The 72,089-nt window shown below is 42.7% G+C and overlaps 4 protein-coding genes across 5 annotated transcripts; 2 read left to right on the top strand and 2 right to left on the bottom strand.

Annotated features, from left to right (window-relative positions):
• Positions 1-27,016: 27,016 nt before the first annotated feature.
• Positions 27,017-34,276, bottom strand: LOC106585654 (galactosylceramide sulfotransferase). Its single transcript, XM_014172085.2, has 3 exons — positions 33,873-34,276; positions 29,689-29,835; positions 27,017-29,400 (listed from the first exon to the last, which is right to left on the bottom strand). The coding sequence occupies exons 2-3, from the start codon at positions 29,814-29,816 to the stop codon at positions 28,245-28,247; spliced, it is 1,284 nt and encodes a 427-aa protein (XP_014027560.1). The 5' UTR covers positions 29,817-29,835; positions 33,873-34,276; the 3' UTR covers positions 27,017-28,244.
• Positions 34,277-37,918: 3,642 nt separating this feature from the next.
• On the bottom strand, positions 37,919-64,340 carry LOC106585655 (pescadillo homolog). 2 transcript variants are annotated; one of them, XM_045706676.1, is made up of 15 exons: positions 64,163-64,340; positions 63,572-63,651; positions 63,217-63,370; positions 63,002-63,111; positions 62,629-62,800; positions 61,906-61,995; positions 59,383-59,499; positions 57,358-57,435; positions 57,073-57,162; positions 47,046-47,176; positions 46,270-46,395; positions 44,677-44,861; positions 44,343-44,470; positions 43,997-44,185; positions 37,919-38,318 (listed from the first exon to the last, which is right to left on the bottom strand). In XM_045706676.1, the coding sequence occupies exons 1-15, from the start codon at positions 64,184-64,186 to the stop codon at positions 38,235-38,237; spliced, it is 1,758 nt and encodes a 585-aa protein (XP_045562632.1). In that variant the 5' UTR covers positions 64,187-64,340; the 3' UTR covers positions 37,919-38,234. The 2 variants fall into 2 exon arrangements, with proteins under 2 accessions (XP_045562632.1, XP_045562633.1); XM_045706677.1 differs by having other exon boundaries at positions 43,997-44,182.
• On the top strand, positions 50,488-55,311 carry LOC106585657 (uncharacterized). Its single transcript, XM_014172092.2, has 2 exons — positions 50,488-54,896; positions 55,002-55,311. Exons 1-2 carry the CDS (start codon positions 53,889-53,891, stop codon positions 55,032-55,034), a joined length of 1,041 nt encoding a protein of 346 aa, XP_014027567.1. The 5' UTR covers positions 50,488-53,888; the 3' UTR covers positions 55,035-55,311.
• A 653-nt stretch (positions 64,341-64,993) lies between the features above and the next one.
• Positions 64,994-71,726, top strand: LOC106585656 (P2X purinoceptor 2). Its single transcript, XM_014172089.1, has 12 exons — positions 64,994-65,280; positions 65,999-66,134; positions 68,301-68,372; positions 68,642-68,717; positions 68,843-68,939; positions 69,073-69,153; positions 69,425-69,572; positions 69,889-70,019; positions 70,325-70,415; positions 70,547-70,612; positions 70,728-70,805; positions 71,052-71,726. Exons 1-12 carry the CDS (start codon positions 65,141-65,143, stop codon positions 71,157-71,159), a joined length of 1,224 nt encoding a protein of 407 aa, XP_014027564.1. The 5' UTR covers positions 64,994-65,140; the 3' UTR covers positions 71,160-71,726.
• Positions 71,727-72,089: the final 363 nt, after the last annotated feature.

Genomic DNA, 72,089 nt, shown 5'->3' with positions numbered 1-72,089 from the left:
TAGCAGGCGGCAATGGTGAGAGACTTGTTTTTAGAGAGGTGGATTTTTAAAAGTAGAAGTTCAAATTGTTTGGGTACAGACCTGGATAGCAGGACAGAACTCTGCAGGCTATCTCTTTGGTCGTTCTATCTTGTCTGAAAACGTTGTAGTTAGGGATGAAGATTTCAGAGTTTTTGGTGGACTTCCTAAGCCAGGATTCAGACACAGCTAGGACATCCGAGTTGGCAGAGTGTGCTAAAGCAGTGAATAAAACAAACTTAGGGAGGAGGCTTCTAATGTTAACATGCATGAAACCAAGGCTTTTACGGTTACAGAAGTCATCAAAAGAGAGAGCCTGGGGAGTAGGAGTGGAGCCAGGCACTGCAGGGCCTGGATTCACCTCTACATCCCCAGAGGAGCAGAGAAGGATGAGTATGAGGGTACGGCTAAAAGCTATAAGAATTGGTCGTCTGTGACGTCCAGAATAGAGAGAAAAAGGAGCAGGTTTCTGGGGGCGATAAAATAGCTTCAAGGTATAATGTACAGACAAAGGTATGGTGGGATGTGAATACAGTGGAGGTAAACCTAGGCATTTAGTGATGATTAGAGAGATATTGTCTCTAGAAACATCATTGAAACCAGAAGATGTCATAGCATGTGTGGGTGGAGGAACTGAGAGGTTGGATAAGGTATAATGAGCAGGGCTAGAGGCTCTACAGTGAAATAAGCCAATAAACACTAACCAGAACAGCAATGGACAAGGCATATTGACATTAAGGAGAGGCATGCTTAGCCGAGTGATCAAAGGGTCCAGTGAGATTCAGACAGCTAGCCGGGCCATAGGTAGCAAGCTGGTGGAAGATGGAGGGAGGTCTGTTTTTAGCCACCTCGTGTGTTTCCGTCTGTGGATTAGTGGGGTTCCGTGTGGAAGGGGGGACCAGTCCAAGATGGCAAAATAGTTAGTTATAGTGGCCCAAGAAAAGTGTCCAATAGACATATTCAGATCGCAGCCGATAAGACAGCTAACGATTAGCGGGCCGCAGATGGGCGATCAGGTTACGTCGCGACGGAGGGGCCAGTTGGATAACTCCCTCGGGCAGATAACGTCGGTGGTCCAGTCGTGAAGGCCCGATGGGGCTCCGCATTGGCAGTAAAACGGGTCTGGAAAGGTGATTGTAGCCCAGGAGACACTTCAGCTGGCTAGCTCAGGAATAGCCCAGGAGTGGCTGACGGAACTCTTCAGCTGGCTAACTCCGGAATAATGTGTGTTAATTCCGGGACCGACGTTGCCACTAAAATTTAATCGTACTACACTGGCTCCAACACTTGTCAGATGTGGCAGGGCTTGCAAACTATTACAGACTACAAAGGGATGCACCGCCGAAAGCTGCCCAGTGACATGACCCTACCAGAGAAGCTTCGAGGCAAGTAACACTGAAACATGCATGAGAGCATCAGCTGTTCCGGAAGACTGCGTGATCACGCGCTCCGTAGCCGTAAGTAAGACCTTTAAACAGGTCAACATTCACAAGGCCGCAGGGCCAGACGGATTACCAGGACGCGTACTCCGAGCATGCACTGACCAACTGGCAAGTGTCCCTGACTGAGTCTGTAATATCAACATGTTTCAAGCAGACCACCACAGTCCCTGTGCCCAAGAGCAATAAGGTAACCTGCCAAAATGACTACCGACCCGTAGCACTTACGTCTGTAGCCATGAAATGCTTTGAAAGGCTGGTCATGGCTCACATCAACACCATTATCCCAGAAACCCTAGACCCACTCCAATTTGCACACCGCCCCAACAGATCCACAGATGATGCAATCTCTTGCAATCCACACTGCCCTTTCCCGCCTGGACAAAAGGAACACCTATGTGAGAATGGTATTCATTGACTACAGCTCAGCGTTCAACACCATAGTGCCCTCAAAGCTCATGACTAAGCTAAGAACCCTGGGACTAAACACCTCCCTCTGCAACTGGATCCAGGACTTCCTGACTGGCCGCCCCCAGGTGGTAAGGGTAGGTAAAAACACATCCGCCACGCTGATCCTCAGCACGGGGGCCCCTCAGGGGTGCATGCTCAGTCCGCTCCTGTACTCCCTGTTCACTCATAACTGCATGGCCAGGCACGACTCCAACACCATCATTACATTTTCAGATGACACAATAGTGGTAGGCCTGATCAACGACAGCAATGAGGCAACCTATTGGGAGGAGGTCAGAGACCTGGCCTGTGCTGCCAGGACAACAACCTCTCCCTCAATGTGATCAAGACAAAGGAGATGATTGTGGACTACAGGAAAAGGAGGACCGAGCATGCCCCCATTCTCATCGACAGGGCTGTAGTGGAGCAGGTTGAGAGCTTCAAGTTCCTTGGTGTGCACATCAACAACAAACTATCATGGTCCAAACACACCAAGACAGTCGTGAAGAGGGCACGACAAACCCTATTCACCCTCAGGAGATTGAAAAGATTTGGCATGGGTCCTCAGATCCTCAAAAGGTTCTACAGTTGCACCATCGAGAGCATCCTGACAGATTGCATCACTGCCTAGCATGGCAACTGCTCGGCCTCCGACCGCAAGGCACTACAGGGGGGAGTGCATACGGCCCAGTATTTCACTGGGGCCAAGCTTTCTATCACACTTCAAGTAAGACCCAAATGCAGACTGTGTTGAAGTAACAATGTTCATTACAGCAACAGGGGCAGGCAAACGACAGGTCAAGGCAGGCAGGGGTCGATAATCCAGAGTAGTGGCAAAGGCACAGGACGGCAGGCAGGCTCAGGGTCAGGTCAGGTAGGCAGAGTGGTCAGGCAGGTGGGCTCAGTCAGGACACGGTTGACAAAGGGCTGTGAGACATGGGTTTATATCTAGACACATGACAATTAGAAAGTATACAGAGGGTACGGGTCAACAGTGGACGAACAGCAGAGGGGCTAATGACTCTGGAGCAGGGGAAAAAGGTCTTGGCTTCCAGGGGTGTAGCCATGGGGCTATAGTGGCGTGCCAGCGTACCCGGCTTAACATCCTTGGGTACCGGTCGGTGTTGCGGAAGCAAAGTGGCCTGGGCCTTACTGATCCCCTCCCGGAGGTCCTGATACTCCGCGGGAAGACGTCCCAGGACAGGCAGAGATGATTTCAGGCAATGAGCGTAGCAGAACGGGATCCAGCCCATGATGGCACCAGTAGACCAGTCAATCGAGGGAATCCCAATACTACAGGTACTTGTGGAGACTCAAATAGCAGGAATTGGATCGTCTCGCTGCGGTTCCCCGACACACGTAAGTTGATGGGGGTGGTATGGTGGGTGACCCGGCCTATAGAGCACCCGTTCAGCACTCTAACATTCATGGTAATGGAGAAGGGTTGAGTAGGAATGCCCAGCTCAGATGCCAGAGTAACGTCCATAAGACTCATATCGACCCCCGAGTCGATGAGTATCTTGAGAGATTTGGACAGGTCGCCCCACCGCAGGGTGGCATGGAGAGGGGGGTGAGTAGGGGGAGAAGCAAAATTATCCTTAAGACCCACCAGAGTACTCATTCCTACCAATGAGCTAGGTCTCTTGAAGGGACAGGTAGACACATAATGACCGGCAGTACCGCAATACAGACAACTCTGGGTGTTAAGTCTGCGTACGCGTTTGGCTGGAAACAGCCTAGCCCTGCTGAGCTGCATCGGCTTGGGAAGAGGCAAACGGCAGTCTTCGGAGGCTCATGGAGGAACTCGGGTAAGCTCGGATCCTCTCGGGGACTTCCGGAGTTCATCAGATGCAAGGTGGGATCCTTGAGTGAGCGATTGGGACCACAATCAGACCTCTTCTCCCTCCCGGCAGGTTCTGGAATCTCCATCGCAGTGCTCCGGAGGAGGTAAGTGGGGTTCCCGGGAAACCGGGGTGACGGCGCTGCTACCATCCGGGTTACTGAGGGACTGGGAGGTTACCATCGTGGTAGGCTGCCTGGTATGCAAACCAAGGAATTGCTCCCGCAATGCGTCCAATGCTTGGTCGTGACGTTTGGCCACGTCCTGGAACCCTTCCATCAGACAGCGAAGCAACACCTTGTGTCTACTAACGATGGCTCCTTGGGAGGAAATGACATTGCGGTGCTGGTCCAAGTCTGCTGGGTCAGTCATGGCCAGTTTATACTATAACGCTTCAGGTAAGACCCAAATGCAGACTGTGTTGAAGTAACAGTGTTCATTACAGCAACAGAGGCAGGCCAACGACAGGTCAAGGCAGGCAGGGGTCGATAATCCAGAGTAGTGGCAAAGGCACAGGACGGCAGGCAGGCTCAGGGTCAGGTCAGGCGGAGGTCGGTAATCCAGAGTAGGGGTAAAGGCACAGGATGGCAGGAAGGCTGAGGGTCAGGGGCAGGCAGAGTGGTCAGGCAGGCGGGCTCAGAGTCAGGACAGGCAAAGGTCAAAACCAAGAGAGCGAGAAAAAGAGAGACTGGGGAAAAGCAGGAGCTGAGACAAAACACTGGTTGACTTGACAAACAAGACGATCTGGCAACAGAAAACAGAGAACACAGGTATAAGTACCCAGGGGATGATGAGGAAGATGGGAGATACCTGGAGGAGGAGGGGGGGGACAATCACAAAGACAGGTGAAACAGCTCAGGGCGTGACACTTCCTGCCATCCAGGACCTCTTTACCGGGCGGTGTGAAAGGAAGGCCCGGAAAATCGTTAAAGACTAGAGCCACCCAAGCCATAGAATGTTCCCTCTGCTTCCGCACTGCAAGCGGTACCGGTGCATCAAGTCTGACACCTGAACAGCTTCTATCTCAAGCCATAAGACTGCTAAATAGCTAACAAAATTGCTACACGGACTATCTGAGATGACCCTTGTATTTATTTATATTTTTGCACTGTCTCTATGCACACTCACAGGACTCCACACAGTCACGCACACTGACACTCCAACACACATATAACATAGACACACATTTATACTGACCCTACACACACACACACACACACACACACACACACACACACACACACACACACACACACACACACACACACACACACACACACACACACACACACACACACACACAATCTTAATTTACGCTGCTGCTACTCTGTTTATCATATACAGTGCATTCGGAAAGTATTCAGACCCCTTCACTTTTTCCACATTTTGTTACGTTACAGCCTTAATCTAAAATGGATTAAATAAATAATAATTTTCAATCAACAATACACCATAATGACAAAGCAAAAACATGTTTTAAACATTTTTGAAAATGTACTAAAAATAAAAAACAGAAATACCTTATTTACATAAGTATTCGGACTCTTTGCTATGAGACTGGAAATTGAGCACAGGTGCATCCTGTTTCCATTGATAATCTTTGCAATGTTTCTACAACTTACCTGGGGTCCACCTGTGGTAAATTCAATTGATTGGACATGATTTGGAAAGGCAAACACCGGTCTATATAAGGTCCCACAGTTGACAGTGCATGACAGAGCAAAATCCAAGCTATGAGGTCGAAGGAATTGTCCGTAGAGCTCTGATACAGGATTGTGTCGAGGCACAGAACTGGGGAAGGGTACCAAAACATTTCTCCAGCATTGAAGGTCCCCAAGAACACAGTGGCCTCCACCATTCTTAAATGGAAGAAGTGTGGAACCTTTAAGAATCTTCCTAGAGCTGGCTGCCTGGCCAAACTGAGCAATTGGGGGGAGAAGGGCCTTGGTCAGGGAAGTGACCAAGAACCCGATGGTCACTCTGACAGAGCTCCAGAGATCCTCTGTGGAGAAGGGAGAACCTTCCAGGACAACCATCTCAGCAGCGCTCCACCAATTAGGCCATCTTTCCCTTATGATTTATTATTATTATTATGGGCAAGGGAAGATCCAAAGGAGACAATCCATCACTCTATGGGGTATTTTGACATGCTTGGTTATTTAAGATACAATTGAGTTTTGCTCCCAAACCATGCACATTCTCAAACTTTGGCTTGTTGTGCTATTAGAAGCTGACTATATAGACATTGACCTTCTTAAACCTGCACTCTGTAGCTTATTTCCCATTTCCTCTGTAGCTTGTTTGTTTCTGTTTTTGAGGACTGAGAAGGGAGGGTCGAGGCAAGTGCAAAATCGAAGAAGAAGAGTAACCAGAACTCTGATTGGCTTAAACCAAACAGCTGTTGTTTTTTTGTGTTTGTTTTGTTTGAGTTGTAACTGTGAATGTAGAAGAAGAGCTATGGAGGGGGCAAGTTGAATGACAAGAAAGAGCACAGAGGCATTTCACAAGAGACATTTTCTACATGATTAAAGATATTTACCAGGACAGACCCTTGAAATGAGGTCATCTCATTACCAAGGGGATTCTGGAAAGGTAGAGATCATCGGTACTTCAAAATGTATACATGTCAAGCAAATGGCAAAATGTCATGCTTCCTATGCAAGTCAGATAAGATGACAAATACGCACATCCAAATTCTTAAGGTGCTAGACCAAAAAAAAATGAACCTGAAGTATCTGAAGATATGGCCGCAACTCTGATACTGTCACAGTTGTCGTAAGGATCAGACCAAAACGCAGCGGGAATATGTATACTCATCTTCGTTTTATTTTGAAGAAGGAGAAACAAATAAATACTTATACAAAAAAAAGAACAAAACGAAACAGTCCTGTCAGGTGCAACAAACACTAAACAAGGAACAACTACCCACAAAATCCCACAGAAAAACACCCCTCTTAAATAGGACCTTCAATTAGAAGCAACTAGGAGCAGCTGCTTCCAATTGAAGGTCAACCCCATTAACTAAACATAGAACTAGACATACTAGATAAACATAGAAATATACTAACATAGAACATAACCCAACAAACCCCCGGAACACTCTAAACAAACACCCCTCTTAAAACAGAACATAGCCCAACAAACCCCGAAACACTCTAAACAAACACACCCCTGCCACGTCCTGACCAAACTACAATAACAAATAACCCCTTTACTGGTCAGGACGTGACAGATACTCTCGCAGTGATTTATTGTGACAAAGTTGTATGTTATGTACACGTCTCTGTGAATCACTGTGGGAGCATTTCAAAGTTACCATATTTTTTCATGCTTGCTATGCAACTCAGGTATTGGCAGCCTGACCAACACAGACAAATAGGTACCTCTTTGACATCAGATTAGGGCTACACCCACAAATATGACAATGCAACAGACAATGCAAACATGCCACATTTCCACAACTGCTCTTGGGGTACAGCCCTTCCACCTTAAGCACTTCTGGAGATCTGAGAGGATTTTATAGATTTAAGCAATATGGTGAATGCAGGTGTTCGGTCAGGATGTGTCCACCTGGGCAGAACAGGACGTTTAACAAGTCAGGATCTCGGTCATCTGACCCTTGGACATCATCAGCACAATCACTTCCTTCATAGCATCATTAAATACCTCTCTTTTGTGTCTACTCATTTAAAATAGAAACACAACATGGTAGCAGCACAAAACATTGTACAAACATTATTGGGCACAGACAACAGCTGTATGCAAGAAGGTAGAGACAACAATACATCACGCGAAGCAGCCACAACTGTGAGTAAGAGTGTCCATGATTGAGTCTTTGAATGACAAGATGGAAATAAAACTGTCCAGTTTGAGTGTTTTTTGCAGCTTGTTCAAGTTGCTAGTTACAGCGAACTGAAAAGAGGAGCGAGCCATATACACTTGTCCTTCAGACAAGGAGGTGAGTGAAAATGTTGTTGTATTGTTTGACGCAAGAAACCACTTTACAAAATAAAATGTATTATTATTCCCATACCATTATTACAGAGAATCAGACAAATGATGCTACCCTCTGCCTATTGGCTACTTAGATTATTCAAGCCTGTCTCAAAATACAACACTGCCCCTTTAAGACAAAAAAAAAGCTATTTACCTGACTTGCTTTTCAAAGATGTCTCGAAATGTACACGTTTTGTGCTCTTGTAGGAAGCAATCACTCCCTTATTGCTGACTACAAATTATCTATAACTGGGCTAATAACTCTCTAACGAGCAAAGGATATGAACAAAATGTGCACGCGTGGCTACATGCAGCTCTCGCATTGATCTCAAAACAAGCGCATCTACTTACTACAGCTCATGCTGTAGTGAAAACAACAGTCCAGTTCAAAGTAAATGGCACAGATCCATATATGGCAATGGCCTATTTGCATATAGGCCTACTGCATCTCTGATTGGTTATGCCGCACAGGTCCGTGTAGAGTATGGGATGAGTCATGCATGTCAATGCAAAAGAATCCTACTCCGATGCATTCTGCATACATCAAAATATTCCATTGATTCTTTAAGTACACACCCCTGAGGGGCCCCAGTGTTGAGGATCAGTGTGGCAGACGTGTTGTGCCTACTCTTACCACCTGGGCGTTGCCCGTCAGGAAGTCCGGGATCCAGTTGCAGAGGGAGGTGTTTAGTCCCAGAGTCCTTAGCTTAGTGATGAGCTTCGTGGGCACTATGGTGTTGAACTCTGAGCTGTAGTCAATGAACAGCATTCTCACATGGGTGTTCCTTTTGTCCAGGTGAGAAAGGGCAGTGTAGAGTGCGATTGAGATTGCGTCATCTGTGGATCTGTTGGGGAGGTATGCGAATTGGAGTGGGTCTAGGCTGTCCGGGAGGATGCTGTTGATGTGAGCCATGACCAGCCTTTGGAAGCACTTCATGGCTACCGACGTGAGTGCTACGGGGCGGTAATCATTTAGTCAGTTTACCTTCGCTTCCTTGGGCACAAGGACTATGGTGGTCTGCTTGAAACATGTAGGTATTACAGACTCGGTCAGGGAGAGTTTGAAAATGTCAGTGAAGAAACTTGACAGTTGGTCCGAGCATGCTTTGAGTACACGTCCTTGTAATCCGTCTGGCCCAGCGGCTTTGTGAATGTTGACCTGTTTAAAGGTTTTGTTCACATAGGCTACCGAAAGCATTACCACACAGTCATCCAGAACAGCTGGTGCTCTCGTGCATGCTTCAGTGTTGCTTGCCTCTAAGCGAGCATAAAAAGCTTGTCTGGTAGGCTCACGTCACTGGGCAGCTCGCGTCTGGGTTTCCCTTTGTAGTCCGTAATAGTTTTCAAGCCCTGCCACATCCGACGTGTGTCAGAGCCGGTGTAGTACTATTCAATCTTAATACTGTATTGACGCTTTACTTGTTTGATTGTCTGAGGGCATAGCGGGATTTCTTATAAGCGTCCGGATTAGTCTCCTGCTCCTTGAAAGCGGCAGCTCTGGCCTTTAACTCGATGTGGATGTTGCCTGTCAGGACGTGTGGGGACGAGGTCGTCGATTCACTTATTGATGAAGCTGATGACTGAGGTGTTGTACTTCTCAATGCCATTGGATAAATCCCGGAACATATTCCAGTCTGTGCTAGCAAAACAGTCCTGTAGTGTGGCATCCCTTTTATCTGACCACTTCCGTATTGAGCGAGTCACTGGTACTTCCTGCTTTAGTTTTTGCTTGTAAGCAGGAATCAGGAGGATAGAATTATGGTCAGATTTGCCAAATGGAGGGCGGGGGAGAGCTTTGTATGCATCTCTGTGTGTGGAGTAAAGGTGGTCTAGGATTACTTTCCCCCTGGTTGCACATTTGACATGCTGGTAAAAATTTTGTAAAACTTATTTAAGTTTTCCTGCATTAAAGTCCCCGGCCACTTGGAGTGCCGCTTCTGGGTGAGCATTTTCTTCTTTGCTTATGGCTTTATAGAGTTGGTTGAGAGTGGTCTTAGTGCCAGCTTCGTTCTGTGGTGGTAAATAGACGGCTACGAATAATATAGATGAGAACTCTCTTGGTAGATAGTGTGGTCTACAGCTTATCATAAGGTACTCTACCTCAGGCGAGCAATACCTCGAGTCTTCTTTAATATTAGCCACTGCGCACCAGCTGTTATCGACAAATAGACACACACCCCCACCCCTCGTCCTACCAGAGGTAGCGTCTCTGTTCTGCTAGTGCATTGAAAATCCTGCTAGCTCTATATTGTCCGTATCGTCGTTCAACCACGTCTCGGTGAAACATAAGTTACTACAGTTTTTAATGTCCCGTTGGTAGGATCATCTTAATCGTAGGTCATCAATTTTATTTTCCAATGATTGCACGTTAGCGAGAAGAACAGATGGCAGTGGGAGTTTACACACTCGCCTAGGGGATTCTCAGAAGGCTGCCCAATCTGCGGCCCCTTTTCCTGCGTCTTTTCTTCACGCAGAAGGCGGGTATCTGGGCCTGTTCCAGTGAAAGCAGTATATCCTTCTCCTTGAACTCGTTAAAGGAGAAAGTTTCTTCCAGTCCGCGGTGAGTAATCGCTGTTCTGATGTCCAGAAGTTCTTTCCGGTCATAAGAGACGGTAGCAGCAACATTACGTACAAAATAGGTTAAAAAAATAAGTTACACAAAACGCAAAAAAACTAACAAAATAGCACAATTGGTTGGGTGAATGTAAAATGTCAGCCATGTTCTTTTGCACTCGAACCGCCACCCAGTTTGAGCAAGAAATTATTAATGTTTTTACGTGAAATGCTTTGGTTCCCCGGGGATCTCTCGGTCAACGGGGCAGCCTTGGAAAGGGTGGCACGCATGTAAGGCTCTGAATGTCCGAAATGTTTCCAACAACTCTTCTACTGTTGTCCTTCTTCGTAGTTATCCGGTAACCGGTGACTTGTCGTGTAGTCCTGAACAGAACTACAGAGTTGATTTTCCTTCCATTCGCTATTGAAGATGCTTTTTTGAAGATAGGCTAGCCAGCTGTATCGATGGTTTCCCAATGGGGTGATGAAAGTAGTGTGATATGATTGTTTGAGCAGAGTAACAGGATGATCCTACTTAAATTCGCTTTCGAACATATACTTTACTTAGGACAGCTAATCAGCCGTACCAGTGATTGTCCGGGTGGTGATTTTACCATCTCCACCTCGTGTTGAGATTCCAAGTTCAAACCATTTTAAACGGTTTTTCTGATTCAACCCATCATTTATACCTTTCGCACGAATGTAGTGGTTCCGGCAGGCTGGCACGCTCCCTGACCTCACTCCGGGGCGGTGATTACTCACTGTGCAAAGTTATGGAAAAAAATGATATCTTATAACTTCTCAAATCACATCCCTCTCTTAACAAAAACACATTTTCTATATTACATGCACAACCCATAGTATGGACATTTCATCCATGTAGTGGGTATACTTTCCAAGTTACAGTATATCCTTTATAACATTTTGAATGACATCCCAAAATAACAAACAAAATGACAGTGTTCTATAAATCGCCTCTGACCATTCCCCATGTTCTACGTTAGAAATATTGTTCCAGTATTCGCTTTTGAATGTGTTAGAGTTTCAGAGGTAAAAAGGTCTGTTGAGACAATTTGGAGAGCACAGGCCTGGATCTTCTCCCTTGATTTACTACAGGAAGTGAGTGTCAATCCCCACTAGTTCTTTACTCCCCCCTCTATGGGTGAAAGAGGGTCTGATTGAAGTTATTCATTGCAAACCTGATCTGACCTATTTGGATTCTCATGGACAGTCATGACAACCTCATGTTCCGGTATGATAATGCAAGGCCCCATGTCGCAAGGATCTGTACACAATTCCTGGAAGCTGAAAATGTCCCTGTTCTTTCATGGCCTGCATCCTCATCAGACATATGTCACCCATTGAGCATGTTTGGGATGCTCTGGATCAACGTGTACGACAGCGTGTTCCAGTTCCCACCAATATCCAGAAACTTCCCACAGCCATTGAAGAGAAGTGGGACAACATTGCACAGGCCACAATCAACAGCCTGATCAACTCTATGCGAAGGAGATGTATCGCACTGCATGTTTTTTCCCACCTTTCTTTAACCAGATCCTAGATTTAATTTTGGATTGGAGATGCTTAATATGAGTCTGGGAGGAGAGTTTACAGTCTAGACAGACACCTAGGTATTTGTAGTTGTCCACATATTCAGAACTATCCAGAGTAGTGATGCTAGGCGGGCAGGTGGGTGCGGGCAGCGATCGGTTGAGAGCATGCATTTAGTTTTACTAGCATTTAAGAGCAGTTGGAGGCCACGTAAGGAGTGTTGTATGGCATTGAAGCTTGTTTGGAGGTTTGTTAACACAGTGTCCAAAGAAAGGCCAGATGGATACAGAACGGTGTCGTCTGCGTAGAGGTGGATCAAAGAATCACCAGCAGCAAGAGCGACATCATTGATATATACAGAGAAAAGAGTCGGCCCGAGAATTGAACCCTGTGGCACCCCCATAGAAACTGCCAGAGGTCCGTACAACAGGCCCTCCGATTTGACACACTGAACTCTATCTGAGAAGTAGTTAGTGAACCAGGCGAGGCAGTCATTAGAGAAACCAAGGCTGTTGAGTCTGCCGATAAGAATATGGTGATTGACAGAGTCGAAAGCCTTGGCCAGGTCGATGAAGACGGCTGCACAGTACTGTTTTCTATCGATGGTGGTTATGATATCATTTAGGACCTTGAGCGTGGCTGAGGTGCACCCGTAACCAGCTCAGAAACCGGATTGCATAGCGGAGAAGATTCGAGATGGTCGGTGATCTGTTTGTTCACTTGGCTTTTGAAGACTAGAAAGGCAGGGCAGAATGGATATAGGTCTGTCACAGTTTGGGTCTAGAGTGTCTCCCCCTTTGAAGAGGGGGATGACCGAGGCTGCTTTCCAATCTTTAGGAATCTCAGACGATACGAAAGAGAGGTTGAACAGACTAGTAATAGGGGTTGCGACAATGGTGGCAGACCATTTTAGGAATAGAGGGTCCAGATTGCCCAGCTGATTTGTAGTGATCCAGATTCTGCAGCTCTTTCAGGACGTCAGCTGTCTGGATTTGGGTGAAGGAGAAGCGGGGGGGGAGGGGGCTTGGGCCAGTTGCTGCGGGGGGTAAAGAGCTGTTGGCCGGGGTTGGGGTAAGGACAAGGGAGCTAACCGAGGCATGTATAGCGGGATTAGGGGCTCCGCAGTAAAACAAAACAATGACAGCTACGCTAAATAACAGTATACAAGGCATATTGACATTAGAAGGAGGCATAAAGCAATCACAGGTGTTGATTGGGAGGAATAAAACAACAACGGGTAAATGGCGATGAATGGGCAGAGAGGGTCAGTTAGCTACACACAGGGCCTGAGTTCGAGGCTGGGGCCGACAGATAAACAAAATGAAGTACCGTGTTAATGAACAGTCCAGTAGGCATCAGCTATGTAGCCGAGTGATCATAGGATCCAATAAGCAGCAATGGATGAAACAGGCTGGGTGAGCGGGAGACACGGCGCTTAGATAGTTAATGGGCCGGGGCTAGTAGCTGGGTCCTCACCGACATCAACGATTTAGAGGCCGGTTGAGAGCACATCGGGCGAAATACATCAGCAGACCAGTCGTGATGGATCGGCGGGGCTCCGAGTCGACAAAGGGTCCAGGCCAATTGGCAAGAGAGGTATTGTAGTTGGTGTACTTTGTTTGCTAGCCGGGGGAATGGGCCTAGCTTGAGGCTAACTGGTGCTTGCTCCTGGACAAGGGCATTAGCCATGATAGCCACTCAGTAGCAGCTAGCTAGCTGTGATGATCCTGTGTAATGGTCCAGAGTTTGCGACAGGAATCCAGTGATGTAGTGGGGGGAAAAAGCAGTCTGATATGCTCAGGGCTGATATCGCGCTGTGCAGACTGCCAGATATTTTCCGGGCTATCCGGGCTAAAGTGGCTGGTGTCTGTGCTAAAGACTACTGGCTAACAATGACTAAATAACTAGAAGCTAATTAGCTGGCTAGCTGCTGAAGGCTAGCTTCTGATGGAGGTTCCAGTTATATGGTAAAAAAAAAAATAGCAGATCTGTACCACGTTGGGTAAGGTGGGTTGCAGGAAGGTATATTTAAATCGAAAATGGAAAAAGAGGTTGAAATGTATACAGAAAAACGAAAAAAGCTGAATATTTACACGGGACAAAAACAAACACGTCTTGCTGCTACACCATCTTGGAAATATGCATGAGGCATATGGTGATCACACCAGATATTGACAGATTTTCTGATCCATGCCCCTACTTTTTTTTAAGGCATCTGTGACCAACATATGCATATTTGTATTCCCAGTCATGTGAAAACCATAGATTAGTGCCTAGTGCATTTATTTCAATTGACTGATTTCCTTACATGAACTGTAACTCAGTAAAATCTTTGAAATTGTCCCATGTTGCTTTTATATTTTTGTTCAGTAAAGCTATGTTTCAATTAGCTTGTCCAGTGATTTTTTTGATCACACTTAGAACATTTGCCTAGAAAAGAGATGTGACAATTGCCTGCTAGGGTACGTTTCCATTTAACTATCTTCTATCGATGAAAACAGCTGAAAGTAACGACGTCACACCAATATATTTTGTTTCTCGCAAAAAACTACAGTGTTGAATAAAAATGTAGCTGTTGAAGTGTTTCCATTACCCATTTAGGCAAATTGCGCATTAATAAATTGGCGACAGCCTGTATACCCTCCCACCTATCTGTTTCATGTCTCAGGTAGTCCCCGAAAGCCAGCATGGGTAGAATGCAATAACTGACATATATTTGCTATATCCTAATAATTCTCATCAGTATTGGTACGTGGGTAAAATCACTGCGGAAGCCAAGCCAGAAAAAATGTCATATTACAAACTACAGTATGTATTAATTGCGTTGTTTGCTCTATAACCTGTTAGTTCATATACCTTGCCACCATGATATATAGACACACTGGCAGAATAAAGTAAACCACACCTTGTTTCATCACAAAACCAGAGAGCAACCTCTGTCCGGTGAAGTCCACAAAGCATATTGCCTGTAGCAAACAGTTACTTGGCCTATAGCATGGTCAAGCAAGTTAATGTTTCTGACATTTTTGGACTACTAAACAACTATTAATTTAGAACCACGGAGAGGTCCTGCGAGTCGCAAAGAAAACAGGAGCTGCCTCCATTATTCCAGCACCATTTCAACATAATCAAATCACCTATGCTTAGACTGTCATACAGCACATGCTTTTAGTTGTTGTTGTCCTAGGCTACCTGGCTAAAATGCTTGCTCGCTAGCCTAACTTACTTTCTTGGGCAACAATGCGCCAGGCCAGGTCATTAACATTAGCCTACTACAGCTAGCTACATATTGAACTTCCATCCTCTTATGGTTGGATCATAATTGCCTATATAATCATTGGATAGTATGGAGAATTAAGTAAATCCACAAATCCAAATCCCTATCTCCAACAATAGCTAATTTAGGAAAGGGACAATTTTAACTAGCTAGCTAGACACCGGAGGACAACAACACAACAAGATGCAACAATTCAAGATTTTTCTGTCAATTACATTTTGCTCTCGATATGATTGGTGTGAAGCCAAATCCAAACTGGCTTCCCTTGACACTTTTTTTTGGTGCACCAGGACCATTCACAGTTGAGCTCACTCAGTTTAGCTCAATGCTGAATGGCTATTATTGTATACCATTTTATCAAGGGAGGCCAAATTGGCATCCCTTGCATTCAATGCCACAGGTGGCAACAATGTATTTTTGACCAGATAGATGGGCTACACATGCAGAGCCAGAGGGGCGCTTTTTCACTCGCTTGGATGCTTTCTCTAAATAGATACATTCAACCTCTTGCGAATTTAAGGAAAATTATGAAACATAGAGAGACAAAAGCTACATTATTTTGTATTTTTCTTGGTACATTTTTTTAATACATGCCACTGATTCTCATGTGCCAACGTATCGCCACGGTCCATGCCATGGGAAAACATGCACTCCTGTAGATAATTGGATGGGGAAACTTGCCAGCCAACCATAAAAGCAAGGCGAAGCAATTCAGATATTCTTGAAAGTCAGAGCCATCATTGTCCTGCAAAGAAACATACTTTTTATTTTTAAAAAGGATTTTGCAACCAGTAGGCAATTAGAATTACATTTTGAGTGGATCTTATAGTTACGCGATGACATCTGTGCCCCGTGTAACCTTCAAAAAATATTTGGCAATCATCATTCATTTGAAAAACACCGTTTCCATCATCACTTGTTGCAATAAAGAAAGTTTGACAAAAGAAAAATCCACCCCTGTGGAACTGATAAAATGTTTTTGATCTTTAGAAAATGTGTCCTTTATCTGCCATTTCCTTTACACATGTCGCAATGATTTTCTTTGTTTTGCAACATTGCTTTTAGTGAATAAACCTGGGTCAATGGAAACCTGCCTACTGATGGCCCGGAGAAGGCTAGTTTGATTCAATAGCAGGGAATTGTCGCATCTATTTTCTATGCAAAAATTACTGGACAAGTTAATGGAAACATACCTAATGTTGCAAGTTCGCTAGCGACAGCTACGGCTGTGCCCAGTTGATTGATTTGATACAATGTTGTACTTCACTAGCTATAGTTCAAGTCAAGACACACTGAAAGAGAGGCAGACAGGCAGAGTAGAGCGATGAATATAGATTGAAAGAGCCTGAATGTTCTACTGTTTTTATTTGTCGGCTTTATGTATTTTTACTTAGTTGGCAAGGTAAATTGGCCTACTGCTGCATTGGCCTATAGACTATCTCTGAGTTCCATGCACGCATTAATTTATTTAATTTATTTAACTGCTAATGGATCACAGTGTATCAATGTGTCCATATGGCAGAGGCTGGTGGTCTCACATTAGTTTAATTTTAACTTTTAGATTTTTATCATAATAATTTAGATTTTTATGATTAACAAAGTTGTGCAACATTTAAAGGTAATTGGGGCTGTCCCCGACAAAAACTAATCTTGGTCGACCGGTTCTTTCAACCAATCTATTAGTCAAAATGTTTAAACTTGTATTTTTCCATTTATAGACACACCCTATGTGTCTTAATAAAATCAACTAAACTCAGCAAAAAAAGAAACATCCTCTCACTGTCAACTGCGTTTATTTTTAGCAAACTTAACATTTGTAAATATTTGTATACAACATAACAAGATTTAACAACTGAGACATAAACTGAACAAGTTCCACAGACATGTGACTAACATAAATGGAATAATGTGTCCCTGAAGACAGGGGGGGTCAAAATCAAAAGTAACAGTCAGTATCTGGTGTGACCACCAGCTGCATTATGTACTGCAGCGCATCTCCTCATGGACTGCACCAGATTTGCCAGTTCTTTCTGTGAGATGATTCCCTACTCTTCCACCAAGGCATCTGCAAGTTCACAGACATTTCTGGAGGGAATGACCAAAGCCCTCACCCTCCGATCCAACAGGTCTCAGACGTGCTCAATTGAATTGAGATCCGGGCTCTTCGCTGGTCATGGCAGAACACTGACATTCCTGTCTTGCAGGAAATCATGCACAGAACGAGCAGTATGGCTGGTGGCATTGTCATGCTGGAGGGTCATGTCAGTACGAGCCTGCAGGAAGGGTACAACATGAGGGAAGAGGATGTCTTCCCTGTAACGCACAGCGTTGAGATTGCCTGCAATGACAACAAGCTCAGTCCGATGATTCTGTGACACACCGCCCCAGAACATGACGGACCCTCCACCTCCAAATCGATCCCACTCCAGAGTACAAGCCTCAGTGTAACGCTCATTCCTTCGACGATAAACTCGAAACCGACATTCACCCGGCCTTACAACAGGCCTACAAGCCCTCCGTCTAGCCTCTCTCAGCCTATTGCGAACAGTCTGAGCACTGATGGAGGGATTGTGCATTCCTGGTGTAACTCGTGCTGTTGTTGTTTCCATCCTGTACCTGTCCCGCAGGTGTGGTGTTCGGATGTACCGATCCTGTGCAGGTGTTGTTACACATGGTCTGCCACTGCGAGGACAATCAGCTGTCCATCCTGTCTCCCTGTAGCACTGTCTTAGGCGTCTCACAGTACGTACATTACAATTTCTTGCCCTGGCCACATCTGCAGTCCTCATGCCTCCTTGCAGCCTGCCTAAGGCACATCCACACGGATGACCAGGGACCCTGGGCATCTTTCTTTTGGTGTTTTTCAGAGTCGGTAGAAAGGCCTCTTTAATGTCCTAAGTTTTCATAACTGTGACCTTAATTGCCTACCGTGTGTAAGCTGTTAGTGTCTTAACGACCGTTCCACAGGTGCATGTTCATTAATTGTTTATGGTTAATTGAACAAGCATGGGAAACAGTGTTTAAATCCTTTACAATGAAGATCTGTGAAGTTATTTGGATTTTTACGAATTATCTTTGAAAGACAGGGTCCTGAAAAAGGGCCGTTTCTTTTTTTGTTGAGTTTATATGCATTAAGCTTGTCTTACTGTTTGATGAAATAAGACACAAGAGGGAGCCAGAGATCTAGATAACCAGAAGAAAAAAAACGTAACCTGACCCAATCATTCTCCTCCCTCTCCTGCTGGCTTTCACAGATTCTGCCAATACTCTCCTGAAGTTTCCGATAATAGGCTACATGTGGAATGCAAATGTTACTTACCATTTATACTGATCTGCGTGCAGTTATGGTTTTCATATGCACATTTTTGTGGAGCAGTTTCATGTAATTTATAATAACGTCTTCATATCTCAAAATCATTGTCATGTGGTTAATCAAAATTCTAGCCAAATCTAAATGAAAATGATACAAACCTAAAACGTAACTTCTATTTCCATTGCCAACTATGTAAAAATAGCCTACATGAAGCCAACAAATAAAACTACAGCCTGGAGGTCGAAAATATCCTGATAAAAAAAAATATCCTATAAATCACATTGGCTACGTGTGGCCTGTCTGCAAACAACTTCAAACATTGTATCAACTATTAATATGGGTCTCGCCAGAATCTTGCACTAGCGAACTTGCAAAATTGTATAAAATATTCTGGGCCCTCAGTTTCCCGTGCCAGTGAGCTCAGGACAGACACAGCTGTAGGCTATTTGCCCAAGGGATAAGAAGTAATGCTTGAGTACCGACATCTCACATTTTCTACTGATTGAGCTCCTGTTGCTCTTATAGAATATTATCTAATATCACTAAAATGGCGGCGAAGAGAAGGGCTGACATTTTACAGGCCCGTAATCAATTGTGCTATTTTGTTAGTTTTTTTGCGTTGTTTGTAACTTATTTTTTTACTTATTTGGTATATAATGTTGCTGCTACTGCCTCTTATGACCGAAAATAACTTCTGGACATCAGAACTGGGATTACTCACCACGGACTGGAAGAAGCTTTTTCCTTTAACGAGTCCGACGAGAAAGATATACTGCTCTCCCGGGAACAGGCCCAGATCCACTTCGTGAAGAAAAGATGGAGGAAAAGGGGATGCAGATCAGGCTGCCTTTTTAGAATCCGTAGGTGAGTGTGTAAATTCCCATTGCCATCAATTCTACTTGCTAACATTCAATCATTGGAAAATAAAATGGATGACCTACGATTACGATTATCCTACCGATGGGACATTAAGAACTGTAATATCCGATGTTTCACCGAGTCGTGGCTGAATGACGACATGGACAATATAGAGCTGGAGGGATTTTCAATGCACCAGCAGAACAGAGAAGCTATGTCTGGTAAGACGAGGGGTGGGGGTGAGTGTCTTTTTGTCAATAACAGCTGGTGCGCTGTGTCTAATATTAAAGAAGTCTCGAGGTATTGCTCGACTGAGGTAGAGTACCTTATGATAAGCTGTAGACCACACTATCTACCAAGAGAGTTCTCATCTATATCATTCGTAGCCGTCTATTTACCACCACAGACCGATGCTGGCACTAAGAGCGCACTCAACCAACTCTATAAAGCCATAAGCAAAGAAGAAAATGCTTACCCAGAAGCGGCGCTCCTTGTGGCCGGGGACTTTAATGCAGGCAAACTTAAATCAGTTTTACCAAATTTTTACCAGCATGTCACGTGTAACCAGAGGGAAAAACAGCTCTAGACCACCTTTACTCCACACACAGAGATGCATACAAAGCTCTCCTCGTCCTCCATTTGGCAAATCCGACGATAATTATATCCTGATTCCTACTTACAAGCAAAAACTAAAGCAGGAAGTACCAGTGACTTGCTCAATACGGAAGTGGTCAGATGACATGGATTACAGGCAACATCCGCATCGAGCTAAAGGCTAGAGCTGCCACTTTCAAGGAGCGGGACAATAATCTGGACGCTTATAAGAATCCCGCTATGCCCTCAGAAGAACCATCAAACAAGCAAAGCGTCAATACAGGATTAAGATTGAATACTACTACACCGGCTCTGACACTCGTCGGGTGTGGCAGGGCTGGAAAACCATTACAGACTACAAAGAGAATCCCAGACACGAGCTGCCCAGTGACGCGAGCCTACCAGACGACCTAAATGCCTTTTATGCTCGCTTCGAGGCAAGCAACACTGAAGCATGCACGAGAGCACCAGCTGTTCTAGATGTCTGTGTGGTAATGCTGTTGGTAGCCGATGTGAGCAAGACCTTTAAACAGGTCAACATTCACAAAACCGCAGGGCCAGATGGATTACCAGGACGTGTACTCAAAGCAGGCGCGGACCAACTGGCAAGTTTCTTCACTGACATTTTCAACCTCTTCCTGACTGAGTCTGTAATACCTACATGTTTCAAGCAGACCACCATAGTCCTTGTGCCCAAGGAAGCGAAGGTAACCAGCCAAAATGAATACCGCCCCGTAGCACTCACGTCAGTAGCTATGAAGTGCTTTGAAAGGCTGGGAATGGCACACATCAACAGCATCCTCCCGGATAACCTAGACCCACTCCAATTCGCATACCGCCTCAAAAGATCCACAGATGACGCAATCTCAATCGCACTCCACACTGCCCTTTCCCACCTGGACAAAAGGAACACCAATGTGAGAATGCTGTTCATTGACTACAGCCGAGTGTTCAACACCACAGTGCCCAACTGTTGTGCTTTTGGATATTTTCACTTAGGGGTGTACTCACTTTTGTTGCCAGCGGTTTAGACATTAATGGCTGTGTGTTGTGTTATTTTGAGGGGACAGCAAATTTACACTGTTATACACTCACTACTTTACATTGTAGCAAAGTGTCATTTCTTCAGTGTCACATGAAAAGATATACTCAAATATTTACAAAAATGTGAGGGGTGTACTCACTTTTGTGAGATACTGTATATATTTTTGAATGGTTTCCAATAAAAGTCAGTCTCACCATATTTATCTGTCTGTTCGGGAACACCGTAACCACCCACCTGGCTCCCTCCTTCAGATCTTAGGCAGGTCCCTGGCTTCTTCAGTGGAGAGCGGGTTTCCCTCAAACCACTAAGTGTGGCACCGTGCACAGTTAAACCCAGGTCCTCAGGAGCCGTCAGCAGATGGAGTTTGGTGTCCCATCTGGGTCGCCAAATATTGTGGTGGAATATTCTAATCAAGTGAGAGAGACTTTGTCATTTCTTCAAACAATCATCTTTATTCAATATTGATTAATTATTGCAATAATGAGACCAGTCAGCCCAACAGTAGCCTTCCCTTTTTCTTATATAGCTGATACCAAGAATGCTTAGTCATGGCTGGTTCAACCCTCCCATATAGATTGGGGGGCACCATAAGCCACTTTGGGTTCATCCTCTGATCATCTGCCTCTGGTGTTGTCTCCCAGATGCCAGGATAATTAGGAATACTGAGGCATTTGTTCTGTTCCTCCAGGCTATCTCTATCTACACACCACATCTATGGAATGCCAGCTGTAGGTTTTTAGGCTCCTCTCAGTTCACACATTTAACAGAAGAGAAATGTCTTACTGTTTAGTTAAGTATATAATTGTCAAACATCCAACAAATCAGATAAATATGTACATTTTTTTATAAAACATGCTGTTTAATCAGCTTTTTGATATGCCACATCTGTCAGGTGGATGGATTATCTTGGCAAATTAGATTTGTGCACAACTTTTGAGAGAAATAAGCTTTTTGTGCATATTCACCTCATGAAACATGGGACCAACACCTTACATGTTGTGTCTATATTATTGTTTCGTATACACAAGGATGTTGGATCTTAATTTGATCACTCTTTCGTCGCAGAGAATCTTCCTGATGCATCAGGAAATTCAAATGAGCCTTGTGAGTTGCTAAAAATTAGCAGTTCTCTTTCTCTCCATGCGGGTGAAGTCGAGTCATTGGGATCAGGGCTTGCTATCTAAAATAATGTTCTTTCACGATCGCTCAAACGCTGTAGGCCTAGGTCCTATTACTGCAACATTCAAATGTACAAAAATGTATCTGAAATGCAGCTATACACATCAACAACCGTTTTATATAGCTTAATAACACAAGATAGATATTGGTCTCCACTAGGCTACAGCATACAAGTGTGTAGTGTATCCTAAGTTTATGAATGAACTTTCATATAAAGGCTGAGACCCAACTCTTGTTTGATGGGCTCTTGACTGTTGCACCTGTTGTGCGATAGTTAAACTGCTCCATTTTTGCAAATCTTATAATGAAGATTGATTGTTTGAAGAAATTACAAAGTCTCTCACAGTTGGTTAGAATTTCCACGACAGGTGAAGAAAACATTACTTTGAGAAGCTCCACAGCTCTTTAGTGGTGGTGAATTAAGCCAAATCAGAAATACTGTCAGAGCCCCAAATGGGCACATTTACAGTGGGGGAAAAAAGTATTTGATCCCCTGCTGATTTGTACGTTTGCCCACTGACAAAGAAAGGATCAGTCTATCATTTTAATGGTAGGTTTATTTGAACAGTGAGAGACAGAATAACAACAAAAATATCCAGAATAACGCATGTCAAAAATGTTATAAATTGATTTGCATTTTAATGAGGGAAATAAGTATTTGACCCACTCTCAATCAGAAAGATTTCTGGCTCCCAGGTGTCTTTTATACATGTAACGAGCTGAGATTAGGAGCACACTCTTAAAGGGAGTGCTCCTAACCGCAGCTTGTTACCTGTAAAAAAGACACCTGTCCACAGAAGCAATCAATCAATCAGATTCCAAACTCTCCACCATGGCCAAGACCAAAGAGCTACCCAAGGATGTCAGGGACAAGACTGTAGACCTACACAAGGCTGGAATGGGCTACAAGACCATCGCCAAGCAGCTTGGTGAGAAGGTGATAACAGTTGGTGCGATTATTCGCAAATGGAAGAAACACAAAAGAACTGTCAATATCCCTCGGCCTGGGGCTCCATGCAAGATCTCACCTTGTGGGGTTGCAATGATCATGAGAACGGTGAGGAATCAGCCCAGAACTACACGGGAGGATCTTGTCAATGATCTCAAGGCAGCTGGGACCATAGTCACCAAGAAAACTATTGGTAACACACTATGCCATGAAGGACTGAAATCCTGCAGCGCCCGCAAGGTCCCCCTGCTCAAGAAAGCACATATACATGCCCATCTGAAGTTTGCCAATGGACATCTGAATGATTCAGAGGACAACTGGTGAAAGTGTTGTGGTCAGATGAGACCAAAATGGAGCTCTTTGGCATCAACTCAACTCGCCGTGTTTGGAGGAGGAGGAATTCTGCCAATGACCCCAAGAACACCATCTCCACCGTCAAACATGGAGGTGGAAACATTATGCTTTGGTGGTGTTTTTCTGCTAAGGGGACAGGACAACTTCACCGCATCATTTGACGGAGCCATGTACTGTCAAATCTTGGGTGAGAACCTCCTTCCCTCAGCCAGGGCATTGAAAATGGGTCGTGGATGGGTATTCCAGCATGACAATGACCCAAAACACACGGCCAAGGCAACAAAGGAGTGGCTCAAGAAGAAGCACATTAAGGTCCTGGAGTGGCCTAGCCAATCTCCAGACCTTAATCCCATAGAAAATCTGTTGAGGGAGCTCAAGGTTCGAGTTGCCAAACGTCAGCCTCGAAACCTTTATGACTTGGAGACGATCTGCAAAGAGGAGTAGGACAAAATCCCTCCTGAGATGTGTGCAAACCTGGTGGCCAACTACAAGAAACGTCTGACCTCTGTGATTGCCAACAAGGGTTTTGCCACCAAGTACTAAATCATGTTTTGCAGAGGGGTCAAATACTTATTTCCCTCATCAAAATGCAAATCATTTTATAACATTTTTGACATGCGTTTTTCTGTATTTTTTTGTTGTTATTGTCTCTCACTGTTCAAATAAACCTACCATTAAAATTATAGACTGATAATTTCTTTGTAAGTGGGCAAACGTACAAAATCAGCAGGGGATCAAATACTTTTTCCCCCTACTGTATATGCCTACATTTGCGCGCATGCCAGATAGCCAATAGGTCTACCTCTAAGCGTAATCAGGTGCTCTCCAAACAAAAGACAATGGGTGGGTTGCACCAATATGGTTTAAATTAATCTAGAATTAGAGCTAATCTAGGTTTTGTAAATCTAGGTTTATAACTATTCAGAGACGTGTTGCACCACTTAATTTTTAAATCTGGATCAGTAAATCTATGATTAATGGTTTTAAACTACGACTAGTGACATGTTACACCAATACATGAGGTATTTTGTGAGTTGAAATGAAGTAGCTAGCCGACTTGACAAATGAGGCCACAAAGTTGCTCTTCCTTAATAACTAATAACAATATTTGGTTAGAACTACTGCAACTCCATCGGGAAAGGTTCTCATGTGTTGGCTGATTTGAAATTAAAATCCGTTATTTGCCAGTACTAGACAGAAAACTAATTTGTTAGCTAACGTTAGCTACTGTAGCTAGCTAGTTTATAAACCAAACTAGCTAGCATACAATGTTATTTATTATTGTCATTACTTAATGTTATTTAGCCATTTTATTATTTTTCCGCTAGCCACCTGATCATGCCACGTCAAATAAGTTAAAATGTCTCCGCTAATGAAAAAAAAACTCTTGTCGGAGCTGATGGAGGAATTTAGTAACATACTGGAGGATAAAAAGACAGACAACACAACTGCCTGGGCCATTTTATGCGACAAATGTAATGGATCGACACGGATTAAAGAGAAGAGGGACCCAAATCGGAGGGGGGCCTCTGTCCAAGGGAATTGATCCTATCACCCAAAAGATATGCAAAATGATTCCCCAATAGTTTGCCCCTCTCCATAACCCCTATGATGACGACGGACAACTTGACCCACAAATATTTAGTAAGCATAAATAACTGGTAAATATCAATGCCTATAATGCACGTTAAAATGTACATAACATCATAATTCGTACCAAGGTTGGGCATATCATAAGCCCCAATTCAATTGTTGTACAAAATGGGCACGTAAATAGCCCACTAATAATAAGTTAATTATCATAAAACTCAACAGGATTCAACCTGTCTCTAATTATTCTCTGAGGATGTCACGGATCCCTCCAGAACTTTCATTACGCATACCTGGCCCCTATTCCCAGTTATTAGTAATTGTATAAGTGTGTCCTTGGTTTACCAGTGTCCGGTCGGTTATTGTTACAACGTCCGTTGGTGCGTGTGAGTACCTGTGCTGTGTGTTTTGCCTTTCGTGCCATTGTGTATTGCAGATGATTACGGGTCTCGTCCCGTGTGATAATCATTGTGCGCTTGTGTTATTTATTCAAGGTACTCCTCGCTCTTTTGTTTGGGTTTTACCCTGTGTTTTGTATACTGTTTGTTTGGTGTTCGTCCCCTTGCCTTTACACAGCATGCTGTAATTTAGGTATAATAAAAAAAACTATTACGCATTCCTGCGCCTGTCTCCCGACCCTTTATACCGACGTGACAGAGAAACTCGTTTTGGTCTCTCCACAGTAGATATCCTGCCATTTTACCAGTTAAACCATCTCAAGTGGCAGTTTAGAATTAACCTCCAAGCTTAGTTTATATATATATTTTAATTCATTGAGCAACAGGCTTAAAATTAATCTAAGTTTAAAGTGAAAACTAAACTTCGATTAGAGGAAGGATTTAATTTAACTAGGATTCATTTTAAACTAGGTTTAACATTTGGTGCAACAAGATTAACAGATAAACCTTGATTTAGCCCAGTTTAAGAGTTAATCCATGTTGGTGCAACCCACCCTTAGTGTTCATTATCTGCTACCTGGACTTTAATTAAAGGTCTACTATTGGCACAAAAAAACTGTCCAACACCTCTTTCTAAATGTTCTAACAGAAATGGGGTGTGCCTTTGGTGGTTCATCGACGTGTCATTCTGGTCATGCACTCCGCAACAAACATAGCTAGTTTGGTAGTTAAGCTAGCCACTTGTTATTGGCAGAACTCCAGTATGTGTTGAAGTAATTTCACAAGATTTGTTTTTGGACCAAAGCTGTAGATATCGGTAAGAAATGGCACGTCTGTAGCCAAAAATCTTATTCATCCTTTTTTTGTTTTTAAGCATTAAATTACCTGGTATGATGGTGCATTGATCAATTATACCGTCCATTAAAGAAAAAACCTAAAGACAGAAAAAAATGCTAAGTTCCTGGGGGTGACATTCCAGCAAGATATGAAATGGATAATGCACATTCAAAACCTCGAAACAGAAAGAAAAATAAGAATAAACCATCTAAAAGCCCTGTGTGGGAGGAGTCCCGGAGCAGCTCCAACTACATTACTGAAAGTGTACCGGAGCTACATCAGGCCTGTTTTCGAGTACTCCTCCCCAGCCTGGATAATGTCATCAGCCATACTCAAAAACAAACAAGTCATGCAGAACACCGCAATAAGAGCAGTCTACCTCCTCCCAAGCAACTTAACTGTTACCTACCTCCATGATATCTCTGGCATGAAAACCATCACTGAATGCCTGGACCTGTTAGGAAAACAATACATTTCCAAAGTAAAATATAACCTATCACTAAAGAAAACAATTGAAGAAGCATTCATTACAAGGACACTCCTCTCTCCACCCTACTGAACACCTGTCCTAAAAGAAAACTACACAACTTACCCCTTAGTTACCCTAAATTGAGTCCGTACCCAACCTCCCGTACCCCTTACCCAAAACAAGGTTCCTATCCAAGCCACCACCTGAACCTTTCCCGGACCCAGACTCAGATCTAAACGCTCAGCCTTAAACTTAACACATGGAAAGCCAAATGATACCCATCAAGAAGAAAAGAAGCAAAACAATTGACAAAACAAGAAGCAAGACAAATCACACCCAAAGGGGTAGTAGCCCAAACCTTTAAATACATGAAGAAAATAAAGAACAAGTAAAAAACATCTTATATTTCTACCTTTCGTCTTATTCTATACTCATCTATCTACAATAATGTTGTATGTCTTTTAGTTACTTATTGCCCACACCTATTTCCCTTGCCAACCACGCTCCTCCTCCTCCTCCCCGAAGCCGACCAATCAAAGACAGAAGCAATGGATAGAAAAGAGCCGATGTGCTGAGCTATCCCACCCTGACCAAGCTACATACTCCTGTTTGGGAGACAGAGACAGGGTAAGGTCGGCATGCTGCCGGTTTAACTGAATCACATGGGCAGCCTATTTCTGATCTTTTTTATACAGATGTTTTACTAATTGGTCTACTACTTTTTTATTCACAGAATAATCACAGAAAAATGTTATATTATTACGTTATCAAGAAAAAGGTATTATGTATCTGTTCAACAATTACGTTATCTGCCGATTTATAACATAATCCAGAACAGGTAGTACATTATTAAGATATTACATGACATGGTGTTATTTCAATTATCTGTTGTTACAAGCATGACTTCTAAAGTGGGTGTAAAGTAGTACAATATTAAAAGTTATTACATGACCTGGTGTTATTACAATTATGTTGTTACAAACATGACTTCTAAAGTGGGTGTAAACTAGAGATGATGTCATTTCTAGATATACGTTTTGAAAAGTAAAGCAAAATGCACATCAAGACATCATTTTTTTAACTATTAACTTTGCGAACAACCTTGATAAATCAAATCAACAGTCATCTTTTTAATTTTGTCTTTATTTCAAAAATACTCTAAGATTGGCAGGGCTGAGGGTATAAAGGGCATTCAGTATACTATACCTATAAACACATACGTTTTAAAGAGGGATGCTTATGCTTATCTTCAGAGTCTGACGCAAACGTTGCGGTTGTACACCTATCAGGTACATTACACACTGCAAACATGTACTGTATTTAAGGCAAACAAGTCAATACTGCTGACACAGAGGAAGAGTTCATCATGCCATGATTGAGGAGGCTATGCAAAACCAAACCCCTTATGATCTTCTGCAGGCATTCAGGCCTTGGAGGCTATGCAATCCAATAGGGGCTCTCACACAAGCAGGCACGCACGCACAGCCGCTTTCTCTTGGCCCCTCTCGCTCATGTCTCTCTAGTCACTCTCTAGTCACCAGTTGATCACATCTCTCACATGACCCCACAGTTTAGTGATCCAAAGGTTGACCCCCAGCTCTGTCAGGTACTGCAGCTCTGGGGTGAGCATCTTAAGGCACAGCTTGCGGTGGGCCTTGTCCACATTATTTTTCAGGTTGTAGCCCATGATTGACTTCTCCCCGATGGGCTGCCAGGGCTGCATGGCTGTCTCCTGGATCCTCCCTGCGTCCACAGCATGGCCTCCCTCGATACAGATGTCCGCCATCACTGCGTTCCTCCTCTGGAGCTCCGCCACATCGTCGGCCATTCGCTGGCGTCCATATGCCTCCACCTTCCTCCAGAAGGTGACATTAAAGTGTTGGTAAAGCCTCCAGTCCACGGCGTTCCACTCCAGGGCCTTGGCCCTCAGCTCCGGGGTCAGTTTAGACACGGTGGAGCCCTTCCGGGCGTTGAGCTTGAAGAAGAGCAGGTCGTCCATCTCCCAGCAGAGGGCGTCCTTGAGCAGCATGAGGGACTCGTCAAAGTGCTCCACCAGCATGACCAGCTGGAAGCGGCCTGCGATGGCCCGGATGCCCTCCTCTACCTGCGGGTCGCCCAGCTCCAGAGTGTTGTCCTGCCCAAAGTCGAAGAACAGCAGATTCTTGAGGTAGAAGGAGTTGAAGCCATTGGGGTCAAAGTAGTGGCGGGGGTCACGCAGGAACTCCCCCACCTTGTCCTCGCCTGGGATTTTCCAGGTCACGGGCACCAGGCGGCCAAAGTAGTGGAAGGAGGATTCAAAGAGCTCAGCCGGGTCTCTGAGGATGGTGATATAGGAGGTGTCTGTAGGGAGCACCTTGGCTACCTCAGGTGCGTTGAAGCGCATGTGGTTGCAGATGATATTGAAGCACATGCCAGGCCTGTAGTCCTTGACCTGGGAGCGCTGGAATGGGTAGGGGTAGAAGAAGTCGTTACGGCTATTTGGGAAGGCAAACTTGAGCCGGTGCTTCTCTCCGAATCGGAAGAGGATGTTGAGGAGTGTGCTGCTGGCTGTCTTGTGGGTTTTCATGAACATGATGTCCACTTTGGGAGTGCAGATGCCTGTCTGCCCCGGTGCATGGTGGGAGCTGTTTTTGATAAGTCTGGTGTGGGCTTGAGCAGGTCGATGGGAACAGGAGTAAGGCACTGGACCCCTATGGAGAGCACGCGTACAAATACAACACATTATCAAATTACCAATGTTATAGACTGATTTACCATCATGCAATGTTGTAGAAGACTGCAAAACTCCTTTTGCCTCTCATAGTACAGTAGCGTACTACCATCATTCATATGGCAAATAAAAGTATCTGTATCATCTGTGGGCTATATCATATACATGTATATTGCTACTGAATGTTGTTGATGCAATATATACTTCAAAGGATGCCCAACCATTGCACCAACACCCCCCCAGTAAGAAGAGTATGGATGAGGCTTACTCAGGCAGGTTGAAGTGGGACTGTGGAGCGGAAAGGAAGTAGACCAGGACCATACAGCTGGTAAGTAGGGTACCCAAGACAAGGCCTTTGCACATCGACCTCCATTGCCTCCCCTGCTTGCCAACCATGGTCCCAAATAGACGTTATCTGAAGCAAAGATGTAAGTTAAGTTTAAGTTATCCAGTGTACCAAAACAATGGACTGGCGGTCCTGAAATCTTCTAAGGTTATGGTTCATCGATGACCTCAACTTTTTCATTGACATGGATTCTGCAAGTCCCTTGGATCCACTGTCTCCTGTGACCAATTATTTGGGTACACACAGCAGCTCAGTCAGATGGCTGTTTCTAATTAGTACATTGTGTGCCTCTGGTAATGGAACAACTCTTAGAAATCCACTCTGTTCAATCTGTTGAGGATAATCTCTAGGCATAATTGAAATTTCGTTAACACTTTACTTGACACCCAGTGTCCTAACACATTATGACACAGTCGTAACCATGTCATAAAGTCACAACAGTTAACATAACTTGTCATAATCTGTCATAATATTGTCATAACACTGTCATTACCCATATATTTACACCTGTTGTGACAATTATTGTGCTTTTTTTATGGCTGGTTATGACACCTACATACGAGTGTCAAACCCACATTTATTAAAATGGGTTTTTTCTCTGCAAATAAGTTTCCTTTCATTTGAAAGTTTGTTTCTTAACTCCTTTGTTGTTGTTGTAATGAATTAATCAGTCATGTTTTTTTCATCAAAAACATGTAGAAAATACACTTTAAGACACTGTCAAGAAGAATTAGGACCATCCTGTGTCACTTTACTTGGACTAAGAAAATACACTTTATGACACTGTCAAGAAGCATTATGACCACCATAATCATATAAGCCAGATAGGCCTCTAACGTACATGCCCTTATGTCAGTCATCAGTCAAAAAGAGGGTGTCTAGTCCTGCTCCTGAAATCTGCTCCTGTGTTCATCCCAGTCATCAGCAACAGAGCACTGAGGTAGGTGCATGTATGACATCAATGTGCGCGTAATGACATTTATAATTGAATATGGTCAATTATGGAAAATGTTGTATAACAACATACTGTTGACAAGAAGGCTGTGGTGGAATGGAAGGTGTTGCCTTGTGTGGTAGGTTTCATGGGTTTTGACACTCTTATGTAGGGGTCATTACCGGCCATAAAATAATGCTACATATGTCACAACAGGTCTAAATATATGTGTAATGACAGTGGTATGACCATATTATGTCAGGTTATGACAAATGTTACAGAAATTTCTCACGTTATGTGCTATTGTTAGATCACTGTTTTTCAATGACATATACATTTTTTACGCAATATTGTTGTTTTTCCAAGGCATTCACTTAAAGCATAACTTCACATCAACTACTAGGTTAATGTTGAGCAAATGTAAAAAAGAAAAGAAAAAGTGCATTCCTTGATCGTTTCAACCCACATACTGTTCACTGGATGTGCTACCTTGTCCCGGACCTGCTGTTTTGGACTCACCCTTTACCGCACCTGCTGTCTCTAACTCTGAATGATCGGCTATGAAAAGCCAACTGGCATTTACTCCTGAGGTGCTGTTGCACCCTCTACAACCACTGTGATTATTATTATCTGACCCTGCTGGTCATCTATGAACGTTTGAATATCCTGGCCATGTTCTGTTATTATCTCCACCCGGCACAGCCAGAAGAGGACTGGGCACCTCTCAGAGCCTGGTTCCTCTCTAGGTTTCTTCCAAGGTTCTAGCCTTTCTAGGGAGTTTTTCCTAGCCACCGTGCTTCTACATCTGCATTGCTTGCTGTTTGGGGTTTTAGGCTGGGATTCTGTACAGCACTTTGTGACATCGGCTGATGTAAGAAGGGCTTTATAAATACATTTGATTGATTGATACTGCATCCTTTATACAATTCCTAGAAAACTGCCCAATGGCAAATTGTCCAAAGAAGCTGTATGTCTCAGCACCTAATCATGAAAGTTACATACTCATGAGTTTATGATCATTTAAGTTGAAATGTTATACATAGAGACTTAATTGTAAGACCATATAAAGGCTTAAACATACTTATAACAAGTTATAAGCATTACACCTGCATGCTTTAAGTAAAGTGTTACCGCTGTGCCTTTAATCTGAACAGTGAAGCTACACTACAGCAAGGCCGGATATACCCTGTGTTTCTGTGTCATCTATCCTTTAGATTAATAATGCATTGGTCTGGAAAGTGATCCAGTCTGAGTCTGCAGCTATTCACCCTGCAGCCTGTAATCCGATCGGACTGCACACAGGCTGTGTTTACACAGGCAGCCCAATTCTGATATTTTTTCCACCACTAATTGGTCTTTTGACCAATCACAACAGATCTTTTCACATCAGATCTTATTGGTCAAAATACGAAATAGTGAAAAAATATAAATATTGGGCTACCTGTGTAAACGCAGCCACAGTGACCCAGAGGCTAAGTCAGCATTCAGTAGGTAACATGGGTCACCCGGTTTCCACCTGTAGCAGTGTGGAGAAACTATACTAAAGACAAACCAAATCTAGAAAGCTCTATCACAATACTCTTGACTTCACAGAAAGCTCCCAAATCTTTGTTTAAGTTTGAGGTTTCTCCTCAAAACGGCTCCTTGAAAAGAACAAAAACAAGTTTCCACAATTTTGGAATCTCATGGAAACATCTGGGTCTAACATCAGCTAGAATCACCGTTCCAATTTTGCAGACATTTGTGTGATAAATATTTTGTCTGATGGAAAAGAAAATGTTTTGTTACTGATAATAGCTGTGATGAAGTAGATTAAGTAGAAAGTGTCTTTTGCTCCTTTGTCAGGGAGCTTCAGGAAGGGGCCATTATGGAGGCACATGAGGGACATTCTCCCCGCCCCCAAAGCCAGCCCAGGCGTTGGGATATATGGGAGACATTTGAGCGCTAGTCCTCCTGAATAGGGAACTTTGCATGGAGCTGTTTAACCTGAAAATGGACCTTGGTATAGATAGATGTGTGCTTCGTTAGGCTGAGCACTTCCTCTGCCTCTGGGAGGGATGCACCTGGAATTAAACCTGAGTAGCCACCAGGGGCCTGCGTTTAACACCTGCTGGCAATTTCTGAACTCGAATGGTGTCATCACTTCAGATAATGATGGCTGTGATATAGAAATCATTGACAACCTTGACAAAGATGAGCAAAAATTATTGTGTAAAATAAATTATTCAAATACTGAGCTATTTTGTATCCCCAAAATTGTTTAGAAATTATATTATATTATACTGAACAAAAATATAAACGCAACATGTAAAGTGTTGGTCCCATGTTTCATGAGCTGAAATAAAAGATCCCAGGAATTTTCCAAAAGCACAAAAATATTATTTCTTACAAATGTTGTGCACAAATTTGTTTACATCCCTTTTAGCGAGCATTTCTCCATTGCCACGATAGTCCACCCACCTGACAGGTGTATCCCTCATTTACTCAAGCGTTTCCATTATTTTGGAAGTTACCTGTAGCCCAGTATTTGAATTGTTTATTTTAGAGAGTCATTTTTGCTCTTTATCAAGGCTCAATAATTTCAGACCCCACTTTATACTGTAATGGCATTGTATTGTTTGTTGGGCAGGTGTCTGTTAATGTGTACTGTTTTATTGTATCTACTGTCTTAGTATGGTCTGATATAAGTAGGTGCTAAGAAGTTATGCATACAATACCATTCAAATTGAATCGTAAGGTGAAGGTCAAAGGTAAAAGTCACGCTCTCCACAAATTGCATAAGCAGCAACGTATCCATTATCTAATGATGTCATAACCTTCAGTCACATAAGCACATAATGACATACGATGCATGACGGCATACGGGACAATGAACCCCAAAGAGACATTCAGGTAAGCGTTCAATGAGGGCAAAGTTACTATGCACTCCATCACATTGGCAATGCCCAAAGAACTCGTCTGAATGAAACTAAATTGGCTGCTTTATCGCATGGCAGAAACATAATTTTCTTCAGCTCACAATTCAGAGCTGATAAACTTGAGATAAAAATGTATTATAGTTGCACAGTCTGATCATTCTATTAAACCGTTTGTCAAAGAATAAGACCAAAAAACAATATACATTTAATTTTCAAATGATCCTCATATTCTCTTTGTGAAACATAACACTTACCCTGTTGTGCATAAATCCCGCAACTGCAGTTAGATGAAAAACGCAACTGAAGTTAAAACCTAAGACAGTTGTTTCTCCTCAGAGTGCATAGCAGTGCGTCTCAGAGGAGCTGTCCGGTCCACTGGTGGCTTGTGCCTGCTCTTGTTGGGTCACACACGGTGTCACAACCCCGCCACATGGTCAAGTGCTTTCCTTGTCATTACATATGTTATGCCCAACGCTCCGAAAGCCAATTCATCTGGCAGGTGCTCTCTCCCTCTGTATATTATGCACACCTGATTCTTCAGCTCCACTTCCGACTCTGAACGAGATCCAGTTGAATACAGCCAACTGACTTCAGGCTCCCTGTCAGGACTTGCACTTGTTTGAGTTTAAAAGAGAACGAGAGAGGGGAGGGAGAGACACAAAGGGAAAAAGAAAGAGGGAACGAGATGGAGAGGAAGAGATGGAGAAAGAGATAAAGAGAAAGAGAGGGGGCCAGGGCATGGGCTCTATTCTCTGGCTGCATACAGAAGGCTATTGAGAGCAGACACTAGTCTGAGCTGAAAGCTGATAGGAGGGGTAGCAAATAGTATAAAAAGAACAATTGCAGAGAGCCAAGGCACAAAGTGTTCGATTGTGCCATCTTCTCCAAGCTTGCTGTCTCACTACAGTATTGCTCAAAAGTTGTTTTAGCAAGCTTTGCATATACTGTAGATACTTTTTACAAAAATTGGATGAATAGAATATACAAATATTAAGTTATAAGGCATGCGAACCATGGATTATTGTAAATAACACAAATAATGGCTGTTATTAGGAATGACAGACAATAGATTATTTTCCAAATAAACTGAAAAGAAATGGGTATTGCATTTCATGTAGTCTTTGTTTTGTGGCGAACCCAGTTACAGTACAGAATACATTCTAGCCACAATCCTAAATTAAATTCACTCGGAGGGACAACAGATAACTGTTACCGTTCTCAAATTAAAGGACCAACAGCCTATTTATATTTTGAAGCTTGTCGTTGGAAATGGAGGACCAAAACGCAGCAGGTATGTGTATGCTCATCTTGCTTTTTAATAAATACAAAATGAACACCAAAATAACAAAGAACTAGAACGAACGAACAACAAACAGTCTGGCAAAGCATAGGCTCAACACAGAACAATCACCCACAAATAACAAACACAAACACACCCTCATATATGGGACTCTCAATCAAAGGCAGATAGACAACACCTGCCTTCAACTGAGAGTCCCAACCCCAATTAACCAAACATAGAAACAGACATACTAGACAAAATCATAGAATCCCTGAAAACCAAACAGTGCCCAAAAACCCCGGAATACTTAAACCAAATGCCCCTTTAACAAAATACACCACCCCGAACCACATAAAACGAATACCCTCTGCCACGTCCTGACCAAACTACAATACCAATTAACCTTATACTGGTCAGGACGTGACAAAGCTATACATTGATTATGCTTCTAAAAGCTTTTTTTAATTCATTCTGCATTTTGTTTCAAATTGAGTCCCGATTACCTGACTCAGACTCAATGTACTCCTGGACTAAAAAACACTTTCAATGGAGATTTCCCTAGCTAGTCCTTTGGACTCGTGAGAATATGGAACACTGTATTTTGTACCACCACCGTCCATTCAACAGCAGTTAGATGTCAATAGAGAACGACCATACGAGCCAGGGATTGAGGAGTCCATTTGGCTCTGGGAGACGGGATGTGACAATATGTGGTCATACAGCACTGACCATTACAGTAAGGGAGGTGGGCACTGTCCTACCCTTCCTGCACACTATAGCCCTTCAAACCAGAGGGACCATACTGATAGTCCCACCCTGCCTTTGCTCCCCCCCAGTCTGAACACTCAACCTTTTGTTGAACGTGGGGCACCCTGGCGGGCACACGCTCCAAGTGCCAGGCTGAGACTCGGACTGGCATGTGTGGAATGTAGTTGAAGCATGCTGGAGAGTGGGGAGGTCAGTCAGTGAATAAGGAGATTGAGTAGCCGGGAGGGACTGGCCCCTAGCCCACTGAGATCACAGCATCATCAGAAGGCAGTCCCTTGTCATCACCACCCACAGGCCAGGATAGTGGACCACACTCAGCCCCCACCACATGCCTGATTTACCCAAAGCAGGCCAACCAAATGTACTGTGCTTTCGCATCATGGTTTCAGGAACTTTTTATTTAACCTTAATTTAAGTTAAGAACAAATCATTTTTTACAATGACGGCCTACCCCAGCCAAACCAGGATGACGCTGGGGCAATTGTGAGCCACCCTATGGACAGTGGCCTACAGCAATGAAGGGGATGCATAATCAGGCCAGCTCAGCACTGTGGAAAAGGCTACTTTCATAACATGGCATCCTCAGCCTCTGTCCACACCTCAGTCCTCATGATGTGGCATCAGATTCCACCTCTATGGTATCAGAGTTGGTCTGACGGTGCCACCACCAGCATATATTTAACCCAGAAGGCTGCCATCTGTCATGCACAGACCGACACAACCGGCACCAAAAATTATTTGGCTCCCAGTGAGTGGTACAGTGCATAGAAGGAAGAGTCAGTAATGCATTACAATGACACTGACATCTTAATCCAAAGGATCAGCACAACTTAAACCTTCATAATGGAAAGTCTTGAGTAAAGGTTGTTATGTGACAAAAAAGGGGAAGACATTAAGTTGACATAGGTACAGTAGAAGTCGGAAGTTTACAAACACTTAGGTTGGCGTCATTAAAACTTGTTTTTCAACCACTCCACAAATGTCTTGTTAACAAACTATAGTTGAGTCAATTAGAGGTGTACTTGTGGATGTATTTCAAAGCCTACCTTCAAACTCAGTGCCTCTTTGCTTGACACCATGGGAAAATCAAAAGAAATCAGCCCAAAAGAATTGTAGACCTCCACAAGTCTGGTTCATCCTTGGGAGCAATTTCCAAACGCCTGAAAGTACCATGTTCATCTGCACAAACAATAGTACGCAAGTATAAACACCATGGGACGACGCAGCCGTCATACCGCTCAGGAAGGAGACGTGTTCTGTCCCCTAGAGATGAACGTACTTTGGTGCGAAAAGTGCAAATCAATCCCAGAATAACAGCAAAGGACCTTGTGAAGATGCTGGAGGAAACAGGTACAAAAGTATCTATATCCACAGTAATACAAGTCCTATATCGACATAACCTGAAAGGCCGCTCAGCAAGGAAGAAGCCACTGCTCCAAAACCCACCATTAAAAAAAGCCAGACTATGGTTTGCAACTGCACATGGGGACAAAGACCATACTTTTTGGAGAAATGTCCTCTGGTCTAATGAAACAAAAATAGAACCTTTTGGCCGTAATGACCATTATGTTGGAGGAAAAAGGGGGAGGCTTGCAAGCTGAAGAACACCATCCCAACCATGAAGCACAGGGGTGGCAGCATCATTTTGTGGGGGTACTTTGCTGCAGGAGAGACTGGTGCACTTCACAAAATAGATGGCATCATGAGAGTGGAAAATGATTGTGGAAGGCTACCCGAAATGTTTGACCCAAGTTAAACAATTTAAAAGGCAATGCTACCAACTACCAATTGAGTATATGTAAACTTCTGACCCACTGGGAATGTGATGAAAGAAATAAAAGCTGAAATCACTCTATTCTGACATTTCACATTCTTAAAATAAAGTGGTGATCCTAACTGACCTAAGACAGGGAATTTTTACTAGGATTAAATGTCAGGAATTGTGAAAAACTGAGTTTAAATGTATTTGGCTAAGGTGTATGTAAACTTCTGAGTGTTACCCTATGCATCGCTCCCTGCCCTCAAGTTCAAAAAAGTGGGCCACTTTAAACAAAAAATATTTATTGTAATTACACATCAAGCAAAAAAAAAAAAAAAAGTGGCCTACTTTTTAAAAAGTATACAAAAAGTGTTGTTTTTTTGTTAGGGGAGGTTTCATACAAAGTTAATTTCTCTGATGACAGCAGGGCTTGTTGTTCATGTTAGAGTCATTAACAGTAAACCCCATTTAATAGATTAAAATAGGGTGAATCAGTGGAAAAATTTTTATTTTACAGAGTACTGACCAGAATAATCAGAGTTCACACAAATAACAACAAAGCAGACATTCACCTCAACGGTTGACGAGGCAGGGTGGATAATATTTTGCAACAATGTGCCTCCTCCAGTATTTCTGCCTGCCAACATGCTTGACAAATGATACTAACATTGACCTCAATCTCCACGGGACCAACTCATACTTTTCCCCCCATAATAAACCCATGAGTTTCATGAGACTTCAACCTTGTATGATCGACAACCATACAAATCAAAACCAGTCCTTGATGAATATCCACTGTTTAGGTGGCTACTGTTTCTTGGCCTTTTTCTGTTTCTTCTCTGCCTTGCTGGTGTCTTCGTGAGCCTTTCTCTTGGCAGCCAGTTTGTTTGCCTGTGAGGGGAAATCAGATTGAGTTAATGAACAGTGGAGTGACTTAAGAATTCATGGGTGTTCAACCAAAGTCACATGCTCTTTAAGGGATTTGATAGATTGTAAATTACTGTTTTATATTACTTTTAGAGTTTTATAGCATTATATATTTTTAGTATGAATAGATTGTTTTTATATCTTAAGAGATTAAAAGTACTGTTGGGAAATGTTCCATCAATTATTTTGGGGCACTGAGCAAATTTCAGGTCTGCTGAGCGCAAACTTGAACATTGTGAAATCTTCCGGCGCACGTTTACTCTGAACAGAGGTAGGGCTGGGCGATATGGACCAAAAGTCATATCCCGATATATTTAGGCTGAATATCGATATAAGATATATATCCCAATATTTTTTCCGCAAAGTGAGAACAAATGTTCAGTCAAAGTCAAAGCCAGATATGACATGTCTCAAGTAGTTTTATTGAAACCGGCTAATTCAGTGAACAGTTGAAAAATCAAATGAATAAATAATAAACAGGGCTCTTCACCTGGTTCAGATTAAATGCTCAGCTGTTCAAATAACAATAACATGTAAACATAAACACTGTAGAACAACAGGAGGACCTTTTTTGAAATCAAAGCTCCATAAGGTGCACATTTAAATAAAATAAAATCTTAAACAAAAATAGCCTATAAAATAAAATAGGCCTATCTTTTTCTGAAATAAATATTATATTTATGAGAAAAGTCAACTTTTTTTTAGTTTGACAACTTTAAATGGCTTATTAAAATCAAATTGCAGATTTCTTCTCCTTTCTAACAAATCCACAGATGCAAATAACGAACATTACAAAATAATAAAATATGACAAACCCTAGTAAGGGCAGCAATTATATACAAATAAAGAACAAAATAAAGTGCTCAGTTTGAGAAAATGTTTTTTAAACATCAACCTGAGATTACCATTTGCTTTTTGTTAACTCAATTTCTTATCTGAACAGCCTGAACCAGTTGCACAAGAAACAGACTATCAACTCAATAAACATTTTCCCCCTCTTTTTTTACTTTGATAAACAGTAATGCTGTCTTGAGGTAGACATTAGGCACACTGCGGGAAAATGAAGTTTGCAGTGAGCTTTGTTTCGGGGCTGGAGCTTTTTCGGGTTGTCGACGGCTTGTAGCTGGGGCTTCTGCAGCGCGCAGTTTCACACACTCTTCGTATTGCAGTTTGTGCCACTGTTTTAGGTGGTGAAAAAGATTTGTTGTGCTTCCACCCCTGGCTGTAACTTTTTTTATGGCACTGCCTACATATAACGTGATTTTGTTGCTCATCTGATACTTTGAATCCGAACCATCTCCAAATTACTGAGCCAATGCCTTTTCTTTTACTAACCAATTCCTCGTCAAAACGCTCCGCAGACGCTGTTGCTTCCTCCATGTTTGTTGAAGTGTCTGTTCCTGCCCCTCCCCCCTCTGTGCATGAAAGAGGAGGGGCGGGGCGCGGGGAGCAGCGCAGAGAGCTCCGGGTCTGCAGCTTGCTTGGAGCAAGGATCAAAGCGCAAATTTGAACTATATCGATATATGCGAAATGGTCTAATTTCATATCACATTTAAAATATATCGATATATTTTTTTATATCGATATATCGCCCAGCCCTAAACAGAGGCAGTGCCCGCTTTAAGTTACAGTTAAGTGGTCAAGTAGGCTACTGTGGCTATTTGATCATAAAGTTGAAACAATGGACAAAATAGCTGTTCTATCATGCAGCCTACAGTAGCAGCCAATGTGTGGTGTTCAATGTAGGCCTACAGTCCATGAGCCTTTTGGAAAAAAACATGCAGGGCTTGACAACCTGTTAATCCAGTTGTTCTTCAGACAAGGTGACTGAAAATGCTGTTGTGTTGTTTGATGCAACAAACCACTTTACAAAATAAACCCCATAATTATTCCCATACCATTATTACTGAGAATCAGACAAATTAAGCTAACCTCTGCCTAAGAGTATTGAAGCCGGTCTCAAAATACAACACTGCCCCCCTTTGAGGAAAAAAAAAGCAATTAATTTGACTCAGATGGCTAGAAATGCACACGTTTTGTGCTCTTGTAGGAAGGAACCACCCCCCCATCGTTGACTACAAATTATCTATAACTGGGCTAATAACTCACTAACTAGCAAAGCATATGAACAATCGTGCACACGTGGCTACATGTAGCTCTCGCTTTGTTCTCAAAACAAACGCATCTACTCACGACTGCTCATGCTATAAACACAGTCCAGTTCAAAGTAAATGGCACAGATCCATATATGGCAATGGCTATTTGCATATGGTCCTACTGCAGCTCTGATTGATTATGGCGCACCGGTTTGTGTAGAGTACGGGTCGGAGTCATGCCTGTCAATGCAATAGAATCCTACTCCAATACGCTCTGCCTACAAGAAAATCTCTCGCAGTTAGTTTTGCATACTAAGTCTTGCATAGTTCATTTTGTTTCGGTAGGTTACATTGAAAGTGGCTAATATTGCATTGATTCTAGCACAATTCCCACAGTAGAGCGAAACGTTGATAGTGTTAGCTATCCTTTCTAGAAAATTCTAGAAAGTTGAGTTAAGTTCAATCTTGTGCTTCTCTGCACGGGCTGATATTTCTTCTGCATGGCCGTCTGAGAGGTTCAAACTGTGTGTATGAGAAGACTTATGGACTGTAGGGATGTGTACTCCCAATAACACAAGGCCTCTCCTTGCTGATAAGGCCTGTGACATGAACAGAGGAGCACAGAGAAATCCTGGGTGATAGAAAAGTACATCTTTGTGGAATGGGTGAGAGCTAAGGGTATAAGTGGACACGGCACTGTATTGAATGTGTGTATTCAGCTGTTACAGCTTCGTTGAGTAAACATCTCAATCGTCACTTGGAGTTTTGGCTCTTTTGCTTGATAAATATGCAACTCGATCGGTTAGCTGTGCATGCTACACAGAAGCAGCACAGCTGGTAGGAGAAACCACTTGAGTTGCACAAATGGAATATAATGTTGCGGATAAAGTTTGTAATTACACAATTTCATGTGTCTAATATCAAAAGACCTGCATCACTGTACTGAGAGTGTTGCCATTTCTAAAAAGGACAGTTTTTTCCCCCGTAGCCCCCAAACTGCAGAACAAGCAACTAGGAAGTCTATTGTGGGTGGGGTAAGTTTCTCAAAACAAGGTGAAATCGCTAAACTAGCATGACTACCACAGCATTCTGCAGCGATACGCCATACCATCTGGTTTGGGCTTAGTGGGACTATCATTTGTTTTTCAACAGGATAATGACCCAACACACCTCCAGGCTGTGTAAGGGCAATTTGACCAAGATGGAGAGTGATGGAGTGCTGCATCAGATGACCTGGCCTCCACAATTACCCGACCTTAACCAAATCGAGATGATTTGGGATGAGTTGGACTGCAGAGTGAAGGAAAAGCAGCTAACAAGTGCTCAGCACATGTTGGAACTCCTTCAAGACCGTTGGAAAAGCATTCCAGGTGAAGCTGGTTGAAAGAATGCCAAGAGTGTGCAAAGCTGTCATCAAGGCAAAGGGTAGACACTTTGAAGAATCTCAAATAAAATATATTTTGATTTGTGTAACATTGTCTACTACATGATTCCAAGTGTTAGTTCATAGTTTTGATGTATTCACTATTATTCTACAATGTAGGAAATAGTCCAAATAAAGAAAAATCCTTGAATGAGTAGGTGTCCAAACTTTTGACTGGTACTCTACATAAAATAAAAGAAAAAGAGGGATTTGGTAAAAAAATAAAAGAAATTGATTAATTCTATTAGAAGGGGCTATCGTTGTAGTGTGCAAGCTTTCCAGGGCACGGCAATTCAAACCCTGTTATACATTCCTACAGCTCAATAGGTAAATACTAGAGGTCGGCCGATTATGCTTTTTCAATGCCGATTATTGGAGGGCCAAAAAAAGCTGATATTTATATATCAAATATAAAATGACAATTACAACAATACTGAATGAACACTTATTTTAACTTAATATAATACATAAATGAAATCTATTTAGTCTCAAATAATGAAACATGCTCAATTTGGTTTAAATAATGCAAAAACACAGTGTTGGAGAAGTAAAAGCACAATATGTGCCATGTAAAAAAGCTAACGTTTAAGTTCCTTGCTCAGAACATATGAAAGCTGGTGGTTCAATATTCCCAGTTAAGAAGTTTTAGGTTGTAGTTATAGGAATTATGACGCGACGACTATTTATTTATCTTTATACCATTTGTATTTAATATACCTTTGACTATTGGATGTTCTTATAGGCACTTTAGTATTGCCAGCCTAATCTCAGGACTTGATAGGCTTGAAGTCATAAACAGCATTGTGAAGCAAGCATTACCAAGAGCTGCTGGCAAATGCAGTAAAGTTTGAATGAACGCTTACGAGCCTGCTGCCGCCTACCACCGCTCAGTTAGACTGCTCTATCAAATCATAGACTTATTTATAATAAGCACAGAAATACGAGCCGTTGGTAATTCATATGGTCAAATCCGTAAACTATCATTTCGAAAACAAAACGTTTATTCTTTCAGTGAAATACGGAACCTTCCCGTATTTTATCTAACGGGTGGCATCCCTAATTCTAAATATTGCTGTTACATTGCACAACCTTCAATGTTATGTCATAATTATGGAAAATTTGTTTGCAACGAGCCAGGCAGCCCAAACTGTTGCATGTACCCTGATTCTGCATGCAATGAACGCAAGAGAAGTGACACAATTTCCCTAGTTAATATTGCCTGCTAACATTAATTTATTTTAACTAAATATGCATGTTTCAAAAAATATACTTCTGTGTATTGACTTTAAGAAAGGCATTGATGTTTATGGTTAGGTATACTCGTGCAACGATTGTGCTTTTTTCACAAATGCGCTTTTGTTAAATCATCCCACGTTTGGCGAAGTAGGCTGTGATTCGATGATAAATTAATAGGCACCGCATTGATTATATGCAACACAGGACAAGCTAGTTAACCTAGTAATATCGTCAACCATGTGTAGTTAACTAGTGATTATGTGAAGATTGATTGTTTTTATAAGATAAGTTTAATGCTAGCTAGCAATTTACCTTGGCTCCTTGCTGCACTCACGTAACAGGTGTTCAGCCTGCGATGCGGTTTCCTCGTGGAATGCAATGTAATAGGCATCCAAAAATGCACAGTACCAATTGTTATGAAAACTTGAACTCGGCCATGCCGATTAATCGGTTGACCTCTAGTGGGTACTAGACACAGAGAGCAGCCTGCTGGAAAGTACACTGCCAGTTTTCCCAAAATGCCCAATGGGGTCTGATTCTCTACCTCCCAGTTGAGGCTGGCTCATAATGGTTGGAATGTAGTCCATGGAATGGCATCAACCACATGGAAACCACGTTTGATGCGTTTGATACCGTTCCATTGACTCCATTCCAGACATTATTATGAACCGTCCTCCCCTCAGCAGCCTCCACTGATACCTCCATGTATATTAACATGGCTGTGAGACTGGCTGTTCCCAAGGCGACAGTACTGATGGGTCCGACACAGTTACATGTCGTGCCTATCTATTCATCTACACCCACGTACAGACTGGAGATGGAACGCAGCGAGGGAGGCTTGTGAGTTGCAATGTCAGTTAGGCAGGTGTGGAGTGGAGGGGACTCACCTCTCGGGTCGTCCTCTTCTTGCCAAACATGATTTTGTCGTACAGGTACTTCTCCTTTTTCTTCATCATCATGATTGCCAGACGCTTCTCCTCTGCCTTCTCCTCCTGCTCCAGTCGAACCTTGTTCCCCACGGAACCAGTTTCCCAGGGTTTCACTTTGCCGGGGGTCACCTTCACCGCCAAAGTCTGCTGGGACAGGAAAGGAGAGATACATCTTAGAGTGTCCCCAAAATGGCACCCTATTCCCTATAGTGCACTATGCCTAATGATAACGATGTTCTTTTATGTTGGATGAAACAGGCCATTGAGATGGTAAATCGTGTAGATACTGCTAGGATTCTCTCACCTTGCCCTGGGATCGCTGATCCTCCATCTTTTTCAGATTCTTCTTCTCAGTCAAATCTTCATCGTCCACCTCATCGTTGTCCTCTTCATCATCTTCTTCTTCATCTTCCTCCTCCTCCTCCTCTTGTACTGAGTATCAAAAAAATAAATGGTTGAATATTTGAGTTATACACAACATTCATCATGCAGGCCCAACAGAAACATGTGAACATTCATCATGCAGGCCCAACAGAAACATGTGAACATTCATCATGCAGGCCCAACAGAAACATGTGAACATTCATCATGCAGGCCCAACAGAAACATGTGAAGCCATGGAGAAGCTCAGCTCTTACCGTGCTTCTCGCCACGCTGCAGGGCCATGAGCTTCAGCTTCTCCGGGGGCACATAGTCACCGTCCTTCTCCTCCACAAAGGGTGACAAGTGGGGCGGCAGCATCACCCCCAGGAAGTAGTCCTCCACGGGCAGGCGCATCTTGGCGTTGACCGAGTCAAACACCCACTGGGGCTGGATGTAGTACCTGGAACAGAACACGACCACCAGACACCAGTTACACACCAGCCGGTTTCCTTTACGGACAAGGTTTCTACAGAGACACATATCAAACTTGGTTTTCTTTCAGATACTTTTCTGGAGTACCAAATGGGTGGGGTTTGCACCTTTGGGACTATACCAGGTTGCATCCATTGGGATATTTATGCCCAGTCAGTCGAGTCAACCCACCTTTGAATGTAACATTTCAAAGTTCCATAAAGATTTGAGACCATTTACACATTAGCAAGTTGTGGATGTGTTGTATGTACATCACTACAGTCGAATGTAATCACAATAGCCAAACGAATAAATGTGGGCAGGAGTTAGCAGGCCCATAATAGAGGCATTATGTACCCTGTGTACAGCTAAGCTCTATGAAGCGACATAAAGGAAGAGGACATGGTCTGTCACGCGTGACTCTGACCCCCCCCCCTCCGCCCACACCCTCGATAACAGGGGTCTTTGAGTGACCAGAGCAGGAAGAGCCCTCTCAAAGGGGGCATTGTGGGGATGAGCTGAACCCATCTCTGTGGGGGGGGGGCTGAAGGAGAATGAAAATGCAAACAGAAAGCCTCTGGTCCCTTGAGTCTGTAAGTAGCCTTGGAAAATAGCTTGGCTGAAAATACATTTGGTGATTTGAAAGAGAGGGGTTGGGTTGTATTAGAGCTGGCGTTATGTGCAGGCCTTAGGGGGCCGTCCTACCGCACCTCCTTGCCTGTCCAAATAAAATATTGGCTGAGATACGAGCCGACAAAGACGCATCAATCTCAGTTAAAGCATCCGAGCGAGCGAGCGAAATCAAGATATTTTCTACCGTTTAAATTTGTCGGCTTTAGGCCTATGTATTTTACCTAGTTGACGATGGAAGATAGGCCTACTGCTGCATCCGAGTTCTACACTCTCATTTCTGGATCACAGTGTATCAATGTCCATACGGCAGAGGTTAGTGCTCTCGCCATAGTTGAATCTTAACTTTTAGATGTTTATCATTTTACTTCAGATTTTTATGATTAACCACGTGGCAGATTATTTTCAGAAATGAAAACGTTATTATTGAAATGAAACTGTTCCACGAAATACGCATAAGAAAATGTATCAACTGGCACGCAGATCGGTAGAAATAGTAGGATAAATTGTAAACTCCCCAAAACTTGAAACTCACAAGCTGCCTATGGTCTTCACTATTACATCCATGAAAGAAAAAAAAAATTCTACGCACAAGCGCGTGCACACATATCAAAATGCCCATCCAACTGATTAGTTCTGGCGCTGGATCTGGGTTGTATCCAGTTTTATTTCTCCTAAAGATCATTCCAAGATTTTTTAGGAATTGCAAGACATTTGCAACGGCTGTAACGACTGCAAATAGTGGTAGATCCATCAGGCCTGTTCACCTGTTGATGTACTGCTTGTCTATGTCGGGCCTGTCCACAATCTGATGGGTAATGGTTTCATCAGTCACGTCGTAAGTACCACCGATGCAGAGGGACTTGTCCCATGACACCTCGGCACCGAAACACCTGTCAGACAGAGAGAGATGGAGATCAATAAAAGTAAACAATGGATCACTTCACTCTGCATCAAAGCTCTTCTTTGAGGTGCGGTGTAGCATGGAACCAGTTCCTAAAACCTTCAGCTTGCGTTTGGCCTGCTTTTACTTGACAAGGTGCCATAACATTATTGAGCAGCCCAGACTGGCTGGGGTGTGTGCAATGATTTATAGATGCACACTAGATGACTGATAGGGCGCACTGTGTTGAAGCCACTGTGCGTTCATCTTGGCACTCCCCCATCATTGTAAACTATTTATTTTAAGCTATAGAAATGCATTTATTAAAGTCTACATTCGTTTTTGCAACATTTATTCTATTAGACATCTTAATGCATACTTATACATTATAGTACGTGAGCTAAACATTAAAATATATAACATTTCCTTAAAGTATACTTTTTTGATATTAACAATGTTACTGTCCCACTACAACAACAACAAAAATAATAATTGAAGTACTGTAGAATTCCACTCATTTCTTTGGAGGACTGCTCCTACTGGGGTGTGCCAATATGGCCGACCGGTGGCTTCAAAGCCTCTCGATGGCCAATACATAGCATCACCAATCCAGGATTTATAGACATCATTGGGTGTGTGTGGTGGTGGGCTGGTTCTCACCTCAGGATAAAAGCCAGTGACTCTCTGGGAACTTCCCTGTTCAGGAAGAACTTGAGCCCCTCGAAAAGCCTATTGTGGGCCTCCTGCTCTTTCTGCTCCTTCTCTCTGGCCTGCATGTTCTCTAGGTCCTCCTGAAGAGACAATGGGGGGGGGAGATGGGGAAAGCTTTTAGAAGGGCACACAGGCAGTTGGTGGGATGGGATTGGTTTCTTCATGTTGCTTACAAAAACCTCATCCCTTGAAAACATAGGTGTGCTCCCCAGTCTTAAGCGTGCTTCAGTTTGCCTCGAGGAAAAATGTGTGCAAAAACACCCGAAAAAACCTTTGTGGAAGAATATATGCAAACTGTTCCGAACTGTTTTGGATGGTGACCGAAATCAGCTTGAGGGCACCCGGCCAAAAGGAGTCGTTAGAGCTTAAAAATGGGACAAGAAAATCTCAGCCGGCCAAACCCTCCCCTAACCTGGACGACGCTTGGCCAATTGTGCTCCACCTCATGGATCTCCCGGTCATGGCCTGCTGTGACACAGCCTGGGATCGAACCTGGGGCTGTAGTGACACCTCAAGCACTGCGATGCAGTGCCTTAGACCGCTGCGCCACTCAGGAGGCCCAGACAGCTCTTTTCATTGTGTGGTCTACAACATATTTTATTTTGATTTGAAATCAGCTAAAGGCAAAGCAGGTTGATGATCCAAATGGTGCAAGCACCATATCACACAAAATATACACGGACAATAGCCCAAAATAAATAGCCTCTTATCAGGTTTAACCTGTCCTATCTGAAAGGACACCGATAGCAGGCAAGGCTGTACACTAGGGCTGGGCGAAATGGCAAATATATTGTGATAATTATCATTATCGAATTAAAAAATATTAATTTTCACAATTTTAATCAAATAATGTTTAACAGGTGCATATCTGCTTTAGACTCAAGAATGCCTGAACAAGCCAAAGGCTTTAATGTTTCTTATTTATTGTCAGAAGAACTCAAATAACATTAACTCTTTTTTTTTAAAGCTGTAAACCCTTACAAGTCATGAACAAGCAGTAAAAATAAATAAATAGTGTACGTCAATATGCATTAGAACTGTTAGCCTAATGGCACATCACAGTTTATGTTGGGGTCGTTAAGCCTAATGGCACATCACAGCTTATGTTGGGGTCGTTAAGCCTAATGGCACATCACAGCTTATGTTGGGGTCGTTGAGCCTAATGGCACATCACAGCTTATGTTGGGGTCGTTAAGCCTAATGGCACATCACAGTTGAAGCTGGGGTAGTTGAGCCTAATGGCACATCACAGTTGAAGCTGGGAGAGTTGTTGACTTACAAGTTACAAGCAAGAAAGACAGTCTGTCTACGGTCTCTGGCTTTAAAGCTGCCCTATGGCAGGTCACTATGATGCCACCTGTGCTAAAAAGGTAGCGCAGGTAGCGCTTGCCAGATGGCTGACTGTCGGGAAGTTTTTTTGGGGGTTGGATCTTCCGCCAGTCCAGTGGATTGGTTTCACTGTCAGCATCAGGAGACTGAAGGTAGCAACTGAGTTCCTTTTCGATGAGATGGATTTCATTAAGACCTGGTGATAGAGCATGGCTTTTTGAAAAAAACTGCCCAGTAACTTTCTCTTTTCAGCTGTGGTGAAGCAGTAGCAATGTCCCCCTGTGCTGGGCTTGGGTTTCATGTACCTCATTGACCATCTCTGAGACATCTCTTGCTTTTATGTGGCCCACCTTCTCTTTGATGTAATGTGTTTTAAACCGAGGGTCGACCAATGAGGTTATGTCTAGGAAGTCATCTGTGGCTAGGTCAACATATTTCTTATTCAGATAGTCCATGACTATCTTTTTGATGGTTTGGGTGAGCTGTTTCACCATCATTAGGTTTCATGACCTCTATTGAACAGGTGTAGTACTGACTTCAGGTAAGACACACTGACATAAGACTCACCAGAGCATCTGAATTCTAGGAGTTGGGTCAATGTCTGGTTGATGGACTCAAGAACATCTATATCTGTATAGGTGGGAGCTAAGTGGTGACCGGTCTTGTCTCTGGACAAGACCTGTGAAATGCCTTTCTCCTGCTCCAGTACTCTGTGCACCATGTTTTGACGTGATCCCCACCTGGTAGGCGACTCGGTCACCAACTTGTGCTGGGGTTGGTTGTGTTCTTTTTGAGCAACTGCCAGGTTTCTTCTTTTTCCACAAATAGGAAAAGGCACCTACCACTTTCTTGCACACTCCAATTGCTCGATCCACCTGTTTGTCTCTACCCACTCGCTCTAAGAGAAATCAAGAGATTTTAATAAAATGTTAAAATCACAATAATCCCTTTAGTTATGTACAAATGTAATATTTAACTTAATCAGTTGATGTTTTTTTTTTTTTTTAATAAAATAAAAATCACATTTAGTTGTTTCCTCTAACCAATCACTTCAATATACACAACTGACAAGGTTACTTACTATTGGCCAAGTGCAGACGACGTCCAAAACATTGCAGTCGGGTCCATTTGTTGATTTGAGTGGCCTTCACCACGTTTGCGCCACTATGCATTGCAATGCAGACTTGTCGGTCTTGACTGAGTCCCCAGGAGGTGAGAGCGTCAATGAGCCCCTTTGCTATAGCTTCACCCGTGTGATTGTCGGGAAAGTATGATGTTTGAAGGCATTTATTTACAAGATTCCACTCTATCAGTATAGTGAATAGTGAGGCTAATATAAGGCTCTGACGTGCGACTAGACCACAGATCGGCAGTAGTAGCAAAATACGTCAAATCTGTCTGGAGCTGTTCCTCAACTTTTCCCTACACTCAGCGTAATGTTAAGGCAGTGCGGTGTGAGAGAAATGTTTGCGGCCAGGGAGCACGTACCTGGGGTTAATAGTTGATAAGCCTCTTGAAACCTTCCTTTTCGACTGTACTAATTGGTAGCATGTCCTTAGCAATGCATAATAGCATTTGTGATTGTCTTTGTGTCTTTTCGATGTTTGCTCGTAGGGCATAAACGCTGTCAGTGTTTACTGCTTCGGGCGAACATGCCTAGATCGGCGTTTAGCAATACCGTGGCGCAAACTCAAACTTCCTGCATGTTCCAAAGAGTGATTTTGCTTCAGATGGTGAAAACGTTGTCGTATTACCAGATTTGATAGCCACCCGTCTATGGCACAATTTGCACCGAACATTGCTCTGCTCTTTGTCCGAATACAAAAAGCCAAACCACTACAAAATAAATGAAATAATTGAACACTTTTTATCAATAATTTCTTAGTTGGAAGCTGCTCCTTCTCCATGGCTATCACTGCCACTGTTTCGGCCTACATCACTCATTTTGAGGTTAATAGTGGCTCCTCCATCACTCGAGGTGCCAAGTGGTTTTTAGTGGGCGTATACCTCTCCACGTGCATATTGTCACTTCTCCGCATTGTTAAGTTCATGTTTTAAGTATCCCTATATTTCAGTTATTACAGGGCTATCACTCAGTCAAGAGTGCGCCTGCGCAGGAAATTAGTTCGTGGATGGACCTAGCCGTGAGTGTAATGGCTACCTTGTAGTGTGTTCATACAGTATAGTAAACTTTGTTAAACTGGAACCTTGTCGTTGTGTCATTTCGAGTTAACATTGGTAGCAGAGGATGGTTAATAACTACAATGTGCCACCTCACTTCGACGAGGTCGTACGAAAGTTGGAAAAATGAACTTGGAATCTGGACACGGGTTACTAATCTGGACGCGAAAAAGCAAGCACTTGCGGTGGTATTATCGCTCGAAGGAAGAGCGAGAGATACAGCACTGGAAATATCCGTTGAGGATTTGAACGATGATGATGGTATGGGAACTTTGATCAGAGCACTGGATTCTGTATTTCTTAAAGAAGAGAAAGACCGTGCCTACGAGGCATATTCAAACTGACAGTGTTTCGAGAGATATTTCGGTTGCAATGACGGACTACATCATTGATTTCGAACAAAGGTACAATAGGATGCGCAAGTACGACATGGTTCTCCCGGATGCAGTGTTAGCTTCCAAGTTTCTAGATACTGCCTGTCTAGATGGTAGGGAGAAATAGTTGGCTTTGACTGCTTGTACTGTACTGACTTTTGCATCAATGAAGTCGGCACTAAAAATAATTTTTGGTGAAAAGACGTCTGTCGCGCCGTTAACAGATGGAATGCAAGTGAGTGACGGAGCATATTACACTGAGCAGCAGAGAAAAGGCGCCAAAAAGTCACGTTCTCAAGACAACCTGAAGGGGCGCCATTTCCCGGAACAAATCCACTGGACAAATATGGAAGGAGATCAAAATGTGCTGTTTGTCAAAGCACTTGCCATTGGGTTAAAGACTGTCCTCATAAAAATGAACAAGTTAAACTAACAGAAGAAAATGTAAACACAGATATAGAGCAGTGTAACATTACACTGTTTTCAAATGAATCTGCTTCTGATACTGAGATTTTTATAGTTGAATCCTTAGGATCTGCTGTGATTGATACTGCATGTACACGCACAGTGTGTGGTGCAAAATGGCTTGATAGCTATGTCAGTGAAATAAATATGAAAGAAGTACAAAATATGATTGACACACCAAGCAACAGAGCTTTCAAATTTGGAGATGGGAGAATTGTCCATTCTACCAAGAGAGTTAAGATACCAGCAAAAATTGGTCAGACTAAGTGTCACATTGAAACAGAGGTGGTCCCTGCAGATATCCCTTTACTATTAAGCAAAGCTTCCCTCAAGAAGGCAGGGGCTGTACTAGACATAAAACATGACAAGGCAGTGATGTTTAAACAACCAGTGACTCTTGAACTTACTACCTCAGGCCACTATTGTGTAAACATTTTAGACAAAGACATCACACAGAGTCCATGCAAAAATGAGATTCGGACGGACACAGAGCACATGGAGATTCTGACAAGTCACAGAGAACATGAACACAAAATAAAAATACAAAGTGTTGTTAAAGCTTCAAACAGTTTGGACATGCTACAGTTGACAGACTTCAGAAGTTACTCAGCAGTTCAGGGAATAATGATGATGAGAGTATTTCCATTCTACAGCAGATAGTTAACAATTGTGAGACATGTTAAAAATACAGTAAACCTAAGCCCAAACCAGCTGTTGGTTTGCCACTAGCTTCCAAGTACAATGAAACAGTGGCTGTAGATCTACATGAGTTAGCAACAAGTGTGTGGTACCTTCACATAATCGACCACTTCACACGCTTCAGCGCTGGAAGCATTGTGAATACAAAGAAACCCAGTGACATCGTCAGGCACTTCATTCATTCCTGGGTAAGTGTGCATGTCCCGCCCCAGAAATTGTACAGTGACAATGGAGGAGAATTCAATAATAATGAAATAAGAGAAATGGCAGAGAACTTCAACATGGAAGTAAAGACAACTGCTGCATACAGTCCATGGAGCAATGGACTTCTGGAGAGACACAATCAAACACTCACAGAGATCATGCTGAAAGTGAAGCAAGACAATGGATGTGACGAACACAGCCCTAGATTGGGCTTTGATGGCAAAAAACTCAATGCACAATGTTCATGGTTACAGCCCATACCAACTAGTGTTCGGGCAGAACCCTAATCTTCCCTCTGTACTGGTTGACAAGCCACCAGCACTAGAAGGGGCCAGTGTGAGTGCATGGGTGGGACAGCACCTGTCAGCACTACATGCAGCGAGAAAAGCATTCACTGAAGCAGAGTGCTCAGAAAGAATTCGCAGGGCTCTGCGTAAACAGCTACGACCCACCGATGAGAAGTACGAAACTGGAGACAAAGTGTACTACAAACGAGTTGACTGTTAAGAGTGGAAGGGACCGGGAGTAGTCATTGGCCAAGATGGTGTGGTGATATTTGTGAGGCACGGAGGCATCATTGTCAGGGTGCATCACTCAAGATTGCGGAAAGTAAATAATCAACAAGATAGAGGGGCTGTTGCTGAGAATCATCCTAATGAAAAGGAGACAGTAACAGACACAAACCTACCAGATGTCATATCCAATGATATGGACACTGAAACTGACACAGGAAATGGATCAGAGACCTTCAACCATGCCACAGATAATACTGTTGAGCGTTCAAATGAGGAAAACATTCAACAACAGCCACATGTGTTAAGAGAACATGGTTGTTCCAATCTGAAAACTGGACAAACTGTTAAATACATGGACAGAGAACGTGGTATTCCACATACAGCAACCGTCATTGGACGAGCAGGAAAAGCCAAAGGAAAACACCAGAACTGGTACAACTTGCAGTACTCTGAACCAGTTACACTTTCTGGTACAACAGGGTCAGCTGACCTGTTACTTGTAGATAATCTCAGAATTGAACCAATGGAAAATCGAAAAAAACAGAATGACATTCAAAATGATGATGTACTTCAATCAAAGGACGTGTCATTTGACTCAGCTAAGCTAGATGAGCTCAGTAATTGGAGGAAAATGGAGTGTTTGAGGAAGTTACAGACATTGGCCAAAAATGTGTCTCAACAAGGTGGGTGTGTACCCTTAAAGAGTCCTTAACTGGAATAGTGCCTAAAGCACGTCTAGTGGCTAGAGGTTTTGAGGAGCTGGCTGCTAAACAACTCCCAAAAGACTCACCGACATGCGCCTCAGAGTCACTCAGATTGCTGATGTCAGTGATCTGCCAGAAACAATGGAAACTTAATTCCATAGACATCAAATCTGCATTTTTGCAGGGAACAGGCTGTCAAGGGACATTCACATCCGACCTCCGCCTGAAGCTAAATGCGAAGGAACACTGTGGAAACTAAAGAAGTGTGTGTATGGACTGGCAGATGCATCACTCTACTGGTACAACAAAGTCAAGGCAACAATGCTGAGTACAGGTGGAAAACTGTCACAAGTGGATCCTGCAGTCTTCTATTGGCTTGATCAAGACTGCAGTGTGACTGGAGTACTTGCCTGTCATGTTGATGACTTTATCTGGGGTGGCTCACAGACCTTTGCTACAACTGTGATTCCACACCTCAAATCTGTTTTCCAGGTCGGCCGTGAGGAGCATGATAATTTTTGTTATGTTGGCATAGAGTTTATTACAGTTGATGGGACAATACTGATGCAACAGGAGAGCTATATCAAGAATCTTCAACCCATTCACATGGATTCTTCAAGAGCCGTACAAAGGAATTCCCCTCTATGTGGAATTGAAGCTGATCAATTGAGGTCAAAGATAGGACAAATTGTATGGGTTGCTAGACAGAGTAGACCTGATTTAATGTTTGATGGTTGCAACTTGGCATCTAACACAAAACACGCCACTGTACAAACCATTCATGAGGCAAACAAAGTTGTTCGTAAACTGAAATCACAACAAGTGACTTTAAAGTTTCAGCATGTTGGAAAAGATGACTCTTTGAAACTAGTTGTCTTCAGTGATGCTTCGCTAGGGAACCTTACAGATGGAGGCACACAAGGTGGACATCTAATCGTGTTAATGGGTGAAGGAGGAATATTCTCACCTATCTGTTGGCAGTCAAAAAGGATCAGAAGGGTTGTCCGAAGCACACTTGCTGGAGAAACACTTGCTCTTGCGGATGGAATTGACAATGCGATCTTTCTTGCAACTCTGTTCTCAGAGCTTACCACTGGTGAGACAAAACGGCACATTCTACCTGTAGTTTGTGTCACTGACAACTACTCATTAGTTGATGCTTTGAAGTCAACCAAGTCTGTCACAGAGAAAAGACTTCGTCTTGAGATTAGCAGCATCAAGGAACTTATTCAAGCACAGAGAATCCAGCGGATTCTGTGGTCGACCACAAAGGAACAGCTTGCTGACTGTCTGACTGAAAAAGGAGCATCCGGTCTTGTGCTCCTACAGGCTCTCCTCCTACAGGCTCTCCTCCTACAGGCTCTCCTCCTACAGGCTCTCCTCCTACAGGCTCTCCTCCTACAGGCTCTCCTCCTACAGGCTCTCCTCCTACAGGCTCTCAGTAATGGAAAGTGGCAGCTTGAGTAATACAAATAAAAACTGTCACACAACCCATTTGTAATGGGGAACTTAAATAATACTTGGACATTTAATTATGTTGTTGATGTTTAATTTGTCTTTAAAGAAAAGGGGGAGATTGTTAAGTTCATGTTTTAAGTATCCCTATATTTCTGTTATTACGGGGCTATCACTCAGTCAAGGGTGCGCCTGCGCAGGAAATTAGTTTGTGGATGGACCTAGCCGTGAGTGTAATGGCTACCTTGTAGTGTGTTCATACAGTATAGTAAACTTTGTTAAACTGGAACCTTGTCGTTGTGTCATTTCGAGTTAACACGCATGTCCTGCTGCGTCAGAGGTGAAATGGACTGCTGTACCTAATTATTCTACATCGACATTATCGGAAATTAATCTAAATATTTTTATATCGTTAGAGGGAAGTAATTACCTCGATAATTATTGATATATCGCCAGCCCTACAGTACACCCTCATCTTGAGAAACCAAATCTGTCTAACAGGAGCTCAAACAGGTAGACCTACATAATACAAGCACTTGGCCCCCAGGACCATACAATTATCCAATTGGCAATTACAAAACTGGTTCTACAACGCAATTTCCACATTGGAGAACGTAGGTGATGAGCAGCGGTTATGGTGGGTCTTCGCCACAGTAATAATTAATTTTAACAACAAATGCAAGCTTCGTTAGTAAGTTATCAATGTCAAGCAATTGTTACATACCAAAAGACCAGTAGGCCTATGCTAGTAATTGTTGCCCCAATGCTTGTGAGCTAGCAAAGTAACAGTTAAGGTTGGTGATCAACATTATTTGGAGCCCCACACACACACACACACACACACGGTAAGCCTCTCTCACCTACAATTTGACGTTTGCGCTGCACCCGATCCTATAGCTATACAGCAAATCAATCTGCTCACTAGCACACCCGACCTGTGTTGATTGACAGTTTGCTGGTCCAGAGTACCAAGTGTGTGTTTCACTAGCCAATCTGTTATTTTGCAAAGGCGATGCTGCAGCTGTCTCTTGCTGAGGGTAGCGTAATCCATGAAGACCCACAAAACGAGTGACAAAAGATTAAACCCTGGCCAGATCATTTCAAGTGATCAGACATATCAAGTCGATTCTCAAGTCAAAGTTGTGACTCAAATCAGACTTGAGTCCAAGTCATGTGACTCGAGTCCACAACTCGATCTTCCCACAACTGTCCCAGTCGGTTTGGAAAAGGCTATTTCTTTCTCGAGAAGCTGACCAACATAATAGGTCAACTTTTCAACAATGGGGAATAGTTGACTGACATAGGCCATTGATTTTGCTGTTCATTACTCATCTTGTTGGCTAAGGAAAATTAAATGTGGACAGTTATTTTAACGTTTTCACAGTGCACATCAGAAGTTGGTAAGAAGGACCACACACACACACACATCGTTACATCCTCAACTTGTATGCTCTGTTAATATGAATAACCATAATCTAAATGAGACTGTCATTCTGAGCACCGTGGGTGGACACCCTAATCAGGTTACTCACCCAATGCACATGGGTCTGGCAGACTTCTCAAATGTCCGGTAAATTAAAAATGTTGCCGGTCAAATGTCTGGTGACACATTTCGAATGGAAACCCTGGTTCACAGGTAGCCATTGTTATGTAAATGAAACTGAAAAGCACCCAGGGCCTTGGCTTGTCTCCAAAGAAATTGCACCATAATAAGATGAATCCTTGGTGGAGATTTTCCTTTATTTTTCATTTAGCTCTTCAGCAATCATTTAAATGCCTAGTACACAATTTATTGGGAGGAATGAGCCCTTCTCTGTAGACCGAACATTCATTTATAACGACATTAACATCAAATAGAGGATTACTTTTGTATCATAACTATCCATTTAAGATGAGTGGAGGCTACAAATAGTTCCTCCACCCACATCATGAAGATTTGGGAAAGAAAGTGATTTCTAAATGGAAACAATGAAATGTGACTGTGGGAGACATTGGTTCCAACACACCCCTGGACCACCTGGTAGCCAGTTTACTCAGTGTGTCACCTTACCCCGTCAGCAGGGAACTGGTCCAGCTGGTTCTCCTCCTCCTCCGCGGTGGCAACCACCCGCGCCAGGCTGGCACTCAGGGCAGACAGTTTCTGTAGAGAGCATGAAACCCACCGGTTCAGTTTTCTACACACACCGCTTCAAAACTACACATCTCTACTGACAGAGTACCATCAAGGTAGGGCAGGTAGCCCACAACAATGAAGAGAGGGCTGGCTGTCCCTCATCAAGCAAATATAACTTCTATCCATTTATTTGTATCAATACACAAGTGATGAAAGGCCCACCTCCAAGTAGCTCTCAGAGTCCATGGCGTAGTCCTCCTCGTGTTCTGCCTTCAGCTCCGACTCAGCTTTGCTGTCCAGCTGAAGGGAGGGTTGTAGTTAGCAACAGCTCAGACATACAGAGATCATTGGCCTGCTAATTGTGTATTACTAGACTATATACAGTTGAAGTCAGACGTTTACATACACCTTAGCCAAATACATTTAAACTCAGGTTGTCACAATTCCTGATATTTAATCCTAGTAAAAATGCCTGTCTTAGGTCAGTTAGGATCAACACTTTATTTAAAGAATGTGAAATGTCAGAATAATAGTAGAGAATGATTTATTTAAGCTTTAATTTCTTTCATCACATTCCCAGTGGGTCAGAAGTTTACATACATTAAATTAGTAATTGGTAGCATTGCCTTTAAATTGTTTAACTTGGGTCAAATGAGTCGGGTAGCCTTCCACAAGCTTCCCACAATAAGTTGGGTGAATTTTGGCCCATTCCTCCTGACAGAGCTGGTGTAACTGAGTCAGGTTTGTAGGCCTCCTTGCTTGCACACGCTTTTTCTGTTCTGCCCACAAATGTTCTATAGGATTGAGGTCAGGGCTTTGTGATGGCCACTCCAATACCTTGACTTTGTTGTCCTTAAGCCATTTTGCCACAACTTCGGAAGTATGCTTGGGGTCATTGTCCATTTGGAAGACCCATTTGCGACCAAGCTTTAACTTCCTGACTGATGTCTTGAGATTTTGCGTCTATATATACACATTTAATTTCCCTTACTCATCATGCCATCTATTTTGTGAAGTGCACCAGTCCCTCCTACAGCAAAGCAACCCCACAACATGATGCTGCCACCACCGTGCTTTACGGTTGGGATGGTGTTCTTCGGCTTGCAAGAAACCCCCTTTTTCCTCCAAACATAACGATAGTCATTATGGCCAAACAGTTCTATTTTTGTTTCATCAGACAAGAGGACATTTCTCCAAAAAGTATGATAATTGTCCCTATGTGCAGTTGCAAACTGTAGTCTGGCTTTTTAATGGCGGTTTTGGAGCAGTAGCTTCTTCCTTGCCGAGCGGCCTTTCAGGTTATGTCGATATAGGACTCGTTTTACTGTGGATATAGATACTTTTGTACCAGTTTCCTCCAGCATCTTCACAAGGTCCTTTGCTGTTATTCTGGGATTGAATTGCACTTTTCGCACCAAAGTACGTTCATCTCTAGGAGACAGAACGCGTCTCCTTCCTGAGCGGTATGACAGCTGTGTGGTCCCATGGTGTTTATACTTGCATACTATTGTTTGTACAGATGAACGTGGCACCTTCAGGTGGTTGGAAATTGCTCGCAAGGATGAACCAGACTTGTGGAGGTCTACAATTGTTTTTCCTAAGGTCTTGGCTGATTTCTTTTGATTTTCCCATGATGTCAAGCAAAGTGGCACGGAGTTTGAAGGTAGGCCTTGAAATACATCCACAGGTACACCTCCAATTGACTCAAATGATGTCAATTAAGTTATCAGATGCTTCTAAAGCCTTGACATCATTATCTGGAATTTTCCAAGCTGTTTAAAGGCACAGTCAACTTAGTGCATGTAAACTTCTGACCCACTGGAATTGTGACAGTGAATTCTAGGTCTGTAAACAATTGTTGGAAAATTTACTTGTGTCATGCAAAGTAGATGTCCTAACCGACTTGCCAAAACTATAGTTTGTTAAAAAGAAATTTGTGGAGTGGTTGAAAAACTAGTTTTAATGACTCCAACCTAAGTGTTTGTAAACTTCCGACTTCAACTGTACGTTCATCAACAGAAGGAACATGGTGATAAAAAAAAGCAGTGCTTATGATGTGCGATGGCTGAAGTGGTTCTCCGGGATTGTATTTATTAGTGCACACTGTAGCAAAACGTTTTGCAACAGGATAACAAAAACAAGCATTTGTCATTGGACAGGTTAAGGTAGCCACTCCTTGTTTCAGTCTGTTTTCTTCCCTTGGTGCCTAATGAACACAACCCAGGTTTAGGCCAGGTGTTGGGTTACCTTTGGTGGGTAGACCAGGTTAAGTGTCTGGTAGAGGCGGAAGTTGATGAAGCCAAAGAGGGTGGTGTACATCTCTGTGAAGGTAGCCATTACTCTATAGTCCACATCTGTTGGGTGCTGGGGGACAAAGGACAGACAGATTATTATTAGTCTGAAAGCTTGTATTGTAGAGTCAATGTTGATGCCCCATCAACCGGATGTCAAGCTACTCTAATTTAAACAATTAACAGCATCAACGTAAAGTATTTAACCCCCTAAGGTCGATGTCTGCGCCCCGTGGAAATATAATTAGCATAATAATAACAACAAAAACACCCATAAAAATCTCAGTTTAAGCTAGAAATATTTTTTATCACAAAATCATATGTAACGTTCAAACGGTTTGGCCTATAAACTATTTTGACTCCGCTATGGAAGAGGACTCTCACGAACACAATGGGGTTCTCCGTTTTGTGGTGTTCTCCCAGAAGACTTGGGACTCGTCTGAAGTTGGTACAGCTGATCTGCAAACGTCGGTGTATTGCACAATACTTCCCCAACTCAGGAGCTCATGCTTTCTGAGGATGTAACAGTGATGTCTATTCTATCAAGCACTTTGAGAGCCTATTGTACACACACACTGAATGGGTTTTACTGTTGTACAGTAAGCTTGGGCCCAGCTAGTCAAGCAGGATGTTAAGAGAGGAAGTATCATAGCATTACTGTACAGTTCTGCTACCTTTGTAGTCAAACTATTTCGTATGGATCAGAAATTATCTAGGTTGAATTTGGTTATGAGTTACTTTCTTCACCAGCTTTTTGAAAGAGAGGTTGGAATCAAAGTATAATGCCAATGGTACTTAAAAATCAGATACAACCGTTCTAGCATATTTATGTTAGGGAACGCCAACTCTATGAAGTGCGCATGTGCAACAACAAAATTTGCCCTTGCACTCAAACAAAATGTCTTGAAACTTTGGCAAAAGGTAGTCTACAAAACTAAGTCCACGCTGTAACAGATTCTAGTTTTTGGAACAGAAAACTGTATTGAAATCAAATGTTTCATCGATGAGAAAATTCCCAGAATGTTGGCCAACATCCATCTGGCTCCATCTTCTCCCACTGGGCTTCCTCTCATCACCATATTTGGTGGTGAGTGGAAATGCCAACCGGATGCTTCAGATTTATACATCCAGTGAAACATCTGGCTCAATGTTTCATCTGTGGTTTTGGCTTTCATGGTGACATCACAATGCTGTAAATTGGTTAATAAACCAATAATAAAGAGCGTTCTAAACCGCTCTGCCAATAACAGCTAGTTTTGCCCTCACTCACAGTCCTAACCAAATTCTTGCTTGTGAAATAGTATTTTGCTAAAAACATATTTTGCCCAATTAAAAGGAAATCTATAACAGTAAAGTACTTAAATTGTTACCCAGAAATGATTTGACATAAAAACAGCTGCATTGGGTCGATTCTGGATCCTGTACTTTTTACCTTAACAATATCGACTTCTGTAAAAAAACGAACCAGCACTTGTATGCCGAAGATACTGTTGTGTATGCTATTTCCACCGCAGTTGACCAGGCTCTCTGATCTGCAGTCTGCCTTCATTGTATTACAGAAAAACTTTGACCTGAAATAAGTATTGAATGCAGGTAAAACTAAGTACATGTTGTTCTCTTGAGCACATCAAAATAAACCGGTGATTGAAAAAAATATGCACTTTGGATGGTGTCCATATTGATCGTGTCCCTGCTTACAGATATCTGGGCATCTGGATAGATGAAAAGCTGTCTTTCAAAAAGCATTTGATGAGTTCGATAAGCGGAGAATAAAAATGGGCTTCTATAGAAATAGATCTTGCCTCTAAACGGCAGAAAACAGATTCAGTCACGTTCCTATCGGTCCTAGACTATGGCAACATCTATATGAATGCAACTGCCACTTCATTAAAGCCGTTAGATGCAGTTTATCATAGCACACTGAGCTTAATTATGGTGACAATTTTAGTACTCATCACTGCATTCTCTACCAGAAAGTTGGTTGGCCATCTGATGTCATGCAGGTTGATTCATTGCTATGTTTTCATTTATAAAGCCCCTTTACAAAAATATCCCACTGTACCTAACATCATTACTAAACTTTAGACGTATGAGTTACCACACCCGTTCTCAGGGATGGTTAACTCTGGAAATTCCTTTGGTCTCTATGGAGTTTGGTAAATCAGCTTTTAGTTCTTGCAACTTATTTGTGGAACAATCTTCAAAATGTGATGTTCTGATGCCTCTAGGGCAATTCAGAAAGCTGATTGAGGGCCTTATGAATGTGTGTTGTAGGACCATGTTGTTTCCGCTTGCATTTTGTATTTATATTGACGTGTGTATTTTCGTTAAGTCAGGCCTCATCTACGAAAGAGACATTGGTCTCAGTATGACTCCCTGATAAAAAAAAATAGTGAAATAAAACAAATGAGGCCTTTAACAGTGACTGATTACATTTGAAATGGCTCTTTGAGCTGCTGTGATGTCACTCAGCACTTACATCATGGGCAAACTGGTAGGGCACAAGCCAGGTTATAAGCTGTCCAAGAACCTCTGCCTGATAGTAAATCCCCTTGATGGAGATGAAAACCTGCCAGGGAAAGCAAAACAATGTCAAGGGTGCTGCGGACTACCAGTTATTCTCTTGCCAAATAGCATGCATCTCATTCAGACATATCCAATGTGGACTAGTAACCACAACAAAAATCTGCTGCTAAGTATTCAGTACCGGGCAAAAGTTTAGACACACCAACTCATTGAAAGGTTTCTCTTTATGTTTACCATTTTCTACATTGTAAAATAATAGGGAAGACATCAAAACTATGAAATAACACATGGAATCACCAAAAAAAAGTGTTAAAGCTGTCATCAAGGGAAATTGTGGCAACATTGAAAAATCTCAAATACTGTTTTGGTTACTACATGATTCCATATGGGTTATTTCATAGTTTTGATGTCTTCACTATTATTCTACAATGTAGAAAATAGTAAAAATAAATAAAAACCCTGGAATGAGTAGGTGTGTCCAAACTTTTGACTGGTACTGTACGTGTATATAAAGTTAAATTGACAATTCAATTTCAGATGCTATTGTACCTGTAACAGTCCGTATCAGTACTTAATAAATCATGCCTGCACTTTGTCTATCCACAACATGGAGATTTTCATTGAGGACCAACTCTTTATGTTAGTGAGGACATGTCTGTACTCTTGTCCTTCCTACCTTCCGGAGAGAGCGGGATGTGACTACGTAGTTCATCCACTCCACGGTGAGACGTCGGCATAGCGTGATGGTCTGGACGTGGCACTTTCCCGTGCGGGCAAAGGTGGAGAACAGGAAGCACATGGAGAGGGCGTCGTCTATGTCACGGAGGGCATCGATGAATGTGGGGTACCTGGCACACAAATAGAGCCAACACAACGCTCAGATATAAACACATGAAGGACATCCTTTACAAATGTTATACTGACATGAACCATAAACAGGGCACAACCCACAGAGATCCTATTAGATTATTATTTTCTACAGGTAATTTATATGCTCAATACTGCCATCTGCGGTTTGCAGTTGGTGCTGGAGTGGATTGAGACCTCACCTCTCTTTGATGATGTGGTCCAGTTTGTAGCCAGGCTTGTTATCTCGCAGTCTCTCCACCCCTGTCCATTCTGCCTTTCCATAGGCCTTCCTTAGTTTACGCACAAACACCTACCAGAGGGGGAACAAGTGGTTGACTGAAAAATGTAAACTGTAAAAACGCACAAAATGTAACAATATCTGTTTCTCGGTGAAAACAATAGTCTAAAACATTACCTTGTACTCTCTAAATTTCCTAACGATGGGCTCGTGCAGGAGGAAGCGGATGTCTTTTAGCAGATAGAATGTGCGGGGAGCTGTGGAACCTTTGTTCACCTTCTTCTTGTGCTTGGGTTCATGAGGGTAGATGCCCTTCAGAATGCACAGGCGTCTGTGTGGAACAGTGGATGAACATGCAGACTGAATTTTGCATTGCAGAAACTGACACCAGAGGCAACCATGCTATTATATCCACAGCCAGAACACAGGGCCTTATTCAATAGGCACCAGAGGGAAGAAAACAGACTGAAACAGGAAGCAACAACACTAATAAATACAACCCAGGTTGTGGTGGGTCAGTAGTACTTAGTACCTGAAATCTGCCAGGCTCAGCTGCAGCTTCTTGCGGGCTTTGTTCCTTGTGATATAGTTGGTGGCAGAACCCCTCTCATACTGAAACAAGACACATAGGTTTACAGTTACTCACAAAACATTTAGACAGTCACAGACATGTGTGTGAGGTATTGGAAGAAAGTATTATTAGAAAACGTGTAACTAGACTTAAGAGTAAAAAGCTTGATGCTGACAATGTTCTGCAAAACAATTTAGTACTCTTTACTGCTTTTTTTATGCACTAGACAGGTGAATATGTAACAGCTTGGCTAACGTTAACTAGCTAGCTGGGTTGAAAACAACATGCATCAAAGGCAAAAGACTCCAAGACTAGACGGACATTGAAATACAATAGGTGAGTAAGTTAGCTAGCTAACGTTACATAAAAGTGTCTAACACTAGCTAGCGATATGCTATAGCTGACTAGATAGTAATAGCTAGCTAGCTAAACCATTTCGGCCTAAACTCATAATTCCGTGCTCAGAGAAACAGCCTGATCGAGCTTGCTAACTTCAGTACGTAGCTAACCAAATGGTTGGATAATTAATCTAAGAAACAGTGACATCCTTACCTTCTTTTTCTGTAGACCCCCCATTTACAAAATATCTGTTCGTGTTATTCTGTAAATTACTTAGATTTGTAGGTATACTTCTGTAGACAATCATGTAAACACAAGCGTCAACAAAAAAACACCGTGGCTGTTGCACGTGTTGTGTGACAAGTATATCTTCTGACATGCGCAGAATGAGCTCCCAGGACCCCGACATGTCAAGCAGTCATTTTTAGGCCTGAATATTATTATAATTTTTTCATGTAAACCAGTCAATATTTAAACACCGTATATCTATTAATGAGCAGCTAGTTTAATTTCTGAAGGATTAATTCATAATTCATTCAAACACACACGCACGCACAGATGCACTCAAGCACACACACATTGTTTTGCAATGTTTTGCATTGTTTGTATAAAGGGAAATGATTTTGTTCTTTTGTATCAATTTTATTTGCCTTGTATTTTTTAGTGATTGATGTGCTCTTTTTATTTGTGTTTATTTTTGTTCATTGATTAGCTTTGCTATTCTACATTATTATATGCACTGTTGAGTTTTAGATTTGCAATAAAAATGTGTATATAACAAATAAACGTGGATTTGATTTTGATTTTACACACAGACAGAGACAGACAGACAAACAGAGATAATTGTTGATTTGAGAGACATTTCCTATCTGCTACCAGCATAAATAAAATGTGTGTTTTCTGTGTAGGTCTGAATAAAGAAAACAAACACTATATTTTCTCCTTACCATGAACAATCCACCAAATTAGTGAATCACATTTATGTTGAATTTATCGATGCAATTCGTTTTTGAGAACAGCATAACAGGGGATGAGGCAGGGGTGTTAAAGAGAGAGAGAGATACAGAGAGATACAGAGAGAGAGAGAGAGAGACTGACTGGCTGACTCATGACACAAGCTTAGAAGTATCTGCGAACAAGTCACTCAGGACCTCACATCTGAACAGACAGCTGATAAACTCAGAAATCACAATGGGACTGCTTGAGTTTATAAAGGATTATTTTATTGGTTTCTTGGACTATGAGACCCCCAAGGTAATGGTGGTTAAAAACAAAAAACTTGGAGTCATATATAGAGGGGTTCAGTTTTTTGTGATCACCTATTTCATCTGGTAAGTACTGGCCTCCTGTTTATGCATGCATTAAAAAATAGACAAGGATGTGATTTGAATTAGTATTGTCTTTGTGTGTAACTATCCTGACTTTTTCTGTGATTGAGTACTTCTGTTGCACTATCTGTGACCTGCCTTAAATAATGCAGATATTTTGCCAATCAAGGCAACGTTAAGTCTGGTATTGGAAAGCATAGGAAGAAAAGAATGGTACCTTTAAAACAAAAATGGTTGGCTTGTAAGCTCAGATGGAATGTTCTGTCAGTGTACCCATATTATTGCTTTCAAAAGCTATACAAGCCACTGTGATGTGAAATTAGTCATTTGCTGAGAATAGCCACTTTGTGGTGAGGAAATGCCTTTCACTCGCAATTAAGTACATTGATGGTAACCACATACAGGTTGCTGTCGTCAAGCGGGACGGCTGGATTCTGATTGGCCATTACTGACCACCGTCATTGTGTAATGTGATCCAAATAGGCCAATTTTCATACATTTCATTTTTTTTAATGGTCCTTCAGACGAAGATGTCTCTCTGTCTACTGTACTGATAAACATGATTTTTCAGCGTTCGATTTTCAAACATTTCAAATAAAGTTCATCATACTTAAGTATCTCTCAAAATCAATATATCATAACCCCTAAGAGATCTGAATTGATATTGAATTTGTCCTCAGAACAGAAGTTAATCTGCATATGTCATGTCGCCCTACTACAGGTATGTCTTTATCAGTCAGAAAGCCTATCAGGACAGTGAGACGAGGCCAGAGAACTCAGTCTACACTAAGATGAAAGGCATAGCACTGCAGGGGGACCACGTTCTGGACATGGTGGAATACGTCCGACCCTCAGAGGTGAGCCAACTTGAGAACATCAATTTCGCTCAGTCCCATGATCACTGACAGAGCAACCTGACTGATCTATAAATAATAGTAGATATTTAGGATACAAGGTGATTTGTAGATCAGTCAGTCTGCAGTCAATCCTGAACATGCACTTTGGCTCTAAGTTCATAAAGCAAGGATTATGGGTCAAATATATCAAATCAAATCCAAGCAAATTGAATACAACAGGTCCAGACCTTACAGTGAAATACTTACTTACAAGCCGTTAAGACAATGCAGTTTTAAGAAATGTAAGTGTTAAGAAAGTATTTAATTAAATAAACTTAAGTACAACATTTATAAATAAAATAAAATAAAAATAATGAACAAAAATAGAAAAAAACTAATAAATATAAGGAGCAACATGAAAATAAGTAGTGTGGCTATATACAGGGGGTATTGGTACAGAGTCAATGTAGAGGGCACAGGTTAGTCGAAGTAATTTAGGTAATATGTACATGTAGGTAGAGGTAAAGTGACTATGCATAGATGATAAACAGAGAGTAGCAGCAGTGTAAAAATGGGGCTGGGGGGTGGGGGGTGGGGGGGGGTGGGGACAAAGCAAATAGTCCAGGTAGCCATTTGATTAGCTGTTGGGGAGTTTTAATGCTTGAGGGTAGAAACTGTTAAGAAGCCTTTTGGACCTAGACTTGGCGCTCCGGTACACCTTGCAATGCGGTAGCAGAGAGAACAGTCTATGACTAGGGTGGCTGGAGTCTTTGGCAATTTTTAGGGCCTTCCTCTGACACCGCCTGGTATAGAGGTCCTGGATGACAGGAAGCTTGGCCCCAGTGATGTACTAGGCCGTACGCACTACCCTCTGTAGTGCCTTGCAGTCGGAGGCCGAGCAGTTACCATTCCAGGCGGTGATGTAACCAGTCAGGATGCTCTCGGTGGTGCAGCTGTAGAACTTTTTGAGGTCTCCTGAGGGGGAAAAGGCGTTGTCGTGCCCTCTTCACGACTGTCTTGGTGTGTTTGGACATGATAGTTTGTTGGTGATGTGGACACCAAGGAACTTGAAGCTCTCAACCTGCTCCACTTCAGCCCCGTGGATGAGAATGGGGGCGTACTCGGTGCTCTTTTTCCTGTAGTCTCAATCAGCTCCTTTGTCTTGATCACGTTGAGTGAGAGGTTGTTGTCCTCCCAATGGGCGGTCTCATCATTGTAGGTGATCAGGTCTACCACTGTTGTGTCATCGGAAAACGTAATGGTGATGTTGGAGTCGTGCTTGGCCATGCAGTCATGGGTGAACAGGGAGTACAGGAGGGGACTGAGCACGCACCCCTGAGTGGCTCCCGTGTTGAGGATCAGCGTGGCAGATGTGTTGTTGCCTACCCTTACCACCTGGGGGCGGCCCGTCAGGAAGTCCAGGATCCAGTTGCAGAGGGAGGTCTTTAGTCCCAGGGTCCTTAGCTTAGTGATGAGCTTTGAGGGCACTATGGTGTTGAACGCTGAGCTGTAGTCGATGAATTGTATTCTCACGTTGATGTTCCTTTTGTCCAGGTGGGAAAGGGCAGTGTGGATTGCAAGAGATTGCATCATCTGTGGATCTGTTGGGGCGGATTGGAGTGGGTCTAGGGTTTCTGGGATAATGGTGTTGATGTGAGCCATGACCAGCCATTAGAAGCCCATGATGGCTACAGACGTGAGGGCTACGAGTCGGTAGTCATTTAGGCAGGTTACCTTGGTGTTCTTGGGCACAGGGACTATGGTGGTCTGCTTGAAACATGTTGGTATTATAGACTCGGTCAGGGACAGGTTGAAAATGCAGTAAAGGCACTTGCCAGTTGGTCAGCGCGTACTTGGAGCACACGTCCTGGTAATCCGTCTGGCCCTGCGGACTTGTGAATGTTGACCTGTTTAAAGGTCTTACATCGGCTGAGGAGAGCGTGATCACACAGTCGTCCAGAACAGCTGATGCTCTCATGCATGCTTCAGTGTTGCTTGGTCTCGAAGCGAGCATAGAAGTTATTTAGCTCGTCTGGTAGGCTCCTGTCACTGGGCAGCTCGCGGCTGTGCTTCCCATAGAAGATGCAATGTTAGCTACTGCAATGTTAGCTACTGTATGTTTTTAACATATCCTATGTGATTACCAACATATACTGTATATTCTTCTGTGTGGCATTGCAACTACAGGGCGGTGACGTGATCAGCACAATACTGAGACGAGTAGTCACACACAACCAGAGGCAAGGCACGTGTGCTGAGGTGAGAGGTCACAACCATTCTCCACACTCATGTGTTCTCCTGAAACCAATATGAGCTAAATAAAAACTTCAGTCATTTTCCCATAATCAATACTAGGGCTTTATGTTGAGTTGCGTGCTTTGCTCCATACTCTAATATTGCACTGTCTCCTGGAAAAGCTCTGTAAGATAATGTGATAAAGGTCTATCAGTATCATTACCAGTCTACCACCACAGAGAAGGAAAGCCAGTTAATGCTGCCATCTAAATTATGTTTTCTTTTTTTCTTAGCATTTTACCGTTCCCAATGCCAACTGCTCAAAGGACTCGGACTGCATCTCAGGAAAAGTGGACTTTGATGGCAATGGTACGCACTATAAAGGAGGCGATGAAGTGAAAACTCTCACTAAGCCAGACATTCTATGAGTCTGTCTGTCTGTCAGTCAGTAGATGGTTTGTCCTAATACATTTAGACTGATGTGTTTCCTGTAGGACAGAGAACTGGGCGCTGTGTTCCTTACTATAACCAGACCTTCAAGACCTGTGAGATTCAGACCTGGTGTCCTATTGAGGACTATGCGGCAATACGGTAAGGGTCAATATCAATATGACATTTTAAATAGGAGGTAGTCAAACACAGAACTACTGTCTCCCTAGTCTGAAATAAATCACTTGTAAAATAATTGTGGCACAAGGGTCTAAACTGTTATTGTCTCCTCCAGGGAGCCGGCATTAGCAGAGGCCATCAATTTCACTGTTTACATCAAGAATGCCATCCATTTCCCCAAATTTAAAGTGTTGAGGTATAGTATGAACCTCAACAACACACACACATGCATGCACACACAGTCACACACACATCAACAACACACAGAATGCGCACGCAGAATGCAAAACCCATGCACACACTCACACACACGCACACGTACGTCAGGCTGCAACACAAGGTCAATACACTGACAAGGAGCCATACGTAGGTGATATAAAGAACTGTATGATATAGGAAACCGTATCCCCGTCAAATATGCAGTCTCAACTGTTTCTACAAGCAATCTTCTCTTATCTCTTTGGCAGAGGAAACATCAAACCAAACAAACGAAATGGGCAGAAATATCTGAATAAGTGTCATTACAATGAGGAGAAACACCCCTACTGCCCCATCTTCCGGCTGGGTTACATCGCAGAACAGGCCAGGGAGAAGTTCAGCGAGCTCTGCAGGACTGTACGTTTACACCCGCAATATACATACATACAGTCAAAATGTATATCTCATTTGACCAATCATTAACTATAGAGAACCCTTATTATTCAGTGCTCACAGGACACACAAAGACACAATCTTCCATCTAGGTCTAATGTCTCTAACAATATGTGTGTTTCTAATATTTCTGAGTCTGACAGTGATTACTGATAACGTAATTAATAGATCATGGAAATAAAAAATAAGAGACAATCAACAATAGTGAGGAATGTGAAGATGAGCTGGATAGAGCGCTGCAATGGTTAAGTTAGAGAGCTCATGGATTGTATCCTATCAGGGGGGAGTGATTGGAGTCTTCATTAACTGGAAGTGTGATCTTGACCTGGACCCCTCGGAGTGTAAACCCACATACTCATTCCGTCGCCTGGACCTTCGGAAGAACCTGCCCAGCTCTGGTTACAACTTCAGGTGAGCCTCTTCATAGCATCTTGTGAATGCTTGGGTCATATTCAATAGTGCACACTGTAGCAAGTGTTTTGCAACAGAAATCGGAAACAAGTGTTTCTTATTGGACAAGTTTAGGTGGTTCCTCATCGTTTTAGTCCGCTTTCCTCCGTTTGGTGCTTTGTGAATACGACCATGTATTTACTCTTGCCATCTCATTGACATGACCTATTGTAACACTTTAGACTATCTCTGCTGTATCTTGGTAAGGCATGGAGGACTCTTTCCCCCTTTTTCTACAGTTCTTTGACCTAGAAAATTATGTTTAGATTTGCCAAGTATTACAGCAAAGATGGAGAAGAGTTCCGGACACTTATCAAGGCCTTTGGGATTCGTCTTGATGTCATAGTTCATGGACATGTAAGAATTTCCTCCTTTAACCGCCTTCATCAGTACTCAATTCATCAATAACCAGTTGATGAGAACAATTAGTTAGTGACATATGGTTATGGACTTAGTCAAAGTCATACTCTGTAATAATTCCTCTCCAGGCTGGACGATTCAGCATCATCCCAACTATCATCAACACAGTGACAGCCATGACATCAGTTGGAATAGTGAGTTTGATTCAGCACTCTTGTGGTATGAGTTGATGTCTGTTCGTACCAGCTTCCAGTAATGGTTGTACCAACTCCTATCCATTCATTGACATGTTACTTTTATTCATTCCAGTGTTCCATTATCTGTGATTGGATCATGCTCACTTTCATTGACAAGAACGCTATCTACAGTGGGAGAAAGTTTGATGATGTAAGAAAAAAACTATTTGATTCCACACATATATTCATGATCATATTTTTTTCTTCTGTTAACCATTTTCTGCTATATCATAGCCCTTATCATTGATCAAACACCCAGTTAGGTAATGTAACTCCCAAAGAATATAGGGGTTTAATGTGTAAAAGTATTAAAATAATGTAATACTTCAGTCTTAGTCCCTATCTGTGAGTTAGCATGGTTCCAAAAACATTTTTTTCTGACTGTATATTTCTACAGGACAGTAAAGTTCCCAACCCCAGCCAGACCTTCACACTTCCCACAGAATTCACCATCATCAGCTATGGCTCCACCCACTCAGACCTGTCAGAGGGAGTGGCCCTGTGACATCCCACCGACACAGTGCCCTCTGGCCACATCAGTCTTTGGCCACATGCATGGATGATGTTCTTCCTTAGACACTTGACTGCTGATCAGATGGATGGGACAGACAGACGGCCTTTCCCCCCAAGCAGTCTCAGATGTCCTCAGAGAGACCTCCTTGATGGGTCAACCTCTGTCCCTGCGGGATTTAACTGAAAGACAGCTAAGACCACTAAAACATCCTACTTAGTTACAGTGCCACCAGTTCTTTCACTAAAAGCATTTTCCTATGATGGGTTAGTGTAAATCTTTTATGAAAATTCCTGTTGATTCAGGAATTGAATTAGACTCCAATGGAGAAATTCCATGTCCAGTTCAACTGACAGGGACTGAAATGGTACTGAGCCCAACTGAATCTCAAATAATTGCAAATGATCTGAATTTAATCCAACCAATGAAAAATCAACTAAATAAGTTATCGCAATCAGCTAAACATGTTGGAGTAAGTACATTATGCTGAGAACCCTCTTTTCCTGTCTACCCTGAACCAGGTCAATAACTGTATAAGCTATACATGCAAACACAACAATAAATGTCTAGCATCATCAATTTATAACTTGTGATCTCTGCCAGTCAATCATATACTGTACATAGATCAGATTGGAAGAAATAAAGAAAAAATATTTTGGCAGATAATTTTTCTGGTTTGAAAACACATTTCAAACAATGGGTGAATCAAAAAGATGATGGTAGGCAATTTCAGTATATTATGTTCAGGGATAACAGTCTGGGACTATATTCCCTCCAATGCTCATGTAGAATACTGATGCTGAGCGAGATGCCTAAGAGGAGAGCTACTCAAAGAGAGTAATCAAATAATGATGACATTTCCCACAAAATGGTTTCTATAACAAGATTGTGGGGAAGTGTGAATCCATCTGGACTTGTAGTGAA

Source organism: Salmo salar, chromosome ssa24 (genome assembly GCF_905237065.1).
Source record: "Salmo salar chromosome ssa24, Ssal_v3.1, whole genome shotgun sequence".
Lineage (NCBI taxonomy): Eukaryota > Metazoa > Chordata > Actinopteri > Salmoniformes > Salmonidae > Salmo > Salmo salar.
This window is presented reverse-complemented; position numbering and strand designations above follow the sequence as displayed.

Bases quoted from the DNA above. Each gene is read 5' to 3' on its own strand.
- LOC106585654 (XM_014172085.2), bottom strand. From the start codon at position 29,816: ATGGTTGGCAAGCAGGGGAGGCAATGGAGGTCGATGTGCAAAGGCCTT. The intron at 29,401-29,688 runs GTAAGCCTCATC...TGCTCTCCATAG, and splicing joins TCCCACTTCAACCTGCCTGA to GGGTCCAGTGCCTTACTCCT.
- LOC106585657 (XM_014172092.2), top strand. From the start codon at position 53,889: ATGCTGAGTACAGGTGGAAAACTGTCACAAGTGGATCCTGCAGTCTTC. The intron at 54,897-55,001 runs GCTCTCCTCCTA...CTCCTCCTACAG, and splicing joins CCGGTCTTGTGCTCCTACAG to GCTCTCAGTAATGGAAAGTG.
- LOC106585655 (XM_045706676.1), bottom strand. From the start codon at position 64,186: ATGGGGGGTCTACAGAAAAAGAAG. The intron at 62,801-63,001 runs GTGAGGTCTCAA...TTTGTGTGCCAG, and splicing joins GACCACATCATCAAAGAGAG to GTACCCCACATTCATCGATG. The intron at 38,319-43,996 runs GTGAGTCCCCTC...TTCCCCTCACAG, and splicing joins AGAAGAGGACGACCCGAGAG to GCAAACAAACTGGCTGCCAA.
- LOC106585656 (XM_014172089.1), top strand. From the start codon at position 65,141: ATGGGACTGCTTGAGTTTATAAAGGATTATTTTATTGGTTTCTTGGAC. The intron at 70,020-70,324 runs GTGAGCCTCTTC...AATTATGTTTAG, and splicing joins AGCTCTGGTTACAACTTCAG to ATTTGCCAAGTATTACAGCA. The intron at 70,613-70,727 runs GTGAGTTTGATT...TATTCATTCCAG, and splicing joins CCATGACATCAGTTGGAATA to TGTTCCATTATCTGTGATTG.